This window comes from Osmerus eperlanus, chromosome 25 (genome assembly GCF_963692335.1).
Source record: "Osmerus eperlanus chromosome 25, fOsmEpe2.1, whole genome shotgun sequence".
NCBI lineage: Eukaryota > Metazoa > Chordata > Actinopteri > Osmeriformes > Osmeridae > Osmerus > Osmerus eperlanus.
This window is the reverse complement of record NC_085042.1, coordinates 7,276,384-7,345,527: the sequence shown is the minus strand read 5'-3', so window position 1 is coordinate 7,345,527 and position 69,144 is coordinate 7,276,384. Positions and strand designations below refer to the sequence as shown.

Sequence of the window (69,144 nt, the reverse complement as noted above, 5' to 3'; positions counted from 1 at the left end):
CCGCTCAGCCACCTGACTCCTCGTTTGTTTGGAGTGGACACTGCGACAGACAGAGGTGTTGGGTTTGTAATTTACTCACAAAAAACAAAGATAATCATCAACCCACAGCTCATATCATGTCCATTCCAGAAACACAACAGTAGTCGGGAACAATGGCAAGAAACATGAGCAGACACCCCTAAGATGCAGAGTATAGTTTGTAAAAGACACTGCAGCCACAGGGTACTATGGAGAACAGGAGGAACTGTCAAAAGCAGAAGAGATGAAGACCAAAAAAACAAACAGCAAAAAAAACAAAACAGTTCAAATATCTACACAAAGCCACAGAGTTTCCAAAACGAGGCCCAGATGTGAGAACAGTTGTAAATATCAAACAGGGACAAGCCTTTAGTAGGCTTGTGAGGCTCGAGGTCCCCTGAGTGTTATATCTGTAGGGGTGACACAAGCTGCCGTACAGTGCTGTACTCTCTCTGTCTCTCATTAGAGCAAGGAGCGAGGAGTCAGGTGGCTGAGCGGTTAGGGAATAGGGCTAGTAATCAGAAGGTAGCCTGTTCGATTCCGGCCGAGCAAAATGATATTGTGTCCTTGGGCAAGGCACTTCACCCTACTTGCCTCGGGGGAATGTCCCTGTACTTACTGTAAGTCGCTTAGGATAAGAGCGTCTGCTAAATGTAGTTTTCTGACAGTACTGCAGCAGCTATCTAGACAATCACAGAAAGATGTTTTCCAATATTTATCATACGGTATGATATATGTTATAGAATTGTGTAAAGAAAAGTGTAAAGATTATGTGTTGGTATTGATGTTGTGACTCTTGTGCTCTTGTGTGCCCTTGATGGTGTTGGGAGCTGTGAACAAGTGTCTGATAGTCTATCCCGTGGCTCGGCAATCCCCTGACTGTGTCTGAGACCCATCTCTACGTCTGCCACCCTGAGCCGGATTAAAGCTAGCTAACAGGATTGCCTGGGAAACATCATATTAATTTTAGGCCTGTAAAAAAAAAACAGGACAGTTACATACTTCAAGTATCTCCGTAGCAGGGTGAGCACATCTCAATTTCCCTTGCTTCTCTCTAAGGGGCTCTCTCTAAATAGAGTTGTTCAGATGAGGCAAATTATTCCATAAAAAGGGAAGATTCTCCTCCCATGGAGCCTCTGCTCCAGGTGGCTGCCAGGTAGTAAAAGTGAGTCCTGGCGTCTGGCAAGGATGCGTGGCAGGCCTTGTGATTTATCTGCCAGTTCAATCCACTTGAGCACAAGCCAACAGCAGGTGTGAGATTATGGCTTGCACTTATTTTGGAGGTGAACAGATGTGAGCTCTATTATAGTTCCACCAACTACAAATGCTGCTCTTTTTCACGCCATTGAAAGGCCTCGATCCCTTTGATCGCCACGGTGAGCCCAGGCTGTCCTATTGAGATGCAAGCTATAAGTTGGGGGCAGACTACATGTGGAAACAAGGATATCTACTGGCTCAAATATGCGAAGTCGTTTCCAGGAAGACTCAATATTCGCTTTACCCACTCCCTGACAAGTGTACACACTTGGTGACTCAGATGAGACCAATGTCACCAGGGTTCCCCACCAAAAAAAATTCAGGGAAGTGAAATATTTCTGTTAAAAGACTATATTAGTTTTTTTTTGAGTGATAGAGATTAGTGCAGCTGGGGAGTTCTGATTGATCTCAGTTTGGTAACAGCGTTCTGTTTTCCCTGATCTCTGAGGCCTGCTGTGTTAGATGGGAGCCTGGGCTCACTGTTCTGCTCGTTAGTTCAAGACCATTGATCTGAGAATCTCACCTGGGAAGGACAGGCAACGGGACGCAATTACCTAATTATGGCTAGCGGCTAAAAATGTATACTTGTCAGGTACATGCCATCTATCTTTGTGTCACTTATGGACCACGTTGGAGGTGGTAGACATCTAACACAGACACATATTTACCACATTTTTTAGATGGCATGAGTCAGACTTGTTTGGCATTAAATTGATCTGCGTACCTGTTGGCCTACTACTTCCATCAACTGGGTAGAAACACAGCTGAAAAGATATTGATTTTGTCCCAGGAAATTACTTGTGCAATGGATAAACCCTTCCCCCTTACTATACCAAATTTAATTTCTCTGAAATGGTTTGCTATATTCTGCAGTGCACAAACCCATTTAGGTTAAGAGAAGACTGCAGGAGGAAATCGAACACAAAAGAACTGTACGCTACGCTACGAAAAGCTTAAAGACCGTCATGTTCAGGGCTGGGGCTCACTGCAAGGTCAGTGAGATCGTTAAAAGTGACTTACATTATCTATAGGTTTACATATTTTGTTTTATAATGAATCATTTGAATCTTCGAAAGGAAATTACTTGACATTGTTATGTAAATGAAGTGTAAAAAATAAGATCTGAGCATGCTACACATTATTTATTGATGGTATGTCATGTATATTAAGGTCTAAATATATGTTTTGATAAATACTTTTTACAAGAAAAATGTATTGCTCAAATTGCTCCATACATGTATTGCTCCGTACATGTACATGTACATGATAAAAATATGTAAAGTGACATGTTCTTCTGTTCTGTGTTGCTGCACTTCAGAGAAAGCCCTGCCACATGACAGAAAGCCACACATAACTTAATTCTTCGCCTGAAAGTCACCTTTCATGCCACAGCTTCATGGAAGAATGCCCAACGATGAGCTGCCAGGTATTAAGCATTTTTAATCTCACTTAATCTCCCCCGAGTTTCGGCCAACCTTCCACTTTCGAGTTAAAACTTTATGATTTGTGATTCACATTTATGATCCACATCTCTCCTTCCTCCTCGGCGACCTACAGTATCTGTGTTTCATTAGCCTAGTCCCTGCAGCACACACAGAGAGAGAGCACAGCGACACCAGGGCTGACCGACAAGCAAATCCATCCGAACCAGATGCGACATGTTGCAGGAGGGTTGCAGTCCGGCCCAAACCCCAGGGAACGCGTTCTAGGTCTCAGACTGACAACAATCCCTTATTTCTCTGTTCTCTTCCTGGGCCAATCACGTACAGTAAAGGTTGGTCCATGGAAAAGGTCAAACTGAAATGTAAACAACACCACATCCATCACCAACAACAGCAATGACAACAACAATACGTTTTTGTCTGGATGATGAAGATGAGGAACGTGGGCCCTATGGACTCAGGTTGAGTTATACGAGACTTGGCTGGTTTTTCCAAATAATATTATTTTAAATAGCTGAGTCACTCTTACATAAACCTTTCTCAACACTGAAGACTGTGGAATTTAGTTCTTTTTATGACTTGCTGTAAGCTGCCAAGTAGAATGAACATAATGTTGTCCTAGATGAGGGATTGCTACCTTGCAAGCTACATGTTTTTGCACACTCACACATATTTCTCTCGATCTTTTTCTATCTAATGGACTCACACTCACTTGCACAGCCATCCATTTTGTATACGAGCACACATTCATAATGCACACACAGGCATACACACCCACGCTCACACACTTTCTCTCTCTTTCCCACTCTAGCTCTCTCTCCCCACCCTCTCTCTTTCTCTTTCTCTCTCAAAATGTCACTGTCTCTTTAACGACGGATGGTTGATTGCTAGTCCATAAAGCCCATTAATCACTATATTTATTCATTTTCTTTCAGTTCATATCATATTTCTTTAGGCTGGCTGAAATAGTGAGTAAATGGGATTGCAATTAAGTAAAATCAGCCAGATTAGAAGACGAAAATGGTTGGTTGTATAGATATACCCGCCCGATGTTTTAGTGGCACTTTATTCAGCTTCATGAACCTCAATGTCTGCACCTCCTTTAGTCAAGAACTTTCTCTCTCTCTCTCTTTCCTTTTTTTATTTAAATTTTAATTATTAAACTTTTAAATTATTTTTAATTTGTATTACTATATGCTTTGTAGCACTCGGAGATTGCTTAAATATAGAGTGAAATATAAATACAATTTATTATTATTCTCTCCTTCTATGCCTTGCTCCTTCTCTCTCTCTCTCTCTCTCTCTCTCTCTCTCTCTCTCTCTCTCTCTCTCTCTATCTCTCTCTCTCTCTCTCTCCCTTTCTCCCTCTCTCCTGGCGTCTCCCTAAAACCCCCCCCCAATTGATTTTCAGAATGAGCAGGCAAACAATTCATCTGTGCAGTGTACCAGCTGAGATGAATTCCTGCTGTGCAGAAGTCATTCTCTGTTTTAAAATCTTCCTGGAACATGCATGAACTTGGTGGCATGCAAGTCACGTCTTCTTGAAGTGTGACGATGGTCATTTACATTCCTGTGAGAACCCACAGCAGCTTCAATTTAGTTAAACATTGGAGGCCTAAGGCTAGGTAAATAAACGCCTGTCAGTTTGTTGTATGATTGACAGAATTCATTGATCAAAATGCATTTTCTGTAATAATAGTAATAGACACAAGACTGTTGTTGCAGTGTTCTATATGACATTCTGCATGTTCATGGTCAGTAAAGAAGCCCAAATTAAAAACATGAAATCCTCATCTTCCACTTCTTCTACTAAAAGGAAGTTGGCACAATGCTTTACTCCTCCTGCTCCCTAGAAAGGCAAAGCCATTCAAATCCCTGCTGGGCATAATTGTGATAGATGTGTACGGGTCCTGGTGGCAGTGAGTGGGTGATTGTGTGTGTGCACGTGTGTGTGCGTGTGTGTGTGTGTGTGTGTGGGGGGTGGTGGATGGAGGGGATTGTTGCCCACAGAGACACCCAGGCGATATGCTATTACTCAGAGCTGACAGACATCTTGATTGTCTGAGAGCCTCTTTGGAGCTGACAGGGAAGCCAGGTTCTGTGCAGTGGAAACACAAATACATCCTCTTCTGGCTGAACTCATTTTACACATGTGCCTACCCATAGAGACAGTACAAATGGCTGGTGTCAACTTAGTTTATCTGATGGAGAGTCCCCCACACACCTGCTTGCTTCTCCTCATCCCAACCAGAGCGCTCTGTGTCTGTCTCTAGACCCGTTGCCCTGCAATGACAGTTGAATCAGATAACTCGGCAACTAGCAAGGAAATCCAGGAGACAAGCTCATTACAAAAGCAGAGAACGTGGGTTCGCTTTGTGGGAGGCTGTCACGTGAAGAGGATGGTTTGACAGATACCTTCATTTTGCCATTCCGTAATACAGCTCTGAAAAGAATTGAGAGACCACTGCAACTTTTTCTTTCATTAAAAAAAAATAGTTGAGGACAATTTTGAGTGAGGAACAGAAGGGTAACATTTAAGAGGCCACTGCAAATTGAAAATTGAAAAAAGAACAAACCCTATCATCCTGCTCCTTACTCTCCACCTGACTCAGTCTCTGGAAGGCTTGTTAGGGCATGACTGGGTAGAAGTCCCAGTCCCAATTCCTCAGTGACAACTCTGGCCTACATTTCAAATGTCCTGCAGCGTAGAAATATCTGACGGCAGGGTGAGGCAGGGTGAGGCAGAGAGTGGCGGAGCAGACACGGTTGAACAGTAGACAATGTCTACAGGAGACATGGTTATACATCCCTAAAACATGTAAATCATTAGTCTGTCTGGGGACTTTCTTCTCTCTCTTCTCACCATGGTATTGGATCAAGATGACACGGACAGTATTCTGAAGACAAGTCGACGTAGGACACAAGTAGACGTGTTGTACTGTGTGTGTGTGTGTACGTGTTTATTTGTTCAATTATTTGGATGGCTTTGTCACCTCGTTTTGATGTAATTTATCGCTTGCTGGCTCCTGTGCTTCGGTTGACAGTCTCCAATTCCGCTGTAATGTGGTGAAAATGTGGGCCGGCCGTGAGGCAAAGAATGGAATGAATCAGTTCATTGCCGCATGCTCACCAACCCTGAGTTCTGCACAAACAACCAACAGGTTGAAAAAAAAAATTGAATTCTGAGCCCCCCCGTTTTCATGTTTGGTAGCTTTCACAGGATTTTATACAGATCATTTATTTTGTGTAAAAGTGTGCCCATTTTCTATCCTCCTGTCTCTTGCAGAAAAATCTGTTACAGAAATTGGCATAATTTCATATTAGAACAGAAATTATAACAAAAAATAGCGGAATCCAGGATGAGGTGATACCAAGCGGAGGGTCATTCACTAATGGATTTCCTCCCTGTCCGGTGTTGGTCGGTGATTCATTAGAGAGCATGAGAAAAGCGACCCAGATTTTAGTTTCAACCTGTCAGTCGCAAACACTTTCCTTATTGTTTACTCTGACCTCGATTCAATCAGATGTGGAAACTGCATGTCTTCCTCCTCCACCACTGTGCTCCCACGGGCCCTCATGCTGAACCACTCACAGTAGCACCAGGAGAAGAAGAATACGTACTTGCAGCAGCCGGTGTGTGTGTGTGTGTTTGTGTAAGTGTGTGTGTGTGTGTGTGTGTGTGTGTGTGTGTAAGTGTGTGCCTGTGCCTATTTTGTAATATGTGTGTGTGCATGTGTGTGGGAGTGTGTGTGTGTTCTTGTGACTGTGTGTGTATTTGTGTGAGTGAGCATATTTGTGTTTGCATGTCTGTGTGTGAACTTGCTCAACAACCTGTATTAGAATTCTACTCCATTCTTTAATTAAGATTAAAAGTGTGCCTTGGAGCTGGCAAAAGATGATTGATCAATGAATACCCTTCTCATAGTTTCCTCCTTTTGTGACTCTGATTAGATCACACATGATAGATTCTGAAGCATGGGGGAAAAAAAACTCCAGAAGGGCACAAAATCCTGGATTTCCGCAAGTCATAAATTGCACTCTGTCAGGGAAATGTAAATCAATGTTGCGAGCTCAAATTGATGGGGCATTTTCTGGCTGAGCACCCTTTATTTCAGGCTCCGGGAACAGGCTGTGAAGCTGCAGGTGAAACATATGGAGAGATTAGGGAACAGTAAGGAGTAGTTGAAGAAGAAAAGTAGACATTCAAACAAATAACACCAGGTAGCATCTACATAAGACAAAAAAAAACTGTTATTGTCTCCCCTCCAACCCATCTTAAAGCTTCTATATTAAAGAACCTGGAGTGTGTATCTCAATCCACACTGACAGTGTTTACGTGGAGTTAATTGAGCTCATGTCCCAGAGAGCCTAGGGGTGAGGCTGTAACATTAGCCTCCTTCCTGCGTGCAGCTCATTACCATGCTGGTGCAGTCCTGGCAGAGTACACTAGGCCTTGGCAGTGAGGCTGAGGGCCGGGGAAACGGAGGCCGCTGCAGGGACATGACAGCTCCAGTCTCCCCAGTCATAAATCCCCCAGACTCCGCAGGGCTTGCAGCCACACCTGTGTATTATGTTGAGAGACAGCTGAATGCTATCTGACCCATCCCGCCAAGAGGGGGGAGGGAGAGGAGAGCGGGGGGGGGTAGGGGGGGGGGGGAGGATGCGACGAGCCGCGCCCCAGAGCTGTGTCATCAACAACCTCATGTTATGCCTTTTCTCTCCTATTTTCTGTCCTCTTTCCTCTACTCTTTTCTCTCCTCTTTCCTCTCCTCTTTCCTCTCCTCTTTTCTCTCCTCTTTCCTCTCCTCTTTCCTGTCTTCTCTCCTCTTTCCTCTCCTCTTTCCTCTCTTCTCTCCTCTTTCCTCTCCTCTTTCCTCTCCTCTTTCCTCTCCTCTTTCCTCTCCTCTTTCCTCTCTTCACGCAGGCAGGGTCAGGAGGCAGGTGGACGGCGTGTCGCCACAGACCGTGGCGTGGCTCGTGGAGCAGCAGTCTGACGTTCCCGAGGGCTCCTCTGAATATCAAACAGATCTGAGGGAAAACAGATGCGAGTCCAATGAAACACTGTAGATAAGCTGCACCGTGGCTCGTAAATGACCCACAAAGACTTGTACGACTCGTGTAAAAGGAGAACAAACGAGCCCGATATTCCGGTGTGTGTGTGTGTGTCAACACCCGGGCTCCTGAGACCTAGCTGGTCATTCACAGTTCCACCAGGTCGCCAGTCCTGCTCACAGTCCTGCTCGCTCTCTCTGCGTCCGGCGCGACACCTAGCAACCTCCATCAATCTCTGTACAGTACGCAACAGCAATTAATCCTTCTTTTGAAACACAAATCCATTTGTAAATGCTTACGCCAATACAAAAGGTATAATGACACTGTGGGACTGCATACCTCATTATACCCACCAAGGAAACATCACCATGGGAATTAACACTCCATTTTAATTTTGTAATCCACTTTTCGTTTAATTTCACATTTACATACACACAACAATAATTAGCAATGTCAATCTTTTTATATTAGAACGTGCGCCGTGTTGATAAATGGTTCAGAACTAAAGGAACCGTGCAGGTGGATGTCACCCTAACTCCCAGTTCCAATTAACACCTTCCTGGCTACTTTCAGGGTATCTTGCACAGGGACAACAGCTGAGTGAGCTGTTAGTCATTCACATGTAAACAGTCCAAGTGACCCACTTCTGTTCTGCATTTCATCCCCCAGGTATAGGAAACTGTAAAATTGGATAACACATTTATGGGAAGGGAAAGTCTGGAGAGAAGGTACTTAGGGTGGATTTTAACACATAACTCCTTTTAATCCCGAAGTCAGCATGTGTTTTGTTCTCGTTAAATAGAATGCAGCACGGCTAATGATTGCAACCAAACTGCAGATCATTACATACAGAGCGTTTTTCCACGCTTAATATGCATTTCAAACACTTAATAGGACATTGATGAAGATGGGTTATGAAATCATTTAGGTAGCTGCATTAACTATGTATTACCCTGCCTTTCAAGTGTCAACTTGAGAGTAAAAATAGAATTTTAGACAGCTGTGGCCGCAGCCTGTTGTTGCATAGATAATTGTTTGCTGACACCTTTACAATTAGACGTTACAGTACTTCTCTCATCACAATCATCGCTGTCTTTCGATCAAGTGCTCAGCCTCATTTTCTCTCAAGCATCGTTGTTAATTGGGTTATGTGCCAAGTATTCCTAATTATTGGGTTCATCTGGATGTTTCTTGATCTTATGATAAATCAAGGCAGAGAAATCTGTCCCAGATATTGGATTTAGAGATTAACATTTCATCCAATAAATACTGAAGTTTGTGGGTCAATTGTTCATCATTATGGAGATTAGGTAAAGATGTTGCAATCAGATGTTTTTCCTACATGTGCCTCACTATAAGATGATTATGGATAAACAAATACTGAGTCCACAGATATGAATTCACTGGCAGAAGATTACTCTGGGCAATGCATACCACTTGTGTGCGCGGGATTGGTAAAATCCCTAAGAAAACGCATTAAAGGCACTGCATGTTGACTGGTTCTTCTGGAGGTGACAGAAGCAGAATGGCAGTTTGCTTTCACTGTGGTACAACCTGAAGAAAAAGACGTCTGGTGTGACTGTAGAAAATGAGAACAGTCTTCCATTAGGAACAGAAAAGAGTCCTTGACCCTGAGTATCTCTTCCATTGCCAGGAGGACACACCGCCTTCACAAACGCTGCGAAGTGAGCTCGGTTTAAAACACGAAGTAGGCGTAGGAACAGTGCCATGCTGGGTTCAATACATGGTGAATGTAATCTGTAAATGAAGGAATAACCCTGCCAAAAGCCCCAAGGGAAATCAGACGCGTTGAAAGCTGCCCTGCCCTGCCCGCCTCCACACCCAAACCTAACCACAAAGACAATTTCAGTGCACAGGAACACAAGGGAGAGAAGACTAAGGCACCTTGGCACCTGAACACCCCTCACACAGGACCTAATTCTCCACAGAAAAATCCTAAAACAGAAAAGGTTGTTTTGCGTGAGGACATTTAACGTACTGTATGTTTTAGATTGGGACTATTGTGTCACCGTGTTCGAAACATCTCACTCTTCTTGTCAGATTGTGTCTGTAGCTTTGTAAATGGAACGGTAGAAACACAGCCTCTCAGGCCATTTGACAATTTGATAAAATGATAAAAGAAGCCGTGTAGCCTGGCTTACTTTGACAGCTTGAAAGAAAAGTGAAAAAAGAATCCACAGTACTGTCCAAGTGCCAGCAGATTGTCAGCAGGGCCAATATGTTTTTCAAACAGATAAAAAGTCTTCTGAAAAACAACAACTTTTTTTTTATCAAGGAGCTCTCCTCAAAATGAGGTAGAGATAGAAGGAAAGTCCAACTATGTCAGGAGAACAGGCACACTAGTCGGTCATTCGTTCATGGTCAAGAATAAGATGAGCCAGACATCCTAGAAACTGAGGATTTTTACTTCCTATGTTTACCATGTTCCAGGCTGATGTAATCTCATACCTTTCTCCTCTTGCTTCCACTGATTTAACTGCAAAATTGCTTCTAAATCTCGAATCCACCCTCACAAAATTACTTGTATCAATGGCACAGATGACAAGTAAAACAGTTTCAGTAAAAGAATGAAAAAGTAATTTAATGTTCACAATGGTTATTCCTCAAAGGAATATGTAACAAAAAAACATTTGGTGATAAACTTAAATATATGTACAACCGATTAAAGCATTTCACAGCTATATTTTACATGTTCATTCAGGCATGCTGTTTTCAGACAGCAAGCCTGCAAGTATTCACACTGGCTACAGCCTTCAGACACATTTTTACACCCACACATCACCAATCAGGTCAGATTGATCAAACTTCCAAGAAAGCCTCTAGTTTATGAGCACAATAATGTATTTGTCAAGCACCAGATACTACTTCAGTATCTAACAAACATGTGATTATTATTTCATACACATACAGCATTGTACATCATAACATTGTCCTTGAAAAGAAAAATAAATACTCTTCAAGCATGAACCAAAGAGGATACTTCATTGTAGTCTAGGATAACAGTCACACAAGGAGAAAGCAGGATGAGTCTAAGAATCTACAAGGGCAAACAGACATTTGTTTTGGATAGTCTGTTCAAAGCTGTTATGTACAGCGTTCAGTTGGGTAATGACTGCGAGTCAGAACCAAACTCACAGTCCAGTATGACCTGCTGATGTGGTCAACAAAATGACCAATATTTGTCACAAACCATCTTGCACAATCGGTAAACAAACCTCAGTCAGTAAGAAAAGGGGCTAATGAATGACGCTCAAGATTCCTACTGAACATATGAATAATTTACATATTATTTCAAATAATCGTCATCATTTTAAGATAAAAAAGACAATGGACATAATCACATAGGATGTTGCCACCTTGGACAAGAAATGTTCAAAAGTGCACTTGACACAAAAACAATAGCTGGTCAATATTTACTGCAGCTCTCATCTTGATAAAGTACATTTAATTTCACTGCGATGAACATCAAAAATCTTTGAAAGTAATAAAAGTATCCATTGAAAAAAAGATGAGATTGTGGTAAGCATTGCCGGCTGTACACTTTACATACCAATGACCGCCTGCTACTCAACTTCTTTAACTACTCATCTTGGGTAATTGAATTTAAGTGGCTCACTTCTTGCGATGAAATCACTGCAGGGACTTGATGATGAGAAGGACCTCTGACTGGCAACGTGATTTGAAAAAGCAGCACAAAACCTTTCAGCTCTGTTGGTCTATAATTCGTTCTGCTATTCCAATGCTTATCCTATTGTTTCTCCAGTTATGTTTATTGCATTTTGTATTTAATTACTTACCTGACACAATAATCGAGCCAAGCCTATGTGTAGCTGAGGTGATAGGTTTGATAGGAGTAATGGTTCACTACATTAGTCTTATTTGCTTGTCATGAATCAAGAAACCTTTTGTGGCCAAAAGTGGCAAAAATGTCACGGTGATTAGCCTCCTTTTGATAACAGAGGACCAGAAACACACACGTCTCATATCCGGTAATGTGCGTTTTGATTTCCATTACCTAGGTACATTGGGCTATATTAGATGAATTAATCATTTCTTTCAGCACATGTTTTTAAGTCCCAGTTACCTGTGGATCAGAGTCAGATCTTCATGTTTTAGAGGTGAGCTGAGTGCATCAGCCCAGTGGTACAGCAGCAGCAGCAGGCTCAGAGATGTAGCACAGGGCTGGCCGTCTGGTGGTGGTGGAGGTGGGGTTGAGTCACTTCACTGTTGGAGGGCCTGGGGGTCTATGGTGCTGGGGGCTGTGGGCCCTGAGGGGAGACCAGCTGTAGGGCCAGAGTGGCAGCCTGGATGCCCCAGACACCCCAGTGTCTGGGACAGAGGCTTCAGAGCCCTGCGGAGGTGCAGGGATAGCTGTTGGTCCTGGCAGTAGTCCACAACTGGCTGCTCATAGCTGTACAACGGCACAGCACTCAACTGCTGTGGTATCTGGTGGATAACAAAGGGGAGGGAGGGAGGGAGGGAGGGAGGGAGGGAGGGAGGGAGGGAGGGAGGGAGGGAGGGAGGAAGGAGATGCAGTGAATGACATAAATCTACAATGCAGTCTTATTAGTAAATGTTACCAACAGGATTGACTTCTGAGGAAATTGTTGTTCGATTGGGTCTACATCGACATTTTAGGGTAAAGGAATTGAACCAAAGCACTGACGTCTTTTGAGACAAACAACTGACGTCTTTTGAGACAAACACGACAACATTTGTGCTCGGAGGACACAGGCACCGTAACACAGCTGCACATGCAACACATGTTGTTACGGTAAAGTGCATGTCCAAAGACCTCGACATTGAAAACACTCACAGCTGCGTGCGTGACCGACAGCTTGAATCAGTGGCAAACACACCAAGCTAAACTGATTTAGGTATATGCAAGGTGAAAGCCTTAAGAAGGAGCGCATATTGCTCTACTCTATATATGGCATCTTAACTCCATTAGGTGAAAACACTTATTTCATTACAAGCACTTTGCTGATTCAAAGGCTTTTTTGGGGGGGTTTTATGTGCTGCACTGCTATGTGCTATGCTGCATTAAAAGAGATTAAACAGTATGCATATGTTATCAAATATTGTTACTGATACATTCAAGACGTTCATCAGAGAGGCAAATAAACATATCATCATCATTACATTCACAGCCACACCATCACAATAGAAAGTTCACACTCCTCAAACTCCTTAATTGATCCACATTCATTCCAGTTTCATTATGTTGTCTACATTCATAATTTAATTACAATTTATCTGCATTGATTATGGAAATCTGTTTCATGGTTGGCTCCTTAGACTGTTCTGCTCATAGACCACTGTACACTTAATATCTGGGTAGGCTATTTATTTTACACATAATGAAATCTTGGATGATTTTATTGGATTTGTGGAGGATTTGCTCTAAGCTGGTGTGCTGTAGTGAGAGAGGTGCTTCTATGCTGCATGGAGGTCTAGTAGGCTGTTCTGGGGGAAGATGGAAATGTAAAACATGCTGAAAGAAATGAGTAATTTACCCAACACAGCACAGTGTACCTACATGTTAGTGGAAATCAAAATGTTCATTACCGGATATGAGATGTTCTGTTTTTCTTGACATCTGTTTTCTACAAACAAGGTTGACTGTAAGCAGCATCGCTCTGCTTTTAAGAAGCCTCTTCCTGTAGGTTGATTCACATGTTTCTTTGATTTTAGTGGGGCCAGAATTTTCTTTGAAGGAGGTTCTCACAGAAAAAGCCTGAGCTTAAACTTGATATTCGAGCAACTTCATTCAGTATTCATGAACAGCACTATATGCAAATATGCTCAAGGGGAGGTCTGAGTCTCTCGTAAGGGTTTCGTTTCAACAACCCCTTACAGAACTACAGTAGGCATTCCTAATTAGTGGAATGGGATATGCAAACATCTTAGCGTTTAAGTGAGCTCATGTTATGCTTACTGCCTTTCTCTCTCTCTCTCTGTCTCTCTCTCTCTCTGTCTCTCTGTCTCTCTGTCTCTCTGTCTCTCTGTCTCTCTGTCTCTCTGTCTCTCTCTCTCTGTCTCTCTGTCTCTCTGTCTCTCTGTCTCTGTCTCTCTCTCTCTCCTCTCTCTCTCTCTCTCCTCCGATGTTCCCTCCCGCCATCCAGGATAACTTGTGTCGCAGTTGATGTCGTTTTAAAGGGAGTCAGGTGGCTCTGTTCTCAGTTCTCTGCCTCTCTCTGTAGCAGCCCCGGACAGGGAAGGGGCTGTATTGATCATACTTCAACAGGGCCTGCTCTCCCGTTTATTGTCTAATTGTGCACATTCCTAGAAAGGGATGGCGTCATTAGTGCATTGTGACAACTTAGCAATCTAGGCATCCTAACAGGATTGCAAGCTTTGAAAAAGCCTCAAAGGGGGGGGGGGGGGGGGGGATGTGTGCAAATATGTAGCAGCTGGTTGATTTATGTGATGAACATAGATACATTACCTAAGGCAATGGAACAACAATAGCCTGGCAGTGATGAACACCTTCTGGAGGAGAGGAGTTGAGTGTCAACTCTTCGTGAATGTCTAAGAGTAAGGGGCTTCGCCATGCAGCGCCGCTGAATGTTAGGTACATTTACAGGCTTAACGTCTCACTGCCATGTTCAAGACCCTGAGCAGCTGGAGCTACAGTAAACTGCACTGTGTCAATACAGAAGCCATGACAACAATTAGGAGGACGACATCTCTTCATTTTTCTACTTCCTGTGGCCCTGTAGCCTACTGAACATGAATATCCCCCCCTCCTGCACCCCCCAGGAAACAGGATTGAATTCACGTCTGAGTGAGGAATATTTAACGAATAAAAGGCTTTTTGGCTCGCCGGGCCGAACGAGTGCCCGAGGATTAATCAGGAATATTGGGACGGAGCTCACTGTTATGGCTGGAGCTTTTAAAGGCGTGACTCACAGGGCAGCGTAGTCTGGGCGACGGCCAACGCGTTACAGCCAAGCACTGACGACTGAGGAGGACTCTGTGCCCAGCCCGTCTCTTATCCACAGAGCTTCAGACAGATAGCTTCACATTCACACTAATAACACTAGCAGTTACACACACATACACTAATAAAAGGTACTAACAGTCATCGAGTTATAAACGGTGGGGAGTAGGGAAGGAGCGCCTTTAATGAGGCGTCCTCCGCATTCTTCTCTATCCATCAAACTCCCCCGTGTCAGAAAAGACAAGACCAAGAAGACATCTCAGCTGCCGAGGACATCGAACAGAACATGGCCACGAACGCGTGTAAACGCCACCGCCACACACTGCAATTAATTCCATTTTCCGTGCTATTAGTTTGGGATTGCTTATCAAAGCATTCACTCAAGTTGTTCCCCTTTGCGCTGCGCTGAATTGGGGTCAGCCGGCAATGATTTTCCATTTGGAGACAGACAGCTGCAGTGTGCCAGCCAGGACGCCTCAGACTGCAGTGGGTAGCATGAGCCCGCGTTGGCATATTAACAACGTCCTCGGGTCCGGATGGGCTTCTCTGTCAGCTGTATAATTCACTCAGTGGTCTATGTGGCCTCAGCACTGCAGAGAGCATTGACAGGCCACTATTATCATCCATGGCCATTATACACCAGTGGACGCTGAATGGCATGCTAATGACCAGAGGGCCGCTAGCTGTATTTGCCTTACACAGATAAAGGTCCTAATGAAATAAGGGGGAGGCTAATTAGAAAGTCGTGATGAAGCTGGAGTCGGGGTGAAAAAGAAAAAGCTATCACTGCTGGAATATCGGAATCTGAGTTTCTGAAAACATATCACTCATAATTGGATGACGGTTTAATCATACTACATGCACGAAACAAAAAACAGAAGCATGTTTATAGCTGATGGCTAGATAAGACATCTGAGATACTATCTGGATATAGCGATTGCTATTCCTGTAATGCTTAATGTCCTGAATCTTTATCCTAAAGTTGTGGTGGCTCAGGTCTAGCTCCATCTCAGATATGTCATGTTGTTCCAGAGCCTCTTAATCAGGAAGGGGGGGGGAGTACAGCATGCTTTGGAAGTTCCAGAAAGATCATCTTTTGCTGACTTTAATATTCATGTAATTACAATTTTATTTGAAAAGCGTTTCACGTTTGTCAAAATAGCTGTAATCCTTCAGATGTGGATTTATCCCCCCCTAATGCTGCTCATCCCATTTTCTGCTCATCAATGTTGGCAACGAATGCTCAGATTTACTGCTATTTACCGGCCAGCCTTCTTTACGTCAATGCGGTTTCTGTTCTAATGTCTGTAGATGTCAGTTCTAATATTTTAAGTCTGATGCCATGCCAACAGAGAGGAACACAAAGTAATCCATCTCTGAACCCCATGTACCATATGTACTCTGTCCCTCATTCTCTCCCATTAACTCCCACACACACACAGACACGCACACAGACCCACACACATACATGCACACAGACACGCACATACAAACAATAGTGTGGGGGAGAGAAGCTTGTACACAACCTTGTAAGCAAGAATGAAAAATGCATGTTAAATCACAGAATTGAATACTTAATTTAAACTTCTGAAGTGATCGATTGAAACATGAACCCGAACCTGACAGGGACAGTATCTGGTGCCTAGGCATCTTAGGAGTCAGAGGTTCTTATGATTCACATTATCTAAACGTGGTACCAACATGGAACATTTCCAAGGACAATCCTTTTAGTACACTTCATTTTAGCTTCACAGTTCAATTATGTCACGTAAACAAACACGATGCACAATGTGCAGTGGGATTAGACTGAAAAGAATGACGCTTGCATAAGATACTGAGATCAGATGCAAACAAGCTTATATGCTGTTCTGACTGGTCACTGTGTGACATGCCGCCTTTTTGTTACTATGATTTCTTTTGGACGGGAGAGAGCTCGTCACCATTGCACTCTACTTGCTGTGCTTTCATTGCTCCAGTTGTGACACATCTCTGCTGGCCCTGTTGTTAAACCTCACTGTATAATAGCTCAGTGTGTTTCGAATTTATGCAAGCATGTGCTGCCAATTGTTTAATTCAGGTCACTGTTAGACCAGCACGAGTCCGCCGCCATTAGGTAAGTGTGAATAAATATACACGTTGTTGAAAGATCAACTAGTACCGTCATGAGAAACAAATACATCTGGACATGTTTTTTTTATGTTTAGTCTTGTGAACACAGAAATACGTCCCTGTCTTGTAGACATTGCACGTTTTTCAATCATCATGAACTAGCAGACCGTGTCTAGAAATCATGCCTTTATTATTTATTTCCACCATTTGAAACTTCAGTGTGTGTGGGTGTATCTAACCACGGCATAGATTGATACATCAAGAGAAGAGACCAAGGTTGGAGGTCCGTGGAGTACGATATGTAAAGAGAAAGACAAGCTGAAGGCACATCATTTTCATGTGCCAGTGTCAGACCATTTCATTCCCTAATGGCTTTCTTTGGGTTATCAGCCCTGCTGTCTGTGCATGGGAATTCAAGCTAATGTTCCGCAACATAGCCACTTTAGCAAGCACAAAAGGGAGATTTTTAAAAATTAACCCTTGTGCTGCCTTCGGGTCACATGACCCAAAGGTTCATAACAAACCATCGTTGTGTTTACCCAATTTTACCCATTACAAAAACAAATAAAAATAATTTTCTTTTAACCTTTGCAATGTTGGGGGTCTGAGACAGCCCACGGTTAAAAGAAAATGCTTCACTTTGTTTTTGTATGCGGTAAAGTTGTCGCAATACGACGGTGGGTCACAATGACTTATGGGTCAGAATGACCCGAAGATAACACAAGGGTTAAGCAAAGCATTCCTGTTAAATGAGTAGTAGTAATGCAATCACGCCAGCTCTGAAGTAAAGAGTGAAACATTTTTGAATTTGCATTGGATCAAGGGATTGTGATTGTGCTGTCATGTGTTAGACATCTGTGATCCAGAGCTCAGACTCTGAGCCCGGGACTCTAGACTGGTCCCTCCTCACGTCCGCCCACAGTCTCCAGAGAACCTCAAACACTTAAAAGCAAGATATTTCAAAGAAGAAAATTGAGAGGAACTGATTAGTAGTTCAACCCGACAGAGGAGCTCATTGACAGCCCTAAACGAGGGCTAACCAGGGGCGCCAGGATGAGGAGTGGCGTGTAATTGAACAGTGACGATGGAGACTTTCTCAGCTGCCTCAATCACAACTTTAATTTCATTATAATGTGTAGTTAACCACTGCTGCGGCCTCTGCAGGAGGGCCTAATCTGAATGTATTCTGATACAGGGGCACCACACAGACCTTTGGAGAAAGAAGCCCAGCCCATCTGCAACCAAACACGGCATAACTCGAAACGTTTTTGAAAAACTGTTTAAAACTGTCAACTGTAATCTACATAATACAATTTCCCCTTTTAGGGACAATTGAGGGAAGGTTTGTTTTGGAAAAAGTCTTATCATCTATATTATGTCACATTCTTTGGTTTCAGACCCACAATATTGCGATGCCCTGCACCCCATTTCACCAGGTCTTTCACTTCTGTCCAGTTTCCATGGTGATCATGCTACAGAAAGGACTGTACTCCTTACGTCTCCTCTTAACGCTGTGGAAAATAGTGTGTGACAGACGATGAAGGTTAGGTGGGTTGTCTATCATTCTCTTAATATCATCTTGCTTTTTTTCAACACAAATGGACTGCTCCTTGGTATGTGTTATGAGATAATAAAAAAAATTAAATTAAAAATATGCCAAATCAATGAGTCCTTGCAGAAAAGCTGCCCTCATTTGCGGGAGTCGGCCTTATTTCTCCATCACTACCTCTTGGTAGCATAGATTACAGATAATATGATTTGATTATATCTGGGGCTTATGTGGTTCCTTCACAGGAGACTAACCAGGCATTAGTTGACTGGCAAGCTGCAAGACAATGAGTATCGATGTGGGGGAAATGTGAGGTGACAGGAGCCATGACAGAGCCAACTGTCAGACAGGTAGATCACCTCAAACCAAGGTCTGGACATGAGGGGGAGGACATTTCGCTCCCATTAGGGACCGGCACAAGGACTCTCTGAAGGCTCCGAGGCTCGGATGAAGTGGAGATAATGGCAGAACAAGCTTGATTTCAAAGAAATTGTGCGACTGTGACAAATAGTTTGATGACATTTATGGGTCTTTCAGATGAATGCATAGACACCGGAGTGTGCTGACAAGCAGACATGGTCACAATTTCTACTGGGAATGAAGCCAGGCTGGATGGCCTGTCAACAGGTTGGTGATCACAAGGTTTAGAGCTAGTCTCAACATCGGCTCCTCTCCCTCTCCCTTTCCCTCTCCCTCTCTCGCCTTGTCTCGGACCATCTCTAATCGCTCTCCACCTCGGAAAACTGTGTGCTTCTGAGCCATAAAAGCATGACATGGAAGCCCATTATCAGGGTGAATTCCCCTGATCTCTACCACTCCCCTCTCAACAACTGTGTCCATGATGGACATGTAATCTCACTGGAGAATCGCCTTGCTCCCCAGCATTCAGTAAGGAGCAGAACTATCACCTTGAGAACTTGAATGCCTAGCAAGGTCTCTCCAAGTAAATTTGGCCATCGTCAGGGTGACATTTTCACATGACCGGACCTGGCGCACGCCCCAATCCAGGCTTCCGAGCTGTAATGCAGGTGGTCTGGCTTGGCTATGAGGCTGTAGCATTTCATCCTACCACAGAACTTGTGGAGGAATCCATCAGTAGCATGCTGAAAAAAAAACATCCCAGTAACAAACAATCCTAAATGGTCATCATAAATCACAAAAGTCAAGTCAGACACTTTCCTTTCTCTCTGACTAATTGTTAATGCAAAGTTTTAGCATAATTGTACATAATAATATAACACGAGTTTCTGTGTTATATCAGGAGATTAATGCTCCAAAAGCTATTGCCAAACTATCCAAAAGCTATCCGGATCAATTGGTTATTCTCTTTCAAATCAAAAGTCTCGAGTTCATTCAATAATTGGGACAATCATCCTCCAAAGGCCTGAAATCCGTGTAAATCGTTGGAGCCGTCCAACAGACCTTATATAACACACCAGACAGCATGTAGAGGGCATTGTGCCAGGCAGAATCAGGAACATTGTTCAGGGATCAGGTGTGTCAAGCACCTGGCTATCATTTCGAATGGCATCGTTCTAAACATGCTGATAGGGGAGACGTGGTAGAACACTGCAATCCAGATAGTGTGTTCTGGCAGAGTGTGCTAGTTCTGTGAAGGGGACTGGTAGGCGGCCTAGGGGTGAAACACTGGCCCACATCTGGTTGCCACTGTAGGATTGGGGGCACTAAATGTAATTGATTACATGGTTCAGTGGATCAATTCAACCTGGAAAATAAATAACACCAGCAGATTAGGGTTTAAGCAGTAATCTGGAACCGCATCAAACAATCACATTCACACAGAATGACCCCTCACAAAAGGCACTTTGAGTTAAGTATTATCATCCTCACTCAATAGGAAACATCCCCCATTACTGTGAAATATGAAGTTTAGGATAGCCTCTCAGCTGATAAACTGACATTAAGGTTACTTACTTGCACTGTACTCTGTTCCAGAGATAGATTATGCTTTTTAGAAAGAATGAAAAAAATCCATTGTGATGAATGGTAATAGCTACTAGCAGATATTGCCAAACTGTTGATCCATAGAGCTTGTACACTGAAGTAGCATTTATTCTGGAACATTGATATTTGATTTAAAAAAGGAAGTGAACCAAAAAGCAATAGATATAGTTGATGTTTTCACAACAGAGATTCCTCAAGTGATCTTGACTTGCGACCAGGGAACTTGGAAAAACACCCCTTCAAAACAAAAACAAGGACAGTCTGTTCAACTGCAAACCGGCATACCCAGGCCTATCCTTTCCCATCTCTACCTCAGACAGACCTTACATTAGTATTCTGATGCACCCTTTCCCAGGCAGTAGTCAGTGCCAGCCACTTAATTTGTCATTTATTGCTCCATGACAACTGAAGTAATTGAACCTCGTGCCCATGAACCCTCCCTGCCAGCCTTGGTGGCCCTTCTCATGTGCGTGGGAGAGGAGGGGCTGGAGGACCTGGGTGAAAACAAGAGCGCAGATCTAATTTGGTCGGGCGATGAGATGGTTAGCAGGCACCTCTGCCACCGAGGGCTCTCAGCTGTTTGCTGCCCTCCCTCGGACCTCAGCTGAAGACTGGGCTTTGTGGAGAGAGTTGGAGGAGGATGGGAGGAGGATAGAGTGATTGTAGGAGGAGGGTGGGAGGAGGATAGGGTGATTGTAGGAGGAGGGTGGGAGGAGGATAGGGTGATTGTAGGAGGAGGGTGGGAGGAGGATGGGGTGGTTGTAGGAGGAGGATGGGAGGAGGATAGGGTGATTGTAGGAGGAGGGTGGGAGGAGGATGGGGTGATTGTAGGAGGAGGATGGGGTGATTGTAGGAGGAGGGTGGGAGGAGGATGGGGTGATTTTAGGAGGAGGGTGGGAGGACAAGGAGGGGGAAGCATTGGAGCAGGATGGGAGGAGGAGAGGTGAGCAAAGAGAGAGAGGGAGGGAGGGAGAAGATGGCAGTGGTGGTTATTGGCTCTAAAAACAATCCCCAGTTGCTGTCAAATTTGCAAAAGCAGACAAAGACAGACAGAGTCCTTTCCCAGGACAAACGTGAAGCAAACACTGAAATAACAAGGAATTATCCAAACAGCCAATAACAAAGTCATCCAGTGTATTTAGCTACAACGTTTTTTTTTACAGATAGGACACGCGAAAACACAACTTCTTAATTACCTGTCAGCGAAGGGTATCTCAAACCCAACTTTCAGCCTACGACCACAAAAACACAACGAAACAACAGCTCACTCAGGTTGGATCTGAGTTGGGGCCTCCGGCTGCTTGTCCGACATGTATTTATGAGGCCCAGAGCAGGCCATGAACCCAGGACCTCTCCTGCGTTCCAGGGCCAGTACCAGGACCTGTTCCCTGGGTCGGGCATACACACACACACACACACAACACGACCTTCAGAGGGACAGGCCCACTGTGAGACGACCGTGTCAAGAACATTTGATTTATGGGGAGAGAGGGAGCGGGAGAGATGGAGGGAGAGAATAAGAGAGAGAGAGAGAGAGGCTTGGGAAAGTGAGGGGGACTAAACGAGAAAGATAGAAGAGAGAGAGAGCAGGATAGTGTCAGAGCTATAACTCAGGCAGCATGTCTCCTGAGCAAGTTTCTAAATTACACTCATACACAGGCAGGTTGTCAATTCTAAGGGTGGTTTTAACTCAGTCGGCTGGTTTCATTAGACCAATGTCTGGGCCAGGCGTTAAATCTGACAATTTCCATCAGTTTCAGATCCTCATTTTCTCTTTTTACTGTACACAGAAAGTTACCAACTTTTTCTTATTTGTGTTAACGGGTGCTAGTTTTCAGATGGATGATGCGTCTATTGACTTTATAAAATGAGAACGTAATTCTCAATTAACTGTCTGACAGAGATATTCTGAATAGAGAGTTTTTAACATGTCAGAATCTTGATTCAGAATCAAGACATTTTCATAAAGCATAATGAAGGAACGGTTACCACGGAAACCCGCTTCAGTAAGAGGCAAACTCTGTTTGGGTTGGTATAAGACCTAAGGCCTCTCTGTTTGACACTAAGCATCAGGGAGTTGGATTGGGAGTTTAGGTTAAGGCTGTAGAATCTGGCATGGTGCAGTGTGTGTATTTGTATTAAATCTGCTTAGATCTGTTTGCGAACTCTGAGCACGACCAGTTCAGATAGACGTCAACAGGAAGATTTCAGAAGCTAGACTGTGTTAGTCTGTTGGTGTTGTACTGGGCCTTTTGATAGGTCGACTGGCTACAGCCTGTCCTGTCCGGGGGGGGGGGGGGGGGGTGTACTACATGAGGTCACTGCAACAGACGGGTGCCTAGGGACACTGTGCACCCTTTGTCACCCAGCGAAACTTACTTATTTACAAGGACTGAACACCCAAAAGTCAAACATGACTTCATCCATCAACGCAGGGGAAGTTGACAGCTCTCTGAGAGGTATCTTGCGTCTCGGTTGTCCCAAAGCACTTCTGTAAGCTTCAAGGCTTCCCCCTGTCTCACGAGCCATTAGCCTTTCTCATATCACCCCAGCTCTGCTAATTTGGCATGTCCAGACAACCTTGACATCAATCACCACAGAACAACCAATTAGCTCCCGTAGCCTTGGCTCTTACAAGGGCTCATTAAGTCTCTATGATGACACCCTCTGCCAATCTGCAACAATAGATCTACCAACATGTTTCAGTACAATCCCTTCCAACCTAATAGAAATGACTTCACAACACATTAAACGCATGTTCAAAGTAAACATACTTTGTTAATTAAATGCAATTTTGGCAGATGTATTTTCCAAAGACATCTTGGCTGTTTGAATGTGACCTTCCTTTAGTTTGGAGTACTTCTCGTAAGTACACAGGTGGGAACACTATATTAAACCTCTCTATTGGGAACTACATTTCTTAAAACAAGTTAACAAGCATCTAGTGTAAGTGCTACCTCTCCTCAAACACTCCATACTGTGTGAGCTATAACCATCGAAGGGGGAGGGGATTGACTGGGATCTAAAAGAATTGCGAGAAACTCAGAGGATTCAATAATGTCCAACATGCATGGGCTGGGGGATCAATACTAACTCCTGATCTCCAATTGATGAAATGCTTCTGTTCTCTGCTCCAAGGATAATCTCATCCACTGATTTATCTTGGGTGAGAATGTTTTACAGAACATGCAATATCGATCTTTCTCCATTTTCTTCAAATCCATCGTCCATCTGTCCATCCACACTGAGTCATGTGATACTACATTAATCTGGAAAAGATTGCATGAAAATCACAATTATCCACAGCAGTGCAAAGAAAGAGAGAGACAAATGACTAAGATTTGAGCAGCATTACTAAGAGAAAGTCTGTTTACAGTGGTTCACGTCCTGCTTTTATGAAGGGGATGTGAGCAATTACCAGCAATTCCAAGGAATTCATATTCAAAGTATCAGACAATAACACATTTCAAAAAAGAGTTAATGAGATATGGAAACAATAGATGTAGAACAGTACCAGGGGAAAAATACTCATCTGGTATCACGTTGGTATACAGAGCAGATATTCTGCTGGTTTTCTGAGGTTATCACTCCCACTGCTCTGAATGACTCACCAATACCTGACATCACACTGAGGCCTAACTACACTGCCATCTCTTTACTTTACCCAGCCAGAGACAGGCCAGCGAGGATATGAGAGCGCTGGGCATGCGGGACATGTGGTGTTCCCACCTGGAAATAAAACGACAACTTTTGTCATTTCCTGTCTTCTTTTTCTCCAGAAGATGATGTTTCCCTGGGAGGATACTGAGGTTTGGTAATTAAGCAATTCCTCGTTCCTGCCCCCTGAGGTGGAGAACACAAGGAGGAACTTGATGAGGAAAACCATTTTTCTCAGATGAGTCGTTAGTTATTCTAACGAGCAGAATGCCCATTAGGTCTACATTTTAGTGCTCCTGCTGCCCCAACGTTCCCAAATAAAAGCATCACTGATAAACAGGGCTTAGACTTGTTCTTACATCAGCTGCGGCTTCAGATTGTGTGTGAGTAATGTTCTGCCACAGATATCCTACCTCAAGACTGTTTTTCGCTACATGTGCACTTCCCAGTGGATAGCCTTGTATTGGATGTAATAGTCTATTTCCCACCAACAACCTGGGTTTCACCCTGTATATGTGAAGTGGGCTCCCCTGGTGCCAGCACTATACCTACAATAGGAGTCAGGTGGCTGAGCGGTGAGGGAATCGGGCTAGTAATCCGAAGGTTGCCAGTTCGCTTCCCGGTCATGCCAACTGACGTTGTGTCCTTGGGCAAGGCACTTCACCCTACTTGCCTCGGGGGAATGTCCCTGTACTTACTGTAAGTCGCTCTGGATAAGAGCGTCTGCTAAATGGTAATGTAATGTACAATACATGTAAATATTCCGATGTCACAGTTCATACGTAATATTCATATAAAACTCTCTGAAACTTTATACAAGTAATTTAACTTTCATCTTTATATCCTCATGCATTATTGTTTGAATGACGGATGTCATGAAAAGCCAGTGTGAGTGTCAAATTCAAAACGACAACATTCTTATGGTGGATGACAGGAAGTTCAACCTTTACCTCATACAGTGTTTCTACTGGGAGTCGTGTTGTGTGCGGGACCGAGTCCCAGGCATTCTCGCGTTCCCCAGCTGACAGTGCTAATACTGGAGGACCTGTGCCACGGTGTGCATCTATCTGCTTTTCATGCCAACCAAGGGGGTTCTGGGAGACAAAGGTGCACTGCAGACTCTAGTGACATCTTCTCAAGCAAAGCATGCCCTGCTAATCACACTGCCACGCTGCCAAAACACAACAAGCAGCCGAACAGGAAAAGACAGAGAGACAGAAGGCAAGGGGAAAGAGAGTGCACAAGCAAAAGTGCCTAATTAACCATGGACTAATGAATTAGCCCTTCTGACTCAGTTCCTCTCATACTCCCCTGCCTGCCTCGTGGCTGTCTGCACAAAATAGCTATTCTTTTGCACTACATATTTCCATCACAGTTATCCTTGTAGTACCCTGTCCCTACACTCTACTTTATTACGACATGACAGTAAGAAATGGATTGCTGGTTAATATTTAAACACAGGCAGGCGTTGATGAATGTATGGGAAACATATGGCTTGCTGCAAGGATACTGATGTCTTAGAGGTAGAAGTAGAGTATAGCCTACTGAACAAATCTCAGACGACCTTTAACTTTTCCACCTATTTTATTTTATTTTTTTTTCGTTTTTTGCCCATGACCCATTCCCTTTACCTTCACATTGAGCTCCACTGTGACTCAGCTCTGACCCATTCAGGCAGTGCACTCCACACGCAGAATGGATATCTGCCCTGACGGCCTCTCGCTTTGTCTCAGAGCTCTCAGACAGACCTGCAATTTGCTGTGATCAAATCACGTCTCTCCCCACTGAGGAAAGAGGGCCTGTCTGGCTTCCTCCAATGAGCAGGACCGCCATCATCGTGGCCTCAAGCCTGAACTGGTTGTGCTTCTGCTTTTACCATCAAAAAACAGTCTGCTGTCTGCTCCACTCTCTACTGTTTACTAACTACTACTGGCTTTATATACTTTATCTGTGTACCCTGATATGTACTGGTAATAATATTTTTTTTTAATGGGAATTAGAGGGGGGGGGGGTAAATTATACCAATATTGTGTATTTGTGTAATGTCTAATTCTGTGTGTGAGTCATTCAACAGATTTCATGATTCAAGTGATTCCCTGAGTCATGGTGTTCACAATAAACAAATGACACTGTAGCAAATACCAAACAGTACACCATTCACTGCACAGTCACTTCACAGGGAAAGTGAATTACCTTCAAATTGCAATTGATTCCTGAACCATTTTGGTTCATGAACCAGAACACACCCGGCATTGCACCACACCGAGTCACCATGCAGTAACGCCTTCTTTTAAATACACCAATCACAACACCAATCACGAAACAAACACCAATGTGAGAAAAAAAATAGTCAACTATCTTTTTCCCGCATGTTGGAATTTACCTCTTGTGCCCCGCAGAGGAAATGGTTTTTAGTAGGGCGATGGGTCATACCTCACATTCCCTGGAGCCCGAGATGGTGTACGTGTAGGATCCAGTCCCATTCACCAGCATATCCATAGTTTCAGAGTTTGTCGGTTTGTAGTCCACGTAATACTCTTGCAGGGGCGAGCTAAGAGTGCGTTCCGTTTCCCGCACTTTGTTCCGCCTTTTTTTACTCATGGAACGCTGCTGTAGGAGCTTGAGGCTGCTGGGATAGCGCTTCCACGACACATAGATCACCAGCAAAATCACCGCCACAGACAGGAGGAGGGCCACGCTACCGGCAATGATCTTGTGGAAGGAGACGTATTCATTATCGGGCAGAGGGAGGTCAGGAGAGGCACTGGTGGGGGTGGGGGTGGGGGGGGCTCCCAAGGTCAGCCCCTCGTCGACGGAGGGCGGCGTGGGAAGGGGCAGGAGGGCAGGCAGGGAGGCGGAGGTGGGTGAAGATGTGGTGGAGATAGAAGAGCTGGGCGTCGCTCTACAGATATTAAGAGTCTCGACCACATCAATCACTTTCTCGCCCTGAACCTCCTTGGGGCCAGCACAAATCATTGTAGACTCCTTGTTTCCCTTGAAGTTCCTCAGCCAGGCCACTAGGGGACATATACTGGGACTGCAGTGCCACACGTTACCAGCCAGGCTGATGGTGGTGAGAGAGATCCACGCCTCTACTGTCTCTTGGGACATGTTGCTGAGCTTGTTGGAGTCCAGGTTTAGGGTCTGGAGGTTGGGGAGACACTGGTATGTGCTGGCATCCAGGTCGTACAGCTCATTTCCCGAGAGGTCCAGTTTCTGCAAAGAGGTCCACATCCAGATGAGGCCCTGGGTTATTGACTTTATTCGGTTCCACTGCAGATAGAGGGCCCGAAGGTTGGTCAGGCGGGGAAAATGAGAGAAGTTAATCTTGGAGAACTGGTTGTGTTCCAGATGAAGCTCTACCAGTTTGAGCAGCCCGGCGAAGGAGTTCCTCGTGAGGCTTCGCAGGCGGTTATAGCCAAGATCAAGAAACTCCAGATTGCGACAATCCTGAAAGACCCGCATTGGGAAGGTTTTCAGGGAATTAGAACGCAAGTGCAAGCTGAGCAACTTCCGCAAGCCTAGGAACTGTCCGGCCTGGAGGACTTGCAGTTTATTGTATGAGAGGTCGAGATTACGCAGGTTGGTGACAGAATGGAAAGTCGAGTTTCTCAGCAGCGTGATCTTATTCGAGCTAATAATCAGCTCTTTGAGCCTCCGGATGCCGTGGAAAGCTTGGCTGTCGACCTCGCTAATGTAGTTGTGATCCAGGTAGAGCCAGACCAGCTGACTGAGGCCTGAGAACTGGCGGGGACTGAGGCTCGCCAGGCTGTTGTAACGCAGGGAGAGGCCCTGGCACCCCACCGACACGTTGCTAGGCACATCGCGGAAGGCGTTTGATTCGCAGTACACGATTTTCCCGTCACACCTGCAGCTCTGGGGACAGGAGCGCTCGCGGACGGGGCCCTGGGGGGCGGCGGCGGCGAGGCAGGCCTGGACCACCACCGTGAGGACGAGGAGCAGCCAACGCCACGCCAGAGATCCTGCAGGCACACAGAAACATCTCGTACGAGGAACATGGGGAACACTGAGAAAACTTGAGTCTGGCTCTGTTGATCATAACATACATCATACGTTTGATCTCCTGTAGCCCTAAAACTTAAGTGACAACAGGATGAAAGGTACTGTGTCAAGCTCCCAGCTGCTCCCCTGTTTTCCAACTATGGATATGTACATCTTGCTGCTCATTCTCATGCTTACATAAGCATTCATCCAGAACAAATATGTGAAATATGACATACTGGTGTGACTGCAGTGTCAACAGGTTTTATCTTGCAAGGGTGAGCTATATTTGTTTTTGCTTATTGACATACTCTTGTGGTCATATTTCTTCTTTTACCTAGCCCTGTTTACCCAACACAGTGCAAACACAGTTTAGAATAGGCCACAGTAGCATATGGTAAGACTGATACGATCTAGGATAATTCAAAGACACGAATCTAAAACACATAATGGTGATTAAGTGTATTAATCAATTAAGTGTATCATGTATTAAGTCAGATTTGTTTTTGTGTTGTTATGCGGAATTGAGGCACACTACTTCATGACATAAGATTCTTCAGAAGAGCTGTGTGTGATAAATGATGTGGCTGTGATACACAAGTTAACATTGAGAATACGTGATGTTACATACCCATGTCTGCGTTGCCTGAGTCTCCTTTCCAAAGGTTAGAGTGTCCCTTTTCTTAAACCCAAATCTTGCATTTCGCTCGCATTCGGCATCTGGTCTGGATTTCCAAATAAGACCCGCGCTCAGCTTCCAGTAAGAAAAGCCAATTCGCGCCGCAGCCGGACTCACCGCGCTCTGCACACCTGTCGTTGATTCCGAAGTCCCGCAAATGTCGAAAAAGGACAACCTTGAATGATTGCACCCTACACCCGAGATGCTATGAAACTCTCAAAGCAAACAAAAACGTTTGGAGAGCAAGCAATTGGTAAGACTTCATTCCTTTGTCAAATATTGAGTGTATTATTTTGTGGAATCAAGACGTAATGCATGGAAGAAAGAAGGAAATTGTAGGAAATATAATCCGAGTGATAGTTAGAAAGCGAGTGATTTTGTAATCCAGTATTAATCATAGATAAGGTTGGCGGAATGAAGACCACTGCTGACCGTCTTTGCTGCAGACTGTAAACTACTGCGAATTCCCCCGTCGTGCTTTAGTTTTATCGCAGCTGGGGGTTGTGGGACGATAATCCAGACATCGTCCTACATCCTTGTGCATTTGGAATGCCCTCTCCTGGTAGTCAGGGTTACCATTTTGACAAATAATACGGTGTACTTTGTCTTTGGGGAAATATGTTTCGACTTAGGGATGGTTACATTCACCATATGTTATAAACCAATCGTTTGTAAATGTTATATGCCATACACCTTTAAAATGCACTCATACAAGCACAAAGTATAAGGTTAGTCCCAAGTGATAAAGAAAAAGAACTAACATACCATACCGTTCCACAATAAGCACAACAACTATTCTAACACACCTTCATTAAGTTTACCAACATTAAAATCAAGTAAAGGTGTACTTTATATACAGTTTTTATATTATACCAGGCACACAAAAAAAAGCTAGTGACATCATGAGAGGAAAAGTTAAATGGTTTCCACTGACTTATTGTTGAACTCCCATAATGTGAAACCTACAAGTAATCACAGTTCTCCCCAGGTGATGCTTTGAATGAGTAGGAGACATCATCAATGATACCTGGCTCCGTACCTTAGCTCACATTGTTGTTGCGTGACCACAAAGAATTGACACCAATCAAGACAATTCAAGCTTTATGTCAACTCAGATAGCTAAGACACAGACCCAAGAGCCCCTGTGAAGCAGGATGCAATACGACATGGTGTGGGGAGATGAGCATGATTGAAAAATACAGTTAATGCATAATAGCAAGCCCAATTAAGCTTTCATGCGGTGGACTGGACTCATTAAAAGAACACATTTTAAAATCAAGTATTATTTCCATGGGGGCACCACAGATCTTTGATAATCAGACTGTAATTACACCGCATGGTGATACAGCGCTTCACTGTGGATTGATTTCCTTTTTCTCAGCTAAGCCCTTAAAGGCTGTTCTAATCACCTCTTATCTCCCTGTAGGACTCTTCCACAAAAACAATCTGTTTCCCTGTCGTGACAGTGACCTACAAGCGCAGCACCAAGTGTTAGCATTTCCGCTCTCCTGTAGGACTCTCCACAGAACACGCATGGATTGGATTTGTCAAATGTGCCAGTTCCTCAGATTCTTATGAAGCAGATTCAGAGTTGTCCTACGCTCTTCTTCATCTATAAGTCGTACATTAAGCTGCTTCTGTTGTGCAGATATTAAAATGTTTGTGAAGGGACATGGACTTAAAGTGTAACTTTTGTTCTGGTGTCTATGTGTGTTCTTTACGAGGTTGAGCAAATGCAACATTAATCTTTTTCACTTCTTGAGAACACAAAGCCAGCTAGACAACTAAGGTTTAAAATGATTCCAATCAAATTTCTCCTCCTCTCAGAAACAACACTCATGACAAAGATTTTACGAGGGGGTAGAATGCACACTTTTCTTTTGTTACAACCCTTCCTTGATCGATGGTCAGGCCTTGAGTTTCCAAGACAACCAGGTCACGTTTGAGTTTCTTACCTTAGACAGCAACACTGCATCACCTCACTGTGCGACCGACTCATCCACCAAATTGTCTCTTATGAAACTTTAATGTCTGTCTGTGACTGAGCCCTGAATTATAGAACAAGGCAAAGATCTGCTTCACTCCCAGATAATGAATCCCACTGTAACACATTATGGAAATAAATAAATAAGACTACAATAACAGTAAACAAAGAGGTGGTGAAAGATGGAGATGGGTGATGTACAGAATAGGCTCTGAACACGGTTGTTTTGTTCTGTTGCCATGAGCCATTCACGTGAATGACACAAACAGTACAACTTGAAAGATGGCAAGTGCTCCGGTTTGACGTTTACTCATCCAAACTGATCTGCTACAGGATGAACTGAAGATGAGCTTTCAGAAGGTTCAACTGTTCACTAGAGCTACTTGTGGAACACATGGTTTTGTTCCCAAAAATCCTTGCACTGCTCTGTGGCTTGTTATCAATGTGGTACATATGTCAGAAGAGAAGAGGGAAGATGTCTTTTGTTGATGTTCAGCACTTCAGCCTCTATTTTGAGGTATGACATTTATGGTGACATTTTTGTGGATTAACATCCAATCCACATAAATTTTATGCTAGAGGTTGAAGGATGTTTTCTTTTATCAAAGGATTGTATTGCAGAGTTGCCTTTCAGATGTTACAACATTCATAATGAAAACACCCCAACAAAACACAAGATGTGGAACCTTCTTTAAGTGCAGGAAATCTCATTTTATGATCCCTCACGTCTGGAAACCAGTTTCTGTTCAATGTAATTGACTGTTGCTGATACATGAGTCATGTAGCCTATTGTAGAGATGTGGCCCTCAAACGCTGACATCGTTTTTAACACTTTCACAAGGCATTTGGAAAACCTGACTACAACTACAAGTTCATATTGTATATTGACATGCAGGGCACATAAACACATTATCCTTTAATACACAACATTCTAGTTGGATAAAGACCCATTTTATACTTTATAAGACTCGTATCCTTATGCATAGAATTACTGCATGTGACCTTCAGCAGCAACCTGTATAACCTACCAATCAGATCTCACAAGCTTGGTCACTTCCACGGAGTTCATAAGAAGTGACACGGTACAAGGCTGCCATCTACCGTCCTAATATTTAAAAACGAGGTAAGAAAAGTATTGAGTAATGTGATTTCACATATTGCCAAAAAGTATTACAACCGCTTCCATCTCATTCCAAGAGTTCATTAATCTCTGTGGTTTATTTGGTAGTTCAAAATCAAATAAGCCACTTTTGAGTTTTATTATAACACGTCGCTTCTACTAGTCAGGCCTATTTATTAGAAAAATAGCCTGATTATAATGAGAATAGTAATATAACTAATAATAAAAAACGCACGTTTCGCAGAACAGAATGCTATTTCTATTAGCATTCATATAACGTTGCTGTCACTCCCCTCCCATATCTAGGCCAATCCGGGAAATAAACATTCAATTCAAACATTCAATCAAAAATGTGGGCAAGTTCGGCCCAATACAAAAGTATTTAATCAGTAGGCCTATTCCCTTTTTTATTACTTCAGTTTTAAAAGGTATAGGATCCAACAAAATAGGGTTCTCTATTTTTATTGATGTAGCCTACATAACGGACATATGAAATCAGATTTAAATTGAAAATAAGTGGGCTAACTTTACGTTAAAAGTGCATGGTTACAGAAGTCCTATAAATCCTTGCAATAAACAGTCTTCCATTTAGAAGTGGTCTGGAGTCCCATTGTGTAGCCTACTGTGAGTACTGTCTATTAAATCATGGACAATATGCTTCCATCAACTGCTCTATATATTTCTGCAAAATACATTCATGCCCTCGGCAGGGTATTGATGACCAAACGTGCACATGCAACACCTCTCTCTCTCTCTCTCTCTCTCTTTGTGTGTGTTTGCAGAGCAAAAGAGAGAATCGGGTGTATGACCAAGCTCACAAGGTATATCGCAGTGTCGCTTGTCCACCTTCCAACTGATTTCGATATTGCGCATAAAGCCGGTTAGTTAGAATGACGTTGAAGTAGCCTAACATTTACCATCTCTGATTAGTGACAAGAAGCGCATCACTATGCATTGCCTCCAGTGTACCTTCCGCCGACTTCTGAAGCTCACTAGTTCGCACACCGCATTCCACTGTTCGAACCTGCTGCTTCTTCTGATAAATAATAGCATCAGAAATCAGTGTCAAGCGGATCTTTACTAACTTCCAATAGTTAGGCAATTTCAAGACGCGGGTGCAGTGAAGGATTGGAGTTTCCATCTGTTCTCAAATTGGATGTCTGCTTATCCTCCAACGATGGGTAAGTGAACACTTAAGACTACCCTGTGTGACAGCAATATTTCGTATATCTTATAACCTTTATAATGAACAAATGCATTTTATGGGCTCAGTCTGTTATTAAAAAATATATATTTGTATAGGCCCATGTCTAATTATGGTTAGAAGGGAAGTTCAGCACATTGAGTTTGTGTTTAAAGATTTCTAGTTTTATCGAACTGCCTACTTAAGCTAACTACTAAAAATTAATTATAATATTATCACCTATTTCTATTTGTGTATTTCATGATTCTTGACTGATAAAGAGTAACACTATAGATATATACTTTGCTGGATGTGGAGGAAACAGATCAAAGTCAGTCAATCCATCACCATATATCGAAACGGTTCGCCCTGATATAAAAGATTACCATTATTAAATGTTAAATACATTCTAAAGCAACAGGCTGGCTGTCCGGTCGATATTACGGACATGCCCGATCGTGTCAAATAACCACGGGTGTGGAATGATGGCCCCTTTCCCTCTGCTTCCTCTCAGGTTCCCTGCTTTGGGACTGGAAGCTGTCATACCTTCTTCTCTATGTGTCTGTTCTGCTGCTGCTCAGCCAGGGGGAGAGGATGTGCCCGACCAGCTGCCGCTGTGAGGGGAAGATTGTTTATTGTGAGTCTGGCATCTTTCAAGACGTCCCAGAAAACATATCCACTGGTTGCCAGGGTCTCTCTCTGCGCTACAACAGCCTGCTGATTCTCCTTCCTTACCAGTTTGCTCATCTGAACCAGTTAATCTGGCTCTACCTGGACCACAACGCAATCAGCGCCATTGATAGTTTAGCTTTCCAGGGGGTGCGTAGGCTCAAAGAACTCATCCTCAGCTCCAACAAGATAGCACACCTCTACAATAATACTTTCAACGCTGTTCCGAACCTGCGCAACCTTGACTTGTCCTACAACCAGCTCCAGATCCTGGAACCTGGCCATTTTTACGGGCTTCGGAAACTCCAAAACCTACACCTTCGGTCCAACGGGCTGAAAAGGATACCTGTCCGAACGTTTCTGGAATGTCGTAGCCTGGAGTTCCTGGACCTGGGTTACAACCGCATAAGGACCCTAACTCGGACCACCTTCCTCGGGCTGTTCAAGCTGAAGGAACTTCATTTGGAGCATAATCAATTTTCGAGGATTAATTTCTCTCTGTTCCCTCGTCTTACCAACCTCCGGGCTCTCTACTTGCAGTGGAACCGCATTAGAACCATCAATCAAGGCTTGCCTTGGATCTGGCTCACGCTGCAGAAATTAGACCTCTCAGGAAACGAAATCCAGATCTTGGACCCTGGCGTGTTCCAGTGCATGCCAAACTTACAGACACTCAATCTTGAATCTAACAAGCTTAACAACGTGTCCCAGGAAACGGTGGCTGCCTGGGTCTCCATCACCACTATCAACATGGCAGGAAACTCCTGGGACTGCAGTTACAGCATATGCCCCCTGGTGACCTGGCTGAAGACCTTCCGAGACCCGAAGGACATCAGCATGATATGCAGCAGTCCCAAGTCAGTTCAGGGAGACAAGGTCATGGACATAGTAAAGAACTACTCCATATGTGAGGACTTTGGAGATGGGGCACTTACTACGGGCATGATTGCCGGTCTGCCCACCTCAGCTGTTGTCAGTTTGGGGCATACCTCTCCCTCTGACTCGGTCACAACAAGCCAAAGTCCCCCTGCTCCACCAGTCCAGACCCCCACCCCTCCAGCTGGCAGGCTTGTCACGATAGGCCCGCCCACAGGAGAGTCCACACTGATAACCTTCATCCTTCCACAACCCACATTTTCCCCAGAGTTAGACTTTGCGCACATGGCCTTCCATAAAATCATCGCAGGCAGCGTAGCCCTGTTCCTGTCGTTGTCGTTGATCCTGCTGGTGATCTATGTCTCGTGGAGGCGCTATCCCAGTTCCATGAGGCAGCTGCAGCAACAGTCGGTCAACCACAAGCGCAGGAAAAAGGCCCGCAAGCAGGACCTCAGCCTCAACTCTCAGCTCCAAGAGTACTACCTGACCTACCATGCTAACTCGGACACCATGGACACCCTGGTGAACGAGGCAGGCCCATGCACCTGCACCATCTCGGGATCCAGAGAGTGCGAGGTGTGAGGCGGAATCTGCGTCCCACATTGACACTGCGGCTGAGGGCCAGAGGTAAACAGCTCTGCTCGACGCCCTTCGTTTGTTCGACCTTCTCGTTCGTCGGTGCGGTTGTATTCTTATTTTTAAACCCTCCCGTGTCGTAAACTAAACACCACCAGTTATGCTCTCTACAGAAGTAATTGACAATGCCAATAAAGTTACAGTAACAACACGGTCTGTCGGTTTATGACAGATTGCTTTCGCGACACTTTATATTGGATCTGTTGTGTGTCGGTTGGTGGCATGATGCTTCACTGCCTGTGTCTGGAAGTGTAGATTGTGGATCACATCACCCTGACATCCGAAAAGGAGGGTCTGATTCTTTTACTATTCACTCATTCATGCTAGGTAACGTCACAATCCACACAGATGTGTCTCTTACCAAGCAGGGTGTTAACACAGCTACACTATTGTGGCTGACGGTATGGTGACCGGAAGGACATTTGGTCAACAAACTGCTGATCTTGTATAAGATCTGTGAGGGGATGTTAAAGTAAATGTCTCGTGCCACTGCATTTGTTTTCCTCAACAGTTTAATCCAGTTTATGAATATAAATTCATAGTACACTAGAAATGTTGAGAATGTTGAGAATTACAGAGCGATCCCTCTCTCCATCAGCACACATTCTCTTAGACCTCAAAAGCCATTACAGCACTTGGCTGGTGCTAAGGAGAAGTGGTTCCCTCAAATAAAATCAATTTGGAGCAGAGAACTCATCTGCTAAAAAAAAAAAAAAAGCTCTATTCATTTATTTTTCCATCAATGATTTGGAAGTAGCTAAAGTGGAACAATCTTGCAGAAGCACTTCCTGTGTGTGTTCTGAGCATTAGGAAACTGATAATTATTTCTGTCATCAGAAGAGACACACTTTGACTGATGGATAGCACTCCCTTGTCTCAGGGGAGAGAGGAAGAAAGGGTTCACTTGAACCTTGCCTTGCCTATTTATACACAAGACCTGTGTTTTTATTCAGGGATCACATTGGGTTCCCATTCTCCTTTTAGGTCTATCAAGATTGTTTTGATGTTGTTTTGAAAGGGAAGCTCTCGAAGAAGCCCTTGAAAGATGTTTTCTTGCTGTGCCAGCAATGTTATCTTGCTGTTTCAAGTGACAGCAGAACATAAATTCACCCCAACAATTGGTATGAATTGCAGCAAAAACCCAAGGCCTTTGATTTATCATCATAGACGGATTATGCAGACTTGATTTGGTAAAAGATTAGTAATGGAATTCCTCTGCCAAGTCATTGTCCCTGAGATCTACATTATGATGCGGAAATAACTGAGTATAATCTCTTTTTGAGTCATTGAGTCATCTCTGATGTTATTAAGTGGACATTGTGTTTTCCAGAATCAGAATCCAACTGAAGTTCGGAATCTCATTGTGATGTCTAAATTCTAAAATCTCAGGGTTTTAAATAAGGCCTATTTAGGGCAACAGTAACTCAATGACAACAGGTCAATCCCACAATCCCACTTCCCTCCACCTCACTCTGTAACTGTCATCTCTGCCATTCTCTGCTGCCACATGGTTAATTCAGCAGTGCCCATGCTGGCAGCCCCGGTGTTGTTGTGTAGGGCTGTGTGCCTGGTGTGTGTGTAGGGTTGTGTGCCTGGTGTGTGTTCAGGGCTGTGTTCAGGGCTGTGTTCAGGGGCTGTGTGCCTGCTGTGTAAGGAGAGGAAGACAACAGGAACTACAGACGCTGAGGAAACAGGGACTCTGAGGGGTCAAGGCTCCCTTTGCTGTTAGGAAAGTACCACACGCCTCCATCTGTCTCAGCCTCCTCATGGTAATAAGAAAATATCAAGTGGGCAAAGGGGCACGTGTGTGTGTGTGTGTAGGATTATTTATCTCCGTTAGGAGTGTTACCTTATCAAAAAGGTGAATTTCTGCAGCAGGATACCAGGATTCATTTTGAGCAGGATAATCCAATGTGTGTTGTAATCCTATTCTATGCAGATGGCTACTGAGCTGCACATGTAGGTGTTATATGCATGAGGCAGGGAATAGCCAGCTGGATAGCTTTCAGTTTTTTTTTTATCAAACACAGCTCACAGCTCCTGTGTAAGGGAGAAAAATAAACCTTCACGAATGTTTATTCAGTGAGATTTATGGGCCCCATCACTCTATTCACTTAACACGGCTTGTGTTTCTGGTTTCCAGGCATGGGGTTACCTCCAGCAGAAAGATTTATATACCCATACATCATGCTTTCTGCACTTGCATTTATGATCAATCCCTTCATTTGGAAAGTCAATGTGAGCTTCACGTTGGACTCTAAGAGCGGCGAAATTGATATTCAACACAAATTGTTTGTCGTCTTGTATCGTCTGATTGTGGAGGGTCGTTAGATAGTCCTAGAACAAGTGGATGACGTTTTTTTGGTGCCGTTTTTGGAAACAATGTACTGTACAGTATTGAGCTACTGCAGTGCCAGGTATGTTAAACTGTGTAGAAAACAATGGGCTTCTTTCTGATTTGTATGTGTAAGGCTGGGTGTCAACCTGCCCCCACAAGGACAACCAATCAGACCAAATCTTGAATGGGGTGTGAGAGCCATCAAGTTGAGACCGTCCAGAAACTCCAGACTTTAGCATATAATAATAATAAGACTTTATTTATATAGCACATTTCATACAAGAATTGCAGCTCAATGTGCTTTACATGAAATCAATAAAAACAATAAACAATAATAATAAAAACAATAATACAAGTGATAAAAGTAATACAAATAAATAACAAAAAAATTAAAATGGAACAAAACAAAATACAAGCTGCAGTCTTTGCGGGAATCAAAAGCACATATAAGCCGCAGTCTTTGCGGTGTCTCGAGTGAGAGGTGAGATGGATATGAGAGGTGGGGGCAGGTTTGACACCCAGCCTTACATATGTCCAAATTGTCCATTGATGGCCTCTCAGCCCACCCTTTCACAAGGGTATGGAGATCATTTTCAATTATATATTATCTTTGTATTTTCAAGATATTATTTACTAATAACAAATTCTAAGACATCAACTCACTTGAGACATCAACTGCTAAAATATTCACTCACTACTTCCAAACCGTAAATTATCATTGAAGTACAATGATCTGTTTATGAGCCTCTGAATTCAAGAATTATTCTTCAGCATACTTTAAGATTTTTGTGTGGATAAACTGAATGGCCAATTACTTTAGCAATCACTTGAAATATAAGAGTCAACCAATACATATTCGCTGTTAGAGACTGGAAAAACTACTCAGTCTTTGTCCAACTAAAAATTAAGTCTTGACAGAAGCTGTCTAGCACTGCAGATGGCACTACTTAGTATTCAAAATGCTTTTAATTTATGTAACATTGGGATGAAGCAGGATAGCTTAAGTCCCTCAAGTAGAATTTTTCAGTGTAATTATTTCATGTCCTCCAATTCATCACCCATGTTGATATGGTGAAATATAGAAGAACAATCTATATCTTAATTTGACAGCTGTAAGCTTAGTCTGCAGGAATATATTCTCGTTAATTGCTTGGCTGTCAGCTTGCTCACGTCAAACAACACTAAAGCCAGTGTATTAACATGGTAATCACAGAGCATAATGGTGATGTATTGTCTAGCACATGTTTTGTGGGTATACCAAAGCTTACAATGTTTGTTCTCTATTAATGTATTTTATTTATACAACCCACATGCATGTCTGTCATATTTACATTTACATTTAGTCATATAGCAGACGCTTTTACCCAGAGCGACTTAGAGTAAGTACAGGGACATTCTCCCCGAAGCAAGTAGGGTGAAGTGCCTTGCCCAAGGACACAACGTCATTTTGCACAGCCGGGAATCGAACCAGCAACCTTCGGATTACTAGCCCCCTGACTCCCCTCATATGTAACTGGTACTGGCTTCTCTCTTGAGGCAGTGGGCCCATACGTGGGTTTCAAAAAAGCAGTGAATGTATTCTGTAATTGTTCTTATTTCTCTTCTTTCTTCCCATAGGGTGAAACCTGCCTGCAATGCCCCTGCTTCTATACACAGAATATATATATAAATGTATAGCAGAAACTCTACAGACTCCAAGTGGTCTTGACGGACTCAGAAGACTCACAACATCAGAAGGAGCTGCCTCTGCAGGAGATCGCTGGATTGCTGTCAGGCTTTTGAAACAGTCAGGCTGTGTGGGACTTTCTCTACCAGGACAGAGGCGTTGTGTGATTCCTGACCTATTGAGCGGTTAGGGAAGCGGGCTAGTAATCTGAAGGTTGCCAGTTCGATTCCCGGCCGTGCAAAATGACGTTGTGTCCTTGGGCAAGGCACTTCACCCTACTTGCCTCGGGGGAGAATGTCCCTGTACTTACCCTCAAGTCGCTCTGGATAAGAGCGTCTGCTAAATGACTAGATGTAAATATTGAAGGACCGCCCCGGTAACCCTTCACCCTCGTGACCAACACCGCTGTTATTGTCTCCCAGATCATGCGCACATCTAACAGCAGAATGACATCCTTCATGTTCCTATTGCAACCTCCTCTGACCATGGAACTCGTCGTCACTCACGTTTAAATAAACTGCTGGCGTCACACTGGAACCGAACACAGAGAATTAAACGCTGAAAGTCAGTCTATTCACTGTACATAGAAACCATTAACGTTTGCCTTTTTAGACCGCATGCTGCCCCTCATTCAAGTCTTGGGGAGCATTTTTAGTCGAGCATAACTTGTGAAAGTGATTTCTGTTGCGTGGTTTGTCAGGGTAAAATGAAAGTAATCCCAGGTGTTGGGGTTGGGTGATGTTTTATGCACCTCGGTCTGACAGTTTGTGTTGTGGGCCTCAGAGAAGTCTAGAATGTCCAGTCCATTTGTCTCTGTCAGAAAATATAGCACTGTGTTTGACTTCTTTGGATTTGCTGTGTTGTAGTGTACATCCAGTATAGTGCAAATGCTTTTTACATGAACACACATGCAAGAATGTGGATGATTTGTAGAACTTTAGCTACATGCTTGACAAAATCAGCATCAGGTCTAGCTTTGGTTTAGCCGTTGGGACTCAAACAATCGAACATTTGCCTTTTAATCTTGTGTATGTACTATCCTACTGTGTGTTTTATTACCCACAAATGTGTGTTCAAGTTAGGTGAGTCATCACAGCTGTTTTCATTACCAAGTTGAGTACAAGGGAAACCAAGATTCCCTGTGCTAATCTTAACATTGAAAAACAATTTGCTTAGGAATTTAAAAAAAATTCTGAATGGAATATGTATACATAACTGGATAACATTCCAGTCCTGTTTAAAATGCCCGATAATGTCAAATAAAGATTTTTTTTTAAAAGCTGAATGAAGAAAGTCTTGCTATAACTTGTTTTTGTGAACTTCACAAGCTTCAGCTGTCTGTCATTATAAACACATGAAAGACCGGAGAGGCTATGAATATTTCAAATGAAGGTTTTATCTTAAATTAACAAGGAAGGCCAGCAACTTCAAAAGAGGAGACATTCTTCTTGTGTTTATTTCAATGTTTATTTATCATTACATGACACTATTCTATCAGTTATGGGAGAAACCTGTACCCCAAAACTTGTTTTTCCAGGAGCTCTCACAAAAGGTTATCTGAAGAAAATAGAAAACAGTAAGGAATGATCGAACAATTTGTTTTAAAGAGAAAAATAAAAAATGAAAACGTATTGAGTTATGACTGTGTGTGTTTCAGATGAATCATTCTGAGTTCATTGCACTTTGCAACTTGCAGTGAGTTAACTGTCACGGAGAGCGTATGGAACAGGGACCCTGTTGGCTTTTTTCTCTCTTTATCAAAATGTGTCAGTTCTTTCCTCCTCTTCTCCTGGCAGGGCTGGGGGGACGTCTCTCTCCATGGGCCAGACTTCAGTGGTTTGGCATAGGAGCCCCCCATCCTCCAGGATTATGGCGTCCACCATCCAATAGCTTGAGGCAGTGTTTGTGTGTGTGCGTCACAGAGAGGGGGGGAGAAGGAAAGACAGAACAAAGACAGAAAGTAACAGAAAAAAAAAATCTGGAGGTAATGGAACTTGGTCTTGCAACCACGCGGCATTTACTACATACCGATATTATTTTATTTTTTTTATCGACTGTTTTTATGAGAATTAATTACTTTCTGCCCATTGTGAGACTGTTCGGAATGTGCAGGAATGTGGACGGAATCTTGGCTCTTGGTTCAGGAGTCTTCTGTTGAATGCAGATTCAGGCCATTGGAGCAGTGTCACAGCACCAGGCAGAGTGGTGCATATGGCACCCCTTTATAGATTTCTGACTTTCTCTTGTTCCAAATTACTTAAATTCTCTCCAATTGCTGTCCTCCGTGACTGAGCAGACAATGTTGTCTCTGTCTGTAGGGGATAAGGCTTGGCACACTTTCTGGTTTAAGCTCAGAGTAATCTCTCCTGATGAGATAAAACAACTCAATCAATGTCCAATCCCTAAGACGCCGGGGAAGTGATTTATTGGCACAAATGTACACTCTATCTGTGTCCCTGTTCCTTATTCGATTTGCCTTCCCCTCAGACTCCATGAGTCTCTGACTGCACAGTGAGAGGACCATGTTCCTTCTAACAACACTCCCATCTTAAAACTTTGCCTCCTCCCCTCCCCTCCCCTCCTCTCCCCTCCCCTCCCCTCCCTCATCCTTCCCTCCATCCAACCATCCATCCGTCCACAAAACTGAAGCCCTAGTAGGCACTCCATGCCCCATGCCTGTGGTCCTTGTAAATGGCCGCTGAAAGCTTATAATCAGACTGCTGAACAAACACGGCAACCTTAACCTTTTTGTCCGTGCCACTCATTAGGTCTGGTCCTTTTGTGACGAGCAACATACTTTCTGTTAAGCGATTTCCACATTGGTGGGTATAGAAGGCCAAACACTAATGGCTACCTCCCAGGGACGCATCACTTCCTGCTGTGTAATACAACATCCTTGCGCCCCACATGCTGAGCTCTGTACGCTTGACTGGGGCTTGATGGGTGTTTCTGCCCTTCTGGCTCTCTCTGTGGCTTTGGATCACAGAGAGAGGGGGGGGGGTGGTGGAGGGGGGCAGGGAGTGATGGAGAGTGACAGAGAGATGTTGGGGGAAAGAGAGAGAGAGAGAGAGAGAGAGAGAGAGAGAGAGAGAGAGAGAGAGAGCGAGAGCGAGAGTAGGGAGGAAAACCCCTCATATTCTCAGGCTGCTAATATATTCTACTTCTAGCTGTGGCACATGGATATCATGCTGTGTGGGCAGATTGGGCATGAAATGAGTCATGGCTGGAAAAACGACAGGCATAATCATTCAGGAGCATTTGCTCCACAGCACACTGAGACAGGGTGTTGGCACAAACAATGATGATTGACAGCCGACAAGACAAGGATACTGCCTTTGTGCTCATTAGGGCGTGATAGAAAGGGCCAAACCTGCCTGGACCAGGCCCACCCTTATGATTACGACGTAAAGCAGGAATGACAATGATGTCCATTTCTATCTCGTAAGCAAGGCAATATATTTAACCAAAATAGTCACTGTCATGGTGCCTATTACATTGAAAAAATCGAGATGGATGTGAATATCAGTATGGGCGTACAGGCGAGCCTGCCCATGTTGCTCCCCAGTCACGTAAGTCAGCGAAAGAGTGAATGACTGCAGCCCTCTGCTCGGGGCTCCCTCCTCCTTCCAGTGACATCCCACCTTAAAAAGACAAATATATGTGCTTAACTGTCGTCGTGACACGGCGCACGGCTGTGACTCGCACTGCCAGTCTGCCGCAGCACGGCTGCTAGCGAGACGCTCGGCTCCTCGGCCGCTCGCGAGGAGCGGGACGGTCGTTTGTTTGCTTCCCCTGCTAGGTTGTTTACTTGTAATTTGGAAATCTGTCAAGGAGGTTTGTTTGCCACCCTGCGGTGTGATTAGGGCCACCGTTGCCAGGTCCAGTGAGATAGATGGGGTTATCAAGAGGCTTGGCTGATAGACAGAACACAGTGTGTCTTCTCTGTGGCCTGGTGTGACTGTTTAGAAAGAGCAGGCTGCTCAGAGCATTGGCCTCATTTAGCCAGAGAAACACGGAGACATCCAAAACCACAAAGCCGTTATCTCTTGAACACATTTGTTGAAATCGTATTCCAAGATTTGAGGCTCCGAATACATTTTTTAGATTTCAGTGTTGTGAGTTTTCCTTGTGGATTTCAGTGTTGTGAGTTTTCCTTGTAGAGGGAAACATTCTGTTCAACAGAGCTATCCATTTGCCAGAGCTTCTGTCAGATACAAGGGGGAGTTTGGGGCAATTAAACACCACCTGCTCACATGGCAGCCAGACTCATAGAATACATATGCATACATACACAGTATGTGAACTGTATCTATTACCTGTCCGCATTCATGCGCACACAGACTCAAGCACACACAGTCGGTGGGTTGGAGGCAGTGAGAGAGGAGTGAAGCAGAGGCATGTTCTCATCGGGCATATATGAATATGTTCACATTGTGTGTTTCTTGCATATTTGAATTCAGGTCATGTTTCATGTGGCATCAGAGGTGTTACTTATTTATTCATCTTCGTCTTCACCATAAAGAACATAGCTTCATGACCGCATTACCGTGGCACAGTTAAAGTTCCCAGTGGGCACGGAGTGATCAAGTTCAGACACTCTTACGATCGATGCTGAATAATTTTATGTTCACCTCAGCCACGAACAATTAAGTCTGGTGGCTGATATCACCCTGTCCCTTCTAACTATCATCAGCCACGAGGAAAATCTAATAGCTCCGCGCACAACTCAATAAAAGACACAAATCACAAGGGCCACGTGGCTGTATTGAAGAAGACAGCTATAGGACATCCGAGGGATCCGATATCTGCATTTAGGTCTACAAGACAGGTAATTGTTGAGATGGGTGACATCAGTTCTGAGTCTGGCCTCTCACATGGACAGCCAACCAGACAGACTGCAGGGCTCTCCAGAACCCTGCAGCCTATTACCCTCATGGTGGTATTTATCTGCATAGTCACATAACCTGTTTGTGGAATTCATGATGCATTCCAGTAACCCTCTTCCCCTGACTGTTCCCCATGCTACCAGTGTCTGAAAAGTATAGAAAATGTGCTATTGTTATGAGAATTGCACACACCTACATAGAGGACACTTCCCCAAGTCCCTTTCAGAAGTGACATTTTTGGTAACACTTTGTACAAAGCTTTCTATATCAAACTGATTGTTCACATTGTGCAACCTCTGTTAGGAAGTCTAAGCAGTCTTTTCGTAGACAAGCCCAGAGGTGTGGCTGATCATGGTAATCATTCATCTCACCCCAGACTGACACACGCCTCGAGAAACTGGAAATTGAAACACAACAGGAATCCACAACATGCTATAAGAAACATGACACAAATCAAAACATACAAAGGCCGGTCTGTTATACAAGCAATGTTATCAACGTCCACACACAAGTTGAGATGTAACCAATCACGATACCAAACACGTTTCAATAGTTGAATGGGTTCATTCAGCATACTCTTTTTAACCAAAGCCAGGTACAGGGGGGGAATCTCCAAATCTTGATTTGCAGTCAAATGCTCTTCCACTGAGCTGTACCTATCCCAAATTAATTACATTAATATATTTGTACATGTACATTCAATTATGTTAAATGTTTTCATATTCTGCTTACATTTTAATTTATTTGAGTCCAAATGATGCAGGAATAATGTGTTTGTAGTCCTGTTGAAACGTAAAATCCAAACCTTCCAATAGAACAACAGTTTAGGTGGGGGGGGCGTGGCCTCCAGAAATTCACCTGTTGCTGAGTTTCAAGTGAGACCGGAGACAGAAAGCACAACTTGTGCGCTTGGGCCTACTGCTTGGCCTCACAGGAATACTTTCTACTTGGATAATTTACCTTCTAACAGGTATTTGGGACTGCTTTGACAATTTGACATGGATCGTTTCTGAAATTCTTGGTATTGTGTTATTGTATTATCTGTTCTGGAGTCAGGAAACTCAGTTCTTACTTTACAGTGGTTGGCGTTCCCATTTGTTTACTCTAGTTAATCATTTATCTGGAACTTTAAAGAGAAACTTTAAAACCGTAGAGAAAGACGTACTTACCACAAGGAAAACAATGGCTTCAGGCCACTGCTTATCGCAGTAGTTTTAGGGTGTAGTTGTGTAGAAAGCAGTTTAATCACGTTTCCCTATACAGAAATAGGCCTGGAGAAAGGGAAGTATTGTAGAGTTATTCAAATGAAGCAGGTAGTTTCTGAGATCTGTTTGTGTCATCTCTGTTCCACAGGTTTTCAAACAGTTTGGCCATGGGAATGCTTTTTACACAATTCTGGCTACAGTTGGCTGGGATGTTTGTTTTTACACACTATTTGAATTCAGGTGAGTCATTTTGAGTGAAATGTTCTGAGCTGGTATTTGTTCTTCCTTCATCCCAGTGCGTCAGACACAAGTCACATTGCACTTTACCCAACCGACTCTAATTCACTTGGTTTTCATCCAAGTGTTACCTTTTCAGACAAGTAGAGATCAACCTGGGTAATGGTGTTTACGCATCTGAAAACTGAGGCCGAACATACACAAACTCCTCTTCGTCGACTCAGCTTTGAATAATGCATTCACAATCATTTTCAAAGTCATTTCGAAGTAGCGACGCAAGCTCCAGAAACGCCGTCGCTTTTCTGCAGCTTGTTCAAAACGGAAGGGGCAGGTGACGGTGATGCCAAGCCACCTGAACAGTCTTGGATCTTTGTGTTTTTAAAATGAGCAGGGGGTCTTTTTCAGCGGGAGGATGGGAAGCCTCTAGAACAATCTAAGATGGTGTTGAATGGCGTCCACACCAAGCTCAGAGCAGGTGTAACCTCCTGCAGTCTGGCGCTGAGGACGGATGTGTCCAGGCTGTGCTCACAGCTCCTGTCTAAGCTGTGGTTTGGGGGACGTGAACTCACTTATTCATGTGACAGTAATGCATCTGGCCTCCTGTCTACTGTGTCACAGATGTCCAATTAATGTTGCAGAGGTGAAACAATGACGTGAGTCACAGAAAGCTAAGCCCACTTAAAGGAACATTTCCGGAAATAGGCCTACCGTGCAATTATTTGAATTGTCCCTTTTCTAAGATGATTAACTTGTCTCTGACTATCACCGTTTTTTTTTCATACACAGCTTTTCAGGATCAAGTCTACCGACAGTAGCAGTGAACCAGTCTTCATTATGTCTGTTTCTCTGAACCCTTAGGTGTGACAGAGGCCATGCAGGTGACATCTACGGGCCCCCAGACTATCCAGAAGGCCAAGGGGGAGTCCGTGACGCTTGGGTGCACGTACACACCTGGTTCCTCAGACACGGGGGAGCTGGACATCGAGTGGTCCAATGTCAGCCCGGACATGACCCAGAAAGACACACTGGTGAGGCAGCAGATCCGGAGGGGAAATAGAGGATGTTATAGAGGAGGAAGCGGATGATTGGTTTATATCGTTTAGACGGGGGCTATGCTACGGGCCATCGCTGTGCTAGTGGGAAAACCTGTTTTGGGAGAAATATGCTGAAGTGGAGGTTGTTGTTTTACTTTGTCACCGAACGGGATGTCTGTGTGCCAGATCTTATCTTACGCAGGAGGGAAGACGTTACATTACGGGGATGCCAGCTTGTCCTCCAGACTGAGTTTCGTCGCAGATCCCACGAAAGGAGACGCCTCCGTTTCGATCTCCTCGTTACTGGCCTCAGACACGGCGACATACCAGTGCAAAGTAAAGAAGGCACCGGGCGTCGACATGAGAAAAGTCACCGTGGTGGTAATGGGTGAGAAATTCCTTGACTTGTCTGTCGCCCCACCCGACTGGTTTCTGTTTGGCAAGTTTCACCCTTTAAAAACGACCCCCCTGCAACGAGCTCAGGCATCGTCATTAAGATGGAATTCTAACACCTTGCTTCTGCCTCAGCAGCCACACCTCGTAGCCTCCACCCTTTTGTTCCGAACATTCTGAAATATACACACAAAAATACAACGTTGGCAAGGAAACGGCACGCAATTTCTGTGGAGAAGCTAACAAGAGAAGGCGAAGTGAAAACAACACTGATAACAGCACACAAATCTATAGAAAACATAATTGAAATACTGCTCTTTTCTATTCACATACTTAAACAGAAGACATATATGTGACAAATATTGTGACAGTACTGCAAATCAACGCAAGATTCCTTCTGTCGAGTGAGGTCTGACGTCCATTGTTTCCCTTTCTCAGTCCCCCCCTCCGAGCCCAAGTGCTGGGTGGACAGCAGTGAGGAGAAGGGGACCACGGTGTCCCTGCGCTGCAAGTCCTCTGAGGGCTCCACTCCTCTGAAATACGTCTGGAAGAGAGAGAGTGGAGGGCCCATCCCTCCCACTGCCACACAAGGTAGCATTCCCACAACACGCGCTATACACATATTGCTATCACCCTACTCCCTGCAGGAGTCAGGTGGCTAAGCGGTTAGAGAATCAGGCTAGTAATGAGAAGGTTGCCGGTTCGATTCCCCGCCGTGCAAATGACGTGTCCTTGGGCAAGGCATTTCACCCTACTTGCCTCGAGGGGCAATGTCCCTCTACTTACCTTAACCCTTGTGTTATCTTCGGGTCATTCTGACCCATCAGTCATTGTGACCCACCGTCGTATTGCGACAAATTTACCTCATACAAAAACAAAGTGAAGCATTTTCTTTTAACTGTCGGGCTGTCTCAGACCCCCCACATTGGAATGGTTAAAAGAAAATTATTTGTATTTGTTTTTGTATTGGGTAAAATTGGGTAAACACAACGATGGTTCGTTATGAACCTTTGGGTCATGTGACCCGAAGGCAGCACGAGGGTTAAGTCGCTCTGGATAAGAGCGTCTGCTAAATGACTAAATGTAAATGTAATGCTTCTCAGTTCGTCTCTCTGTAGACACAGTGTTGCTTTGTATGACATGAGCAGTTTTTGTGTCGACGCTGAGGTCTGTGTTGTGCGAATGAACCCCGTTGAATGTTCTGTGTGTTTCCCAAAGACCCACAGACCGGGCTGCTGATGATAAAGAACCACTCGGAGAGCTACATGGGAAACTACCTGTGCGAGGTCCAGAATGCAGTGGGGAAACAACAGTGCAAATACACGCTGAATGCATACAATCGTAAGTCGGAACACAACCCCTTGGGTGTTTCAGTGTTTGCTCAACCTCTTATCGACAGAACCAAGGTCAAATGAAATCTCCGGCCGGCGGTCTGCAGTCTACAGTAAGGCTGTGTACTGTAGGTAGGTCTGTTCAGAGTTGTCAGGTATGTGTGTGTGATGCTCCTCCCTGCCTCTCCGCAGCCACAGACAGAGTGGGGGTGATTGTGGGCGCTGTGATTGGTGCTCTGCTCCTGCTCCTCCTCCTGCTGTTCCTCATCTGGCTGCTGATTTGCTGCTGCCACAAGCGCCGCTACCAGAAGGAGCTCGCCAACGAGATCAGGTACGAGGGACCGCGTTCCTCACCTCTCACTGACAGAGTCCTGTGTGATCTCTCCTCGTGACCCGCCTCTCACTCTCTCCCTCCTCCCTGTACCTCCCCTCCCCCCCTCTTCCCTGTACGTCCCGTACCTCCCCTCCCCCCCTCCTCCCTGTACCTCCCCTCCCCCCCTCCTCCCTGTACCTCCCCCCCTCTTCCCTGTACGTCCCGTACCTCCCCTCCCCCCCTCCTCCCTGTACCTCCCCTCCCCCCCTCCTCCCTGTACCTCCCCTCCCCCCCTCTTCCCTGTACGTCCCGTACCTCCCCTCCCCCCCTCCTCCCTGTACCTCCCCTCCCCCCCTCTTCCCTGTACGTCCCGTACCTCCCCTCCCCCCCTCCTCCCTGTACCTCCCCTCCCCCCCTCCTCCCTGTACCTCCCCTCCCCCCCTCTTCCCTGTACGTCCCGTACCTCCCCTCCCCCCCTCCTCCCTGTACCTCCCCTCCCCCCCTCCCCCCTGTACCTCCCCTCCCCCCCTCCTCCCTGTACCTCCCCTCCCCCCTGTACCTCCCCTCCCCCCCTCCCCCCTGTACCTCCCCTCCCCCCCTCCTCCCCTCCCCCCCTCCTCCCCTCCCCCCCTCCTCCCTGTACCTCCCCTCCCCCCCTCCTCCCTGTACCTCCCCTCCCCCCCTCCTCCCTGTACCTCCCCTCCCCCCCTCTTCCCTGTACGTCCCGTACCTCCCCTCCCCCCCTCCTCCCTGTACCTCCCCTCCCCCCCTCTTCCCTGTACGTCCCGTACCTCCCCTCCCCCCCTCCTCCCTGTACCTCCCCTCCCCCCCTCCTCCCTGTACCTCCCCTCCCCCCCTCTTCCCTGTACGTCCCGTACCTCCCCTCCCCCCCTCCTCCCTGTACCTCCCCTCCCCCCCTCCTCCCTGTACCTCCCCTCCCCCCTGTACCTCCCCTCCCCCCCTCCCCCCTGTACCTCCCCTCCCCCCCTCCCCCCCTCCTCCCCTCCCCCCCTCCTCCCCTCCCCCCCTCCCCCCTGTACCTCCGCTCCCCCTCCCCAGGGAGGACGCCCCCGCCCCCGAGAGCCGGCCCTCCAGCAGGAACTCCAGCTACCGCTCGGTGCTGGGATACCGCGCCCACTCCGGGGTGATCTTCAGCTCCGCCAGGAAGGCCCCGTCCAGCAGAGCAGGCTCCGGCCAGGGCAGCATCCACACAGACCAGGGCAGAGGCACGCCCCAGCCTGCCCCCCGGCAGAACCCCCCTCCCCTGAAGTATGACAGTCGCTATGGTTACCCTGTGTAAACACACAGCTGCTGGGCTCGGAGGTGTGGATGAAGTAGGAAAACGCCTACTTTTTTTTAGGACTTTCAGAAAAGACAAATATATTATATGTGCAGGCTATTTAAAAAAAAAAATGTTTTTGTCTAAATGTCTTTGACTTTGTCTTGTAAATGAGTTTGAATGAGATCGATCTGTCTATTTTGCTTGGTGAATACATTATCAGTAAAGGAAAGTAACGCTTTGTATATGCTTGTATAATAAAGATTTTACACTTTTTTTTAATCAAATATGTTGACCATCCTATATGAGCAGGCCCTGGTAAGGATAATAACATTGCAGGTTGCAGAGTGAGCAAAACAACTTGGGTCTTCTAAGGATTCTCCCAAGTAGAGTCAAATGAATTATTTATAGACAAACCCATTTGCAACGATAGTATAATTTTCTATAATCCTGAACATCATAAAATTTGAAAACATATCGAAGAACACGGAATAACAATCGATGTGTGGCCCGCCAGACACAGAATGTTTATTGATGTCCAAGGTTTAAGTCCACGACAACAGACCTTTGCCCAATATTAACCCTCGTGCTGCCTTCGGGTCACATGACCCAAAGGTTCATAACGAACCATCGTTGTGTTTACCCAATTTTACCCAATACAAAAACAAATTAAAATAATTTTCTTTTAACCTTTGCAATGTGGGGGGTCTGAGACAGCCTAGCTGTTAAAAGAAAATGCTTCACTTTGTCTTTGTATGCGGTAAATCTGTCGCAATACGAAGGTGGGTCACAATGACTGATGGGTCAGAATGACCCGAAGATAACACAAGGGTTAAATAAGAGCAGAGCCTGAAGGTGAGCCGGAGGTGGTTTCCCCCTCCCATCATGAGGAACGCTGTGTAAATATGTGGCCAGGATTTCAGGAAGGCCATTTGCATGGGGGACCCCCCTGGCTGGGAGAGGATGCTGCGGTCTTGCAAGGTTGTTATGCTGCACTAGTCTGGCACCGTAATGTCACTGGATATTTGAATACAGAGAAGCTCTTCACCTTTGGTCCTTAAGCCTTATACAAATGTCTAAACCACTACTGTCGGTTCATCTCCCATGCAAATAATGCTATGCGCAGAGTTTGCCTCTTTATAAACTCTAATCAGGGAGTGGTGAAATCAAAGGGTTGTCTCAGTGTGCTGTGACTAGCTTAGTAAACAACTCCAGGGAAGTTCTTAAAGCCGATCTCTGGAAAAATAGGTTCATTTTTCATCTTTAACCAGAGGCAAATCTGACATTGCATCCCATCTTGAAGAATCAAAGAAGAAATTTGAGCAAAACGTTTGCCAATCATTTTTCAACTCGTTATATAAAAAAGCCACTTTCCTCAAGGTAAATGACATCATTCTTCCTTTCCTGTGGACTTGTAAAGAGTTTGTACAGATGAGAGCATTTTAAATGTGTGTTTGTGACATGAAATGTGCGTTTGGTTTTCAACGTGTTCTCGAAAAATCTGGACTCCCATCAGCTCAAAAGTGTGGTGTGAAACAATTCAGATCAATTTTGATCAAAACCTTGGGAAGTCCTGATTTTCTTTCTTTGTTTTCCCTGATTCTTGTGAAACGAACAGCACAATGATCGGATCAACTCAGGTGTTCATCTGGGTGTTGACCGGTCTGATGGCCGTCCTCACTAGCTTCTTCAACCTGTACATCATCACGATGAGTCTTGCGAGCTACAGGCAGCACAAGCACTGGACCCCCTGTGAGACCATCATCACAGCTCTGTCCGTGGCCAACAGCGTCCACCAACTGGTCTGCTACTTCTGGATGACCATGGACAAGATCGACCCCTACTGCTACATGCCCCAGACGCTTTACTCCCTGATGCAACTAAGCGTCTCCAGCCTCAAGTTCACCGTCATGTGGAACAGCGCTTTCCTGACCTTCTATTACAGCACCAAGCTGGTCATCTCTACCATCCACTGCTACACCAAGATCCAGGAGGCCATCATGAAGCACGTGACCACGGTACTCCTCCTCATCCCCCTGTTGGGCCTGGGCGCCTGCAGTCCCATGCTGGTGGTCCTCCATCCACACAACCACACGGCAGCCGGCCTCGATTGTGGCGTCGTCATGCCCACCGACACCTCGGGAGACGTCTACCAGGCGGTGCACCTGATCGTGGCTGACGTCCTCCCCGGCCTGGTGATGTTGAAGTGCTGCGTGTCGATCTCCGTCCACTTGGCCCTCCACCTGCGCCGCATGAAGGCGACCACCGACGGCTCCCACGTCCCCAAGCTTGGCACTCAGATGCGGGTGATACGCATGACTCTTATGCTGGTGGCTCTGGACCTGTCCTTCCTCGTGGTGGATCTCTACGTCCACTACCAGGTGTCTGCCAAACACATCGGACTTTCCTTGCTGTTCACCTCCATTTATACCACCTTAAGTGCAGTGGTGCTGATCTACGGGAAGAAGACCTTCTGGAAGAATCTTCTCCACTCCTACAACATCGGCCTGGACGAGTTTCCCTGTTTGGTCTTTCTGAAGGTACCAGAAAACAAGACCAAAAGCAACCCTGCCCATCCAGTCAAACACTGACTTCACAAAAGGAGCAGTGGTCTGAGGTATTTCTTTATGTATTTTTCATCCTTCACAAATCTCTCGTCAGCTAGTTTTAAATAAAAATGTGTTTGTTTAAAAAAAATTACGTTGGCATCCCTATCTTATGAATTGCTATACTATCGATGCTTCCTTGCAGAATGCTCTCTGGCGCCACCTAGTGAAGTCCAGTGTGAAACTGTACAGTTCAGGCCAGGGGCTTGTCTGATCAGATCCCTCCAGTTCTCAGGGTTGCGCTCGCACAGCATCTAGCCCCTGGTGTTATTGCTCCCTTTCATGGCTAGACCTTAAAGTCGTGTTTTCATTATATATTTCTACTGTAAATAAATAACCAAATAAACAAACAAACTCAGTTGAACCCGTATTTGATTTGCTGCTAATAAAGCACTTCAAGTCGAAATTTTTTTATATTTATTGGTCGTTTTTTCATGTCATAAGGACCTTGGCCCATGTAGCCTACAGTGCTGTGCAGACACATGGCAAGGCTGAAGATACAGACCAGTCCTAGCATTGTAAGAACTGCAGGAAACTCCCATCAATGCAGTTTGGAGGACATCACAAGACGACAGATCACCCAGCTGGAACGTCCTCTCCTCTCTGCCCATGTGGCAGAGAGAGCGGAGACTGATATCCTGTTAGAGAGTATCTGGCAGGAAGGAATAGGTCATTAGCGGCCTAGATTACCCAGACGAACACATATCACACAGGGACCACTTCTGTAAACAACACTCATTCTGCTCATTCCAACACCCGGCCTTGTGTCAAAGCAAGGATACACAAACTGAAGAGGTCTTACATTCCGAACGAGCGGTTTCTTTTTCTATAGGCTAATTCAGTGGTTCTCAACCCTGGTCCTCAAGTGCCCCCTGTCCTGCACGTTTTAGTTGTTTCCCTGCTCCAACACACCTGATTCAAATGAATGGGTCGTTATCGAGTTATGCAGAAGCCTGTTAGCGACCATTCATTTGAATCAGGTGTGTTGGAGCAGGGAAACATCTAAAACGTGCAGGACAGGGGGTACTTGAGGACAGGTTTGAGAACCACTGGGCTAATTAGTATGTACTCATAAGTATGTACTTGGAATTAGTATGTATGCACCGTAGGTACTTGTTGCCATGTTTTACTGAAGTTAAAGTATGTGTAGGCTAAATGGTTTAGTGTGTAGAGAACAGTCTCATGCAGAACTGTAAGTCAACCATCCCTATGTTCCAGCTACTCTAAGTCTATTACTAACTACTGTATCCAGCAGACATTCACACGCGACACAGCAGCAGTCACGACTTGCCAGACAAGAATCTTCTCATCAGGAAATTATTTTTGTTTATTCAATTGTTTGGTTGGTTTAATGATGGACAAAACTAGATCTCTTCAAGATACTGTTAAAAAAAGTATCTAAAGCAAAACATCTCCATGTAAAGATTTCTTCTGGTCTTTGTTAGAAATACACATACTAACGTTATTTCCTTTCTAAAATACATAGTGGTTTTGATCTAAAAAAATACAAATATATATAAAATACTGATGCACTCTGATATATTGAATTTTATGAATATATGAAATCAAATTACAAACAAACAACCATTGACATAACGCACAAGAAATATTGTACGTTGAATTTTCCAGCAAGTAATATTATTCACCTAAAGATTAAAATTTGATTTGGAAAAGTAAAAAATAAATTGACTCTATTCTGTACACATTGAGTGTGAAATTGTCTTTCACTGAAAAATAATTTAAATCAGTTCAATAAGTCAAAAAAATGAACGTAAAGACAGACAAAAAGACAAATTCAAAGAGATAATTGGGTTTGTCCCACACATTGTTTAAGCTGACTGACTAGACCAAGTTCATATGTAAGAAAACCAGGAAATGTATTTTGATCTTTTAAATACATAAACAAATCACATTGATATATTCCATCCAGTGCATGTCTCTCTCTATAATGTAGAAAATGCTGAGGTACTTGCATTTATTTGTGTGCCTTCATCGCCATAAAGCATAGTTACAGTACTGTGGATGACACGAGACAATTCTCACAGAAAATAACTCACCTCTTACCTCTTTAAGGCCATTGGGTGGAATTCACATATCAAAACAGCCAACATCCAGCATAACTGTGTTTTAACTCAGCACTGTCCACACATCAGATCCCAGCCACAGAAACCACACAAGCCCTCCTCTTGATCAGTGAAAAGCAGACTCTCTCAAAATGTTTTTGTCAAATGTGACCATCAACATGCAGCTCATGTCCGCTGCTCTCTGAGAAAGCCGACAACAAACGACAGAAATGATTTACGGTCCAGTGTGAATCCAATGCATAAAAGATAATAGCAACATCGCAAGTGAAGCTTTGGTCATTCCCTTTGCCCAGCAGTGACACCCGAAATACAAACCCCAATATACAGAATAGTGTCAAATTCCCTATAGAAACATACCAATGGCAGTTTCTTTTACCGTGTTTAGTGAACATACAGCACTGAAACCGGCCTGTCCTACCTGGATTCGTACCCTTGTATACCAAATTCCATCCACCTGCTCCACCACCCTATGGCGAAACTAACACCATCACAACCCCCTCCTTTCACTTAGAAACAGAAAGGTCTTGTCTCACACAGGGTCCTGTAATCATACTTTTGTACAATAAAGTGCTACAGTACCTCAAAATCAACAATACCCTCATAGCAGGTAGTCTGTGGGGAGAGTTGTCTTTGTGGTGGAGCGAGTCTTCCCTCAGGACTGGGCTCCTAGGAGGGGAACATGGATTTCCTCACCTTCGGGGGTGGTGGAGGAGGCTTGCTTTCAATTTTCACTGGCAGCGGAGGTATGAACTTTGAGGAGACATAAAAAAAAATAAAAAAATAAAAAAAGATAGAATTGAATCTTAAAAGTAAAGAAACTTTTAACCCTTGTGTTATCTTCGGGTCATTCTGACCCATCAGTCATTGTGACCCACCGTCGTATTGCGACAGATTTACCGCATACAAAGACAAAGTGAAGCATTTTCTTTTAACCGTTGGGCTGTCTCAGACCCCCCACATTGCAAAGGTTAAAAGAAAATTATTTTAATTTGTTTTTGTATTGGGTAAAATTGGGTAAACACAACGATGGTTCGTTATGAACCTTTGGGTCATGTGACCCGAAGGCAGCACGAGGGTTAAGTAACGTTTTTGGGCTAAAGATAGATATGTAGACGGATGTATGTAGAGATGCTGCCTTCGGTCTGCTTACCTCAGAGGAATGCTGTGAGACGTCAATCTCGTGAGGGTGCTTCTTTGGGGGCATAGGAGGGGGAGTCCCTTGGGTTTCTGGGACAGCACCTTCACTGTCAATGTAGAGAGATGAATAACCTGGAGGGATAAGAAACACAACCACACTTTAAACTACAACTGTGTGTGTGTGTGTGTGTGTGTGTGTGTGTTGAAGTTGGGTTTGGATTGAAACTGCAATCCCTACAGTACTGTCTGTGTGCATAGGTAGTATCTGTATCTAAGGGGAGGGGGAGGGGGGGGGGTCCCTGGAGATGTGGTTGAGTGTGTTATTTAGAGGACAGGTGTGTGTGTGTTAGTCAAGAGGACAGATAGGCGACAGGTCAACACGGTGGCCAGACAAGTGACAGTGACGTAGCTGGATATAACCAGGGGTCCTTATGATTGGATTACGGGTTCCAGGGGAAATATGTGTGTGGAGATGCACTGTACGTGCCAGGCAGTAACACAGCGCATCGGGTTTCAATACTCACTGGAGCTGCGGGGGGTGTGCGGGGAGGCGGGCAGAGGGCTGAGAGGGCTGGCGAGGCTGTGCTGAGACGAGCCGCCCTGGAACAGGGAGAGGGTGAGACGGCGGTCCCCGAGCTGCAGGCTCTTAGGCCTCTGCTGCTTCTCCGGGGGGAGCTGGAGGAGGAGAGGAGACGTGACGGAGACTGCGGCTCACAGAGGCAGTCGAGGGTGAGGTTTGGGGGGAGGGGGGGGAGGGGGAGGGGGGGGGGTGGATGAGACTACCTCGTCGGTGTCTGGCTGCCTCTCCAGCAACACCTGAGACTTGCTCACGTTCCACTCTTTCCGGTTCCTTCTGCCGATGCGGGGGTCGTCGTCCAGCCGGGAGGCGACGGAGGAGCGGCGGTCGCCGGGGCGGGACAGCAGGGAGCTGCTGAGAGAGAGGGAGAGAGGGAGAGAGAGAGATGGAAAAAGATAACGAGATGGAGACAGAGAGTAGGAGACGGAGAGAGAGGAGACAGAGAGAGATGGAGGGGGAGGAGAGAGAGATGGAGGGGGAGGAGAGAGAGAGATGGAGGAGGATAACGAGGTGGAAACAAAGAGTATGTGTCGGGAGAGAGAGATGGAGGCAGAGAGAAGGAGACAAAGGGAGAGCGAGAGAGAAAGGTGAAGCAAGAGGGATATCTTGAACAATATAGATTTTGGCAATACATATGGGGTTCTTTAACAAGAACTGAAAGATACTGTAAGAAAACGTAGCAATTAAATGACAGTTTCACGAAAAGCCAAACACAAGGAATGAAAGCGGATGGGGGGGGGGGGGGGGGGTACGAGGAAGGAGGTGAGTGGGGGAGTTAGGAGGAGGACGGAGACACAAAGAAGGAGGCGGGGTAGAAAACTGACTCCTGCGAGGAAGGGCGGGAGGCGCCGTCGGAGGAGGAGGCGGAGCCGGCGGAGAGGGTGGAGAGGGTGGACATGCGGCGCAGCGTGGAGGACAGGATGTAGGGCATGACGACCGATCCCACGCGGCTCTTCTTCCTCTCCGTGAGCGAGCAGGGCTGGGGACACGCAAATGGGATTACACTTCATCAGGGGAGAACTTGGCAGGAGACGAGCGCAGCGACGGGCAAAAACACTGGCAGCCGCGGCGCTCGCTCGCGGAAGATTTATGGTCCTGTATCAATATAATGTACACTCCTCGTTGAATGAGGGGAGTTTGATAGGGGAGGCGAGGGAGCCAATAGCTAAAGCTGGCAACCTCCTCCATTAAATTGAGTTTGCGGTTGGCGACCTACCAGGGTTATGACGCCATAATGCTTCTCCACTTTCTCCCTCAGGTCGTGGAAGCAGGTGACCAGGCGGTTGTGAAGGGGCTTCAGCTGTTCTGTGGCCTTCTCGCCGTGGATACGCACTCCTTCTGCCAGGAGAGGGATCTGGGGGCAGAGGCAGTTCTCAGTGTTTCGCGACTGTACGTTTAGGTGTGTGTGTGTGTGTGTGTGTGTGTGTGTGGCGAGACTGTGTCAGTGACAACCATAGAGGGATTACATACCTGCAGGGCGATGAGCTGTTTGAGGGTTTCAATGCGTTCAAGGTCCTCCGGGTGTTCGAAGATGTAGTCGTCTGTAAAGAACGCCTGCAGAAACACACAACGCAGCTCGAATCCACTAACACACCCCTGCTGGGAGGACTAGCTATTCATTTATTTATTTATTTAAACTAACAGACATGCTTGGAGGTACACATTTGCAATTAAAAGGGGATAACTAAACCAGTGTACCTTGTCGTAGATGGAACAAGGTAGGGGGGGGAGCAAACCAGGGCCTACCTTCTCGTAGTTGGAGAAGCCCCCCATGACGGCGGGGTCGATGATGCCGTTCAGCAGCATGGAGAGCGGGTGGACAGCCAGCGAGCGGTCACAAGCCTGCTGCTGCACCAGGTTGCTCAGCTTCTCATTGGTCATCTCCATGGTCTCTATGGCGTTCGCCAGAGGACTGATCTCCTCCTGACCAATAGAAAAGGCAGGGATCGTGGAGGTTGGGACGATGTCGCAGCGGTGCGTTAGCGCTCGCGGGGTGTGACTGGCGGTTCCAGTCTTCGTGATACTCACCACTGAGATGGACTTCACTTCAAACCATTTGAGAATCCCTGGGAAGCAGTAGATTGTGACATAGGTTGTCCTCTCGATCCACATAGTCTGTGACAGGAGGGGAAAAACCTTTGGTTACAGGTTTTTTCCCCCTTTAACTAAACAGTAACAGATGGCCTTTATGGTACTCTGTATAATGTGGTATGTAAAGTACTGTACTTACAGCAAACTCATTATCTGGATTCTTTTCACCTTTCCTAAAAGGTCTGGAATACTGGAAGCGGTCCACTTCATTTGTTCTATAGTAGCTGAGCAAAGTGGAGGATGAGAAGTTGGTCAATTAAAAGGGTTCATTCAGCTCTGTCACAAGTGATCCTCAGCTTCCTGGTTCCTTACTTCAGAATCTGCTCGGGGACACCCTTGTCCTTGAACTGCTTGGGCACAGTGAGAACAGGCTTGACCATGAAACACTGGATGTCTGGCAGGCTGGTTGAGGATGCAAATACAAGGTAGTAAGCACCAACCAATCTACCGCATTGCAGTAGCAAACATCCAATTCTCAACTAGAGGATTACAGTGATTACACGGCTGGATTGAAAAAAGCATCGCAAAACACAAGAGATAAATGAGTGGGTTAGTGTTACAACATGGTATTTTATAATGGAAAGTTCTAGAATTCTGATTCTGAGAGCTCAACTTAGAAGGATACGTTGTCCTTGAGAGTTACAGATGCTGTCCCTAGGGGGCGCTGTGCTGGTCATTCTCACTGCATTGGGGAACTGGGAGAGAAGCCTCAGACTAAAGTCCTCCAGGAACTCGTACTCCTTACCACGGTAGATGAAGATCTTGTTCTGCAAGACGGGACACATTCGACAGACACGGGGTGACTTAAGAGCCTCATCAACTCGTTCATTATGTGAATCATCGTTCATCCATATTCTGTCATCCTCTCCAATTGTGGGGAGAAAAACATGCTGAGAGACCTTTCAAGTTAGATCATATCTCGCTGTGAATAACACTATTTAAAGGCATTCTGGCATCATGGCTGACAGATGTCAGACTAGGTAGCAGCGAAGCTATTTTTGCAAATAACATTCTTTAACCTTGCGAGACAGCTGGATTTGCGAGATTACGACCATGCGAGAATCCATCTTGCCAAGCTACAAGTTATCCATTTGTGCCCAAACCACAGCGGTTCAGACCAATCGGGGTCCTATGAGAAACTACTGGCAGCTAGGGGCATAGATGAAGTTAGCCTGTGTCAGACAGACGGTTCAACCAAGCCAAGTTCTTTTTTAAAGTGCCTGCCCCATTTCAAAACAGTTTCCAAGGACGACTTCCCAAATGGTTATGTGTAACACGCCATCTGGCCATTCAGGTTAAACACACTTACCCTCAGGAAAAAAGGGAATCCAAGCCCATAGTATCCCACTGCAAAGTACTCCGGCTGAGGACGCATGGCATGCATTATGTTCTCATAGAACTGGGCTTGCTGTTTCTGTGAGCCAAAGAGGAGAAATTATGTTAATATGGATACCTGAACACAAACCATAAAGCATAAAATATATTTGAGACGGCAAAGTTTTTTTTTTTTTACGTAACCTATACGTTTTTATGCACTATATAATAGATCACGTATAATTAAAAGAATACGTGATAAAGTATTTACAATGAGTAATGAATTATTTTTTTTTGGGGGGGGGGGGGGGGTGGTTACATTCACTAAAAAAAAATTATTATTTTATTCAACATTCGGTTCCTGACAGCACACTCTGTCAGAGGCGCCACTCAGAGAGGAGCGACAGCCCTTATCTCTCCCACATTTCCTCTTCTTAGTTCTGGAACCAACTGAACTTCAGCTTGCTGACACAGCATTCTTGTTTGGGTGAGACTTGGTTGATCTAAGCCCCCCCCCCCCCCACACACACACACACACACACAAAGACACACTTCAATACTTAGAAGGACCAAGGTGCTGACAGTAGTGATTTTCTTTTGGAAAAGGGGAGGTTGTCTCAGCAAAACTAGAACAGAATGACTGGCTTCTGTCTCTTGGTCTCCCTGTGAGCGTGCAACACGTTCCCCATCGATGATTATCATGGGTCATTAAATTACCCTTTCAATGAGAATGATGTGTTATTTATTAAGTATCATAATGGTAAGAATATATCCTGGGGTCAGAACAGCGTCATACCAGAAGTTGACTGAGTTCCATGAAGTCAAACATCTGGCTCTCGTGCATCTTGGCCAGCTGCTTGCCCAACTCGATGGCCTTCTCCCACATCTGAAGAGACAAAAGCGTCCGTCGATAAAAACAAGGACACACAATGGCATAACCCATCTGGCTCTCAGCAAGGCCGGGGCACAATCAAACACGTAATCGGCTTCCAGAGGTCACTCGAACCCCCAGACTTATGTGCGGATTGCAGTTTACCACTTTCACAATGCTTACTTTGTTCTTGAATTCACAAATGTATTTGAGCAGCGCACGAGAAATAACATCCTTTACTTATCCCAGGAAATCTTGTAAACCGCTATATAGGGCAAACACTAACGGAACACTCTGGCTAATCCTTCTGACGGCTCATACGGCAACCTCGGGGGCTACATTACATTTACATTTAGTCATTTAGCAGACGCTCTTATCCAGAGCGACTTACAGTAAGTACAGGGACATTCTCCCCGAGGCAAGTAGGGTGAAGTGCCTTGTGCCCAAGGACACAACGTCATTTTGCACGGCCGGGAATCGAACTGGCAACCTTCAGATTACTATCCCGACTCCCTCACCGCTCAGCCATCTGACTCGGCTAAGCAGGGACTGACGATCCACGGAGGTGGGGGAGGGGTGGCGGGGGGCAGGCTATCGCAGGGTGAGACCAGGGCTATTACTTACTTTGCCCTTGTCGAAGTAGCACATGATCTCCTGGAAGAGCCTCTCCTTGAGCTCCTGCTGGCTCCAGACATGGGAGCCGTCACGGGGGATGAGGTGAGGAGCGCAGGGCTTGTCGGACCACTGGGGGAGAAACACAGCGCACGCACGGTAGAAACACCTTCCTTCAGCCGCGGTAATGCTACAGGAGGTGTAAACAAAAACCCACCACAGAACATGTGATGCGACACTGGAGCAAAAATGTCTTTTCATGCTCTGACCTCGAGTAGTTCGGCGTGCAACAGCAGGGTGTAGGCAGCTTCTGTGTAGTTCTCGCCGTCCAGGTGAAGATCCCGCAGCTTGTAGAGGTACCTGAGGAGAGAGGAAGTACTAAGAGGAAGTACTAACAGGAATAACTCAAGGGATCCCCAGGGCAGGTAGATTCCATCAGACTCACCGGATGTAAATATCCTCTCTCTTTTTCTCCTTGTAGAAGTTCTGTCAACCAAAACAGCTCCGTCAAGACCTCTATTAAACATTAAACTCCACAACGCTCCATTAGACATTTCAGTTAAATATCTACTGTACTAACCACATGCCCTATTCATCTGTCACTTTGAATAAATGTGCCTGTGCTGGATGAATCATATTTAAACGGATACAAATGTTGAAGCTGTGAGGTGGTTTACAAGGACGTTGACGGTGCAGCTCATCCGGTGTTCGGGGCTCTCGTCGTGGGTGATGGTGCGGTAGGCCAGCAGGTTCTCCAGCAGGCTGCTCAGCAGCAGGGCCAGCTCCTCTCCAGACTGGGCCAAGTACCGGTGACGTCTGCAGTGCTCCAGCAGCCTGGGGCACACACACACACACACACGTGAGGGCCAGGAAACGAGAGGGCCCCTCAGTCACACGCAGACAACACAGGCCCCCTTAGTCTCCCTCTGGACTGTGAAGAGGTCTTCTTCAACGGACATCTCACAACCAACAGCGAAAACTAGATTATGATTCCAAGCACAGTTTGTAAGTCGTTTTGGAGAGAAGCAGAATAAAAGAAACTAAACGTGGCTGAATAGATAGAAGCTAAATTACTCTAAGTAAATGTAGTCTTCAGGGGTTTGGAAAAAGCGATGCAGTGGAAGAGCTAACTCACGTTTTCTCCAGTAAGATTTTGTACTGTTCATCTCCCCGGCCTCCCTCAACCTCCTGGTCCAGTTTGGTGATCAGCTCGTTCTCAAACTGCACGTACAGACAGACTCAAACATGTGTCACAGCTACAGCCGCTGACACCCCCCACCCCCCCCCCCCGCCCATCACACACAGAGAAATCTAGTAACCTAGCAACTATAAAATGACACGAAAACTAGAAAAGGAAAAAAGAAAGAAAAAGGTGCCCCCTCAGCCGTGTCTCACCTTCTGAAACGTGTGGCCAGGGCTGAAGTTGTGCTCGCACTGCATCATGTCAAAGAAGATGGGGATGGTAGCCTTCCTGAGGTCAGGTTCTGGCACCAGCGTGGCCTCCAGGATGGGCCCCACCATGGCTGGGATGAATTTCATCTTGTGTGGCCCTGAGGTAAACAAAGAGGAGTTATTGAGAAATGCTAGCCGCTTTCAATTGAGAGGGCAATAAGCTGTACCATTATTTGTGAACAAGCGGACACAGAACTCATAAAGTGGCAAACAGGAGACAGGGTAAAACAGAAGGGCGTCATAAAACCAGCAGTATTGAAAGTCTCCTTTTAGATCCAGTGGCCAGTGGGAAGGCTTTACTAGAAGGTAGAAAGTAACTTTCTACTGTTGTAGAATTCCTTCCTCTCAACCAAGGGAGCCCCCTCACTGGCTACTTACCAAGGTTATACCACATGTCTCTGATCTTAAATCCAATGTTCTTCCTCATATCTCCGTATCTAAACCAAAGGATAAAAAAGACCAGCAAGGTTAAACACTCTATTTTTCTTTAACCTTTAAATTGTCTAAGGTGCTGCTTCCCCAATGAACAAAAATGCATACTTGTTTAGGATTTTATTGCGCTTCTCTTGAGAAAACGATTCTAGCTGAAGGCACTTGTGGGTAAGGAACGCTACTGTCAGGTGGAAGTATTTGGTCCACAACTAGAAAAAGAACAAAAGGAAACATGGTCACTAGCACAGCAATCCATACATTATATTACATTAACATTTAGTCATTTAGCAGACGCTCTTATCCAGAGCGACTTACAGTAAGTACATGGACATTCCCCCGAGGCAAGTAGGGTGAAGTGCCTTGCCCAAGGACACAACGTAATTTTGAATGACGTCGAACCGACAACCTTCTGATTAATAGCCCTATATTGATTCCCTAACCGCTCAGCCATCTGGCCCCATACAGCCATGCTCGATAACATATATAAGAATGATTAGTGCCCCAACAGGAAGTGAGGACCCACCTGCAGCTCAAAATGTGTCTGATCCAGGAAGTACATATTAAGGACTTCTGAGTACTGGTTGATGGCCCTCAGGAAGACCCCTATCTGGAGGAGGTTCATGGTCATCCAGTCTGCAGGGAACACGTTCCCCATCAGGTCCTTGAACATGATGAACGTCTCCATCAGGAAGTCCTGAGGGCACACAGACGTCACATGACTCACACCATATCTACAGGTTGACAGGATGGAAATGAGACCGAAAACCCATCCTCATGCACCAGCACAGTTCAAACGAAGCACAGACTGTTAACTTGTCACTCACCCCAGTGAATTGTCTATAATCAATAGTTACTTAAGGAGTAGTAGCACGTTTCTAAGTTCAAAGCCAGTTATTGATTAGATGATTCCGGATCCACCTAGACTACAACAGAGAGTTGGGGTACTTACAATGATGTCCTGTCTGGTCTTAAAGGTGCTAATGTAGTGGGCGTAGTGCATGTCATCCATTTGCTTCAAGATGGCGGTCATACAGGCCAGATAGGGACCCTGGCAGGGGAATAGATTAGACCCGTAAAAAAGAGAAAAGAAACAACTGCATCTTAAGGGTTCATTCCGGTGTCATAAGATGGTTTTCTTTCAGAATTTATAATTAACTAAATGCATAATCAACTGAAAGCACTTCCTGGTGTCTTACGATGAGAGGGGAGGTCCTGCTCATGCCGATGACCGTGCGGTTCACCCGACGCAGCAGGCGCTCCATGATCATCTGGACGTGACCCCTGGTCAACCCCTGGGGGAGGGGAAAAGGTCAAAGTTCAAAAACCTCCTCTCTGAGCAGAACCATTATTGTTTCTGGATATGAAAACCGAAAAAAAAATGATTGAAACGCAGAGCGACAGGCCTCCCTCACCACGTCCTTCCGGTCCAGGTTGTCGAGGACGGTGCTGAGGAGCTGGACGCAGGCCTCGTGGTCCGGTTTGTTGGAGTGGTCGTCCAGCTGCCCGCTGAGCTGGTCTGTGACCAACGGGAGGAGGACGTCTCGGCACTCTGTGGAGGTCGAGAGGGAGGGTTGTGTTATGGCCGTGACCCTGGGGGGCTCTACGCAGGAGGAAGTAGAGGAGGGATCATCCAAGCTGGTTACCTGGCTGCTTGAACAAGTCACTCTCCACCATCTTGCACATGCAGCCGATCTTCTGACGCACCAGCTGGGAGTCGGGGATGCTCTCGATAAACTTAGTCAGAAGAATGCTAGCGAGAGAGAGAAATGAGAGATGGAGAGAGACAGAGATTGAAAAGATGAACGTGACTTTTCCTGTCATATTCAAGGCATGATGACTATTATGCAGTGTATAGACTCGAAGGGTTTACCTGAGTTCGACGGGATCAAAAACATTCTGGATGTCATTAATTATGGTTGGCAAGTATTTTAATATTGCCCCCTGAAAAAGATTTTAAAAACGCCAAGGGTCATGTGACTGGATTTACAAAACACGTTTACAGAACTGAGCAGAATCGGCTTACTTTGCGTTCGGACAGAGCAGCAGGCAAGAGACTCACCTTAATCTTCACCCCCTCATCCAGCGGCCTGTCCATGAGAGTGTTGAAGGAGAGGAAGAGCGTCCGTATGGAGTTGAAGAACGCATCCCCATCCTCACTGTTGCCGTAGAACCTGAAGAAGAAACAAAAAGGACCGCTCGTGTTTTTTCAGCAGGACGACCGTCGGGAGCCTGAAAGAGTAGCCGTGTTGTGGAGTCTTACCTGAGGTAGAGGACACGGGACTGCACGATAAACCTGAACAGGTACTTGAGGGCCTTCAGGGCCGTGTAGAGCCTTTCTGCTAGCGAAGATTCCTCGGCACGACCCACATAGTAGTTCAGAACCTTGGTCAACTTCCTGAGAGGGAAACGGAGAGAGCCAGAGAGGTCCGCTTTTGTGCAAAGTCGTAAGACGAAGGAAGGAACAGAGAAAAATGGAAGGGAGGGGAAGAGAAGAGAAGAGAAGAGAGAGAGGAGGAGGAGGAGGGAGAGAACGGGAAGCGGAGAGAAACTCACATGTAGGCCAACGTGGCACTGAAGTGCTTGTCAATGTAGGTCTCCAGAACGGGGTTGAAGTGCTGGAACTTGATGTCCCCAATCAGTGTTATGATGAACACCTAGTTTGGGGTGACAAAGCAGAGCGCGGTCTGTACATGACGTTCAATCAGCAGAGTCTGGATGTCTCGAGACAGAAACAAACACGCCCAAAGTCACGCGCAAACCCACCAATGCATTGAACACCAAGGTGTCATAGGTGTCCTTCTCAGAGGTCTCCATCATGATGGTGAAGAGGGCGTCTAGTGTGTCCTGGAGGAACTGAACCCACAGGGAAACAAAACGTTACGGAGGCCGTCCGGCTAGAGCGAAGCCGGCATCACGACAGGGGCTCCGGCCGAGGTTGGGCCTCACCTTCACGATCTCTCCGCCTTCCACCTCCATCAGACGCTGCAGATTCTGCTCCAGTTCTTCCGGATTGGACCTCCAGTTCAGAAGACCCAACAAACCCACTAAAAAAAAAGCACCACAACAGCAGCAAAACAAACAAACAAAAAACACCAGATCAGTATGAAGATGAGATCGATTTGAGGGTAAGACGTGTGAACAGCTTTTAGCTGCTGTGGTATTCACCGTTCTGGGTGAGTTTAGTGGAGCAGGTGAGGGTGGAGATCTGGAAGCTGTCTTTGGTGACAGGGATCCCGGAGGTGTGGTGATAGGGCTTCCCCTGCTGACCTTCCTTCTCCTCCACCTCCACCAAGGTCCCTGGGAGCGCCAGATACGTTTTAGCCTCCTCAGCCTTCTTCACGTCCACCTGAGACAGAAATGGAGAAGCACAGCTAAGAGAACAGCGAAACGTATCGACCCGCGGGATCTAATTTGATCAACATTGACCCGGAGGAGTCTAATGGGTAATCCGCTTACATTGTCATCTTTTTAAGAATCGCATACATTTTTGGGGCTGCGTTCAATGTCAAAACAGGTTTGTTCAACCGGTCAACTTTAACCTTTGCATTACCAAGTAGCAGGAGATAGAACCTGGAACAAAACCTAGGACAAGGGGAAATGTGGGGAACTGTGGAACCCAGGGGTTCTGCCGCCCCACCTTGTAGACGATGAGGTTGTGCCGGCCGTCCCTCAGTGTCGTCCCGTCTCCCTTCATCAGCCTGACGAAGGCCATCCCAAACGGCTTCTCAGACTTGTCTCGAGCTGGAGGAAGGCACGGCGGTCACAAAATAACCAATCACATTTAGTCATTTAGCAGACGCTCTTATCCAGAGCGACTTACAGTAAGTACAGGGACATTCTCCCTGAGGCAAGTAGGGTGAAGTGCCTTGCCCAAGGACACAACGTCATTTGGCACGGACGGGAATCGAACTGGCAACCTTCTGATTACTAGCCCGCTTCCCTAACCGCTCAGCCACCTGACTCCCTGACCATCATGCTAACCCCGTACTCTAACCAGGGCTTCATCGGAGGATCAATGAAAACGTCACTCACAGTCCTGGGATGACCTATGGCGAAACATGACCCTGAGGTGACACCGGCAGACATCCTCGATAGGAATGGTCACCTGGTTGGATGACGGGAGAGGAAAGAGGATAAGAAGAGAATGCAGACGCAATTTAATAGACAGGCAACGATTATTTTTGTTTCGAGTGCCACATTGTGTGCCGGTAAACTATTTAAAAAGAATGCTTTCTTGTGTGCCAAGTGTCAATTTTAATAAAATTGGGAAACTTGAGACATTGTAATTACAGTGCCGACCAAACCTGTCTAGTGAGTGTTCTGTACCTTGACTGTCTCATTCCAGCATGGCTGCTTGACTTGGTAATAAATTACCGACTTGTACTCCGTGATGCCATCGTAGCCAGCCCCTGGGAATATCGCTTTCTACACCGTCGTAGGGGGATAAAAACACCAGAACGTTGTTCAAGACTGCGGCCTACAGCCGCAGCAGTAAAGCACCAACGCAACGTACAGGAAGTGGCAGACGTCTCATGATGAGGACAGGTCTGAGACATGAGGAGGACTGCGGAGGTGATTCTGTTACCTCCATGAGGTTCCCCTCGTTGTCCAGCACGCTCACCATCACCTCCACGTTTTTGGGCGTCTTCTTCTTCCCGCGGTCGAACTCCCCCTGCACCAGGGTCACGTAGATGTCGTTCCTCACGATTCCTAGAGAAGAAGGGACAGTCGTGAGACACGCATTCGATGAAAGCCTCTTATCGCAGCCCCGTATCTGAAAGGCGACGAGAGAGTCGGCAGAGAGGCAGTCAGGCGTCGTCACTTAATTCGTCGGAACTCGGAAGCATTCCTCCTTCACTTGCCCACTTTCAGGGTTCCAAACTACAGTCCTTTGACTAGCGCACGCAACCGACCGACTTTAATAAATCGTCACCAAAAAGCGGGTGGGCAGTGTTTATACTGAGGAGTGAGTTGAACCAGTTGGACTTGGGCTACAGCGACATGGAGGCACCTGGGAGGATGATCTCAGGGAAGCCCATTTTCCTGACGATGGCCGTGGAGCGGTCTACAAAGTGTGGGTACTCCTTCCTGACCTGGGTCAGGTCACCCGGAAGCAGTTTCAGGGTCACAAACAGTCCTGACAAAAAAGAAGCAGACAAACACACACAGGATTAAACAAAGGGAACACAACACCCACCCACCAACCAACCCACCCACCCACAAACAAGCTGTCCTTGTTAACTTCGGGAGTTATGCCAGGCTAACATTCCCATGGCGACGAGAGCAGACAGCTCGTACCCTGGCCCTTGTGGTTGACCTCCCGGGTCGCGATGACTTTGTTGAAGACGGCTGTGAGAGGCTCGTTCTCCCCGATGACTCGGGACGGGATGAGAGGGGACATGATGAGCTGCCTCTGACGGATGTACGTTTCCATAGCGATTCTGGGAGAGCAAAGGAGGTTGCGAAAACCTGTCAATATCGCTGGTGTCTGACATGTGAAAAAGGCGACGACAGACGTAACCGTGGCAACTACAGTGAAGAGAAGCAGGAGCTTTATGTTTGTGTCCCCAGGGCATGCACACTCAAACACACAATAGCAAAGCTGCCACACACAGACTCTCTTGTCCTTGGCCTGTACACAGATAACGTATGGCTAACGTGCTCTGAGTAAGTCCCTGAATGCTACATCCAATGCATTTTCTATACCTTCAAACCATTTTTTTTTTTTAAAGACCGTCGAACAACAACAACTCACTGCTGAAAAGGGATGAAATGTTGTTTGTCTTCATCATCAGCTTTCCCATGGGCGATGTCGGTAATGTCCATGACTACAAACACAGAGAGCCACAACAGCACCGTGGTACTACGCTTATCAGGAAGTCACAATTACACATGTACAGCTGAGCTGAGACCAAGTTCATTTGCAGCTGGAATGTTGAATGATCTGGTTATTGTCACTTACACACCCGTTACAAAATACATCTGCTGTGGCAGGCCTAGGTGACCTTGTGCTACATGCTGTTTATGTCTTCTACCTGGGCTTTTCATATATTACTGCCACAAGGAAAGCAGGAACTCTGTGCATCTCTTTCCTTCAGACTCTGGGCTCAGTCAAGTTGCAGTG

The 69,144-nt window shown here is 45.5% G+C and overlaps 5 protein-coding genes and 1 long non-coding RNA gene across 10 annotated transcripts in view; 4 read left to right on the top strand and 2 right to left on the bottom strand.

Moving 5' to 3' along the window:
* Positions 1-10,393: 10,393 nt before the first annotated feature.
* On the bottom strand, positions 10,394-29,205 carry LOC134012055 (leucine-rich repeat transmembrane neuronal protein 4). 4 transcript variants are annotated; one of them, XM_062451676.1, is made up of 3 exons: positions 28,647-29,205; positions 26,447-27,996; positions 10,394-12,236 (listed from the first exon to the last, which is right to left on the bottom strand). In XM_062451676.1, exons 1-3 carry the CDS (start codon positions 28,648-28,650, stop codon positions 12,012-12,014), a joined length of 1,779 nt encoding a protein of 592 aa, XP_062307660.1. In that variant the 5' UTR covers positions 28,651-29,205; the 3' UTR covers positions 10,394-12,011. The 4 variants fall into 4 exon arrangements, with proteins under 4 accessions (XP_062307660.1, XP_062307661.1, XP_062307662.1 ...); XM_062451677.1 differs by having other exon boundaries at positions 12,109-12,236; positions 26,397-27,996; positions 28,647-29,203; XM_062451678.1 differs by lacking the exon at positions 10,394-12,236 and adding an exon at positions 17,859-18,353 and having other exon boundaries at positions 26,397-27,996; positions 28,647-29,204.
* On the top strand, positions 28,695-30,365 carry LOC134012057 (uncharacterized). The gene is made up of 2 exons (XR_009928526.1): positions 28,695-28,947; positions 30,121-30,365. It is a non-coding gene; the product is annotated as an uncharacterized LOC134012057 (long non-coding RNA).
* Positions 30,366-32,713: 2,348 nt separating this feature from the next.
* lrrtm4l2 (leucine rich repeat transmembrane neuronal 4 like 2) lies at positions 32,714-39,571 on the top strand. The gene is made up of 3 exons (XM_062451680.1): positions 32,714-32,979; positions 33,496-35,153; positions 39,118-39,571. Exons 1-2 carry the CDS (start codon positions 32,955-32,957, stop codon positions 35,106-35,108), a joined length of 1,638 nt encoding a protein of 545 aa, XP_062307664.1. The 5' UTR covers positions 32,714-32,954; the 3' UTR covers positions 35,109-35,153; positions 39,118-39,571.
* A 5,300-nt stretch (positions 39,572-44,871) lies between these two features.
* On the top strand, positions 44,872-50,126 carry vsig8b (V-set and immunoglobulin domain containing 8b). The gene is made up of 8 exons (XM_062451762.1): positions 44,872-45,022; positions 45,406-45,497; positions 46,353-46,522; positions 46,715-46,916; positions 47,360-47,512; positions 48,140-48,262; positions 48,445-48,583; positions 49,625-50,126. Exons 2-8 carry the CDS (start codon positions 45,425-45,427, stop codon positions 49,863-49,865), a joined length of 1,101 nt encoding a protein of 366 aa, XP_062307746.1. The 5' UTR covers positions 44,872-45,022; positions 45,406-45,424; the 3' UTR covers positions 49,866-50,126.
* Positions 50,127-51,447: 1,321 nt separating this feature from the next.
* LOC134012356 (uncharacterized) lies at positions 51,448-52,435 on the top strand. Its single transcript, XM_062452148.1, has one exon. It carries the CDS (start codon positions 51,467-51,469, stop codon positions 52,433-52,435), a length of 969 nt encoding a protein of 322 aa, XP_062308132.1. The 5' UTR covers positions 51,448-51,466.
* A 1,324-nt stretch (positions 52,436-53,759) lies between these two features.
* Positions 53,760-69,144, bottom strand: part of dock5 (dedicator of cytokinesis 5) — a 22,792-nt gene continuing 7,407 nt past the window's right edge. Inside the window, exons 11-51 of one of the 2 annotated variants that reach the window (XM_062452095.1) lie at positions 68,776-68,848; positions 68,319-68,461; positions 68,032-68,157; positions 67,606-67,730; positions 67,347-67,445; positions 67,053-67,125; positions 66,658-66,761; positions 66,186-66,366; positions 65,967-66,064; positions 65,784-65,873; positions 65,574-65,674; positions 65,281-65,415; positions 65,080-65,191; positions 64,891-64,961; positions 64,664-64,770; positions 64,433-64,569; positions 64,217-64,312; positions 63,970-64,068; positions 63,544-63,714; positions 63,129-63,229; positions 62,967-63,025; positions 62,532-62,686; positions 62,272-62,357; positions 61,814-61,970; positions 61,582-61,622; positions 61,406-61,496; positions 61,149-61,268; positions 60,450-60,539; positions 59,649-59,753; positions 58,965-59,106; positions 58,652-58,733; positions 58,479-58,563; positions 58,277-58,363; positions 57,995-58,171; positions 57,719-57,802; positions 57,465-57,602; positions 57,073-57,227; positions 56,455-56,602; positions 56,196-56,346; positions 55,685-55,803; positions 53,760-55,284 (exon numbers count right to left, since the gene is read on the bottom strand). In XM_062452095.1, coding sequence (XP_062308079.1) covers positions 55,201-55,284; positions 55,685-55,803; positions 56,196-56,346; positions 56,455-56,602; positions 57,073-57,227; positions 57,465-57,602; positions 57,719-57,802; positions 57,995-58,171; positions 58,277-58,363; positions 58,479-58,563; positions 58,652-58,733; positions 58,965-59,106; positions 59,649-59,753; positions 60,450-60,539; positions 61,149-61,268; positions 61,406-61,496; positions 61,582-61,622; positions 61,814-61,970; positions 62,272-62,357; positions 62,532-62,686; positions 62,967-63,025; positions 63,129-63,229; positions 63,544-63,714; positions 63,970-64,068; positions 64,217-64,312; positions 64,433-64,569; positions 64,664-64,770; positions 64,891-64,961; positions 65,080-65,191; positions 65,281-65,415; positions 65,574-65,674; positions 65,784-65,873; positions 65,967-66,064; positions 66,186-66,366; positions 66,658-66,761; positions 67,053-67,125; positions 67,347-67,445; positions 67,606-67,730; positions 68,032-68,157; positions 68,319-68,461; positions 68,776-68,848 — 4,598 coding nt within the window. In that variant the 3' untranslated portion in view covers positions 53,760-55,200. The remainder of the gene's footprint in view (positions 55,285-55,684; positions 55,804-56,195; positions 56,347-56,454; positions 56,603-57,072; positions 57,228-57,464; positions 57,603-57,718; positions 57,803-57,994; positions 58,172-58,276; positions 58,364-58,478; positions 58,564-58,651; positions 58,734-58,964; positions 59,107-59,648; positions 59,754-60,449; positions 60,540-61,148; positions 61,269-61,405; positions 61,497-61,581; positions 61,623-61,813; positions 61,971-62,271; positions 62,358-62,531; positions 62,687-62,966; positions 63,026-63,128; positions 63,230-63,543; positions 63,715-63,969; positions 64,069-64,216; positions 64,313-64,432; positions 64,570-64,663; positions 64,771-64,890; positions 64,962-65,079; positions 65,192-65,280; positions 65,416-65,573; positions 65,675-65,783; positions 65,874-65,966; positions 66,065-66,185; positions 66,367-66,657; positions 66,762-67,052; positions 67,126-67,346; positions 67,446-67,605; positions 67,731-68,031; positions 68,158-68,318; positions 68,462-68,775; positions 68,849-69,144) is intronic. The other variant, XM_062452096.1, reaches the window with a different exon arrangement.

Coding starts and splice junctions, on each gene's coding strand:
- LOC134012055 (XM_062451676.1), bottom strand. Junction 12,237..26,446: donor CGGGCTCCAGGGAATGTGAG/GTATGACCCATC, acceptor GTTATCCACCAG/ATACCACAGCAGTTGAGTGC.
- LOC134012356 (XM_062452148.1), top strand. CDS start 51,467: ATGATCGGATCAACTCAGGTGTTCATCTGGGTGTTGACCGGTCTGATG.
- vsig8b (XM_062451762.1), top strand. CDS start 45,425: ATGGGAATGCTTTTTACACAATTCTGGCTACAGTTGGCTGGGATGTTT. Junction 45,498..46,352: donor TACACACTATTTGAATTCAG/GTGAGTCATTTT, acceptor CTGAACCCTTAG/GTGTGACAGAGGCCATGCAG. Junction 48,584..49,624: donor GAGCTCGCCAACGAGATCAG/GTACGAGGGACC, acceptor CCCCCTCCCCAG/GGAGGACGCCCCCGCCCCCG.
- lrrtm4l2 (XM_062451680.1), top strand. CDS start 32,955: ATGTCTGCTTATCCTCCAACGATGG. Junction 32,980..33,495: donor TGCTTATCCTCCAACGATGG/GTAAGTGAACAC, acceptor GCTTCCTCTCAG/GTTCCCTGCTTTGGGACTGG.